Source organism: Schistocerca cancellata, chromosome 4, assembly GCF_023864275.1.
Source record: "Schistocerca cancellata isolate TAMUIC-IGC-003103 chromosome 4, iqSchCanc2.1, whole genome shotgun sequence".
NCBI classification, from domain to species: domain Eukaryota; kingdom Metazoa; phylum Arthropoda; class Insecta; order Orthoptera; family Acrididae; genus Schistocerca; species Schistocerca cancellata.
Window position 1 is genome coordinate 542,718,244 of NC_064629.1, and position 72,089 is coordinate 542,790,332.

Sequence of the window (72,089 nt, forward strand, 5' to 3'; positions counted from 1 at the left end):
AAAAATAGCATCTACCTGGGAGCCTGTATCTTATATTTTCTGGGTCTCATGAACAAATAGAGCGAGTTGGGTCTCACACGATCGCTGTTTCCGGAATCCATGTTGATTCCTACATAGTAGATTCTGAGTTTCCAAAAACGACATGATACTCGAGCAAAAAACATGTTCTAAAATTCTACAACAGATCGACGTCAGAGATATAGGTCTATAGTTTTGCGCATCTGCTCGACGACCCTTCTTGAAGACTGGGACTACCTGTGCTCTTTTCCAATCATTTGGAACCTTCCGTTCCTCTAGAGACTTGCGGTACACGGCTGTTAGAAGGGGGGCAAGTTGTTTCGCGTACTCTGTGTAGAATCGAATTGGTATCCCGTCAGGTCCAGTGGACTTTCCTCTGTTGAGTGATTCCAGTTGCTTTTCTATTCCTTGGACACTTATTTCGATGTCAGCCATTTTTTCGTTTGTGCGAGGATTTAGAGAAGGAACTGCAGTGCGGTCTTCCTCTGTGAAACAGCTTTGGAAAAAGGTGTTTAGTATTTCAGCTTTACGCTTGTCATCCTCTGTTTCAATGCCATCATCATCCCGGAGTGTCTGGACATGCTGTTTCGAGCCACTTACTGATTTAACGTAAGACCAGAACTTCCTAGGATTTTCTGTCTAGTCGGTACTTAGTATTTTACTTTCGAATTCACTAAACGCTTCACGCATAGCCCTCCTTACGCTAACTTTGACATCGTTTAGCTTCTGTTTGTCTGAGAGGTTTTGGCTGCGTTTAAATTTGGAGTGAAGCTCTCTTTGCTTTCGCACTAATTTCCTAACTTTGTTGTTGTACCACGGTGGGTTTTTCCCGTCCCTCACAGTTTTACTCGGCACGTACCTGTCTAAAACGCATTTTACGATTGCCTTGAACTTTTTCCATAAACACTCAACATTGTCAGTGTCGGAACAGAAATTTTCGTTTTGATCTGTTAGGTAGCCTGAAATCTGCCTTCTATTACTCTTGCTAAACAGATAAACCTTCCTCCCTATTTTTATATTCCTATTAACTTCCATATTCAGGGATGCTGCAACGGTCTTATGATCACTGATTCCCTGTTCTGCGCTTACAGAGTCGAAAAGTTCGGGTCTGTTTGTTATCAGTAGGTCCAAGATGTTATCTCCACGAGTCGGTTCTCTGTTTAATTGCTCGAGGTAATTTTCGGATAGTGCACTCAGTATAATGTCATTCGATGCTCTGTCCCTACCACCCGTCCTAAACATCTGAGTGTCCCAGTCTATATCTGGTAAATTGAAATCTCCACCTAAGACTATAACATGCTGAGAAAATTTATGTGAAATGTATTCCAAATTTTCTCTCAGCTGTTCTGCCACTAATGCTGCTGAGTCGGGGGGTCGGTAAAAGGAGCCAATTATTAACCTAGCTCGGTTGTTGAGTGTAACCTCCACCCATAATAATTCACAGGAACTATCCACTTCTACTTCACTACAGGATAAACTACTACTAACAGCAACGAACACTCCACCACCGGTTGCATGCAATCTATCCTTTCTAAACACCGTCTGTACGTTTGTAAAAATTTCGGCAGAATTTATCTCTGGCTTCAGCCAGCTTTCTGTACCTATAACGATTTCAGCTTCGGTGCTTTCTATCAGCGCTTGAAGTTCCGGTACTTTACCAACGCAGCTTCGACAGTTTACAATTACAATACCGATTGCTGCTTGGTCCCCGCATGTCCTGACTTTGCCCCGCACCCGTTGAGGCTGTTGCCCTTTCTGTACTTGCCCGAGGCCATCTAACCTAAAAAACCGCCCAGCCCACTCCACACAACCCCTGCTACCCGTGTAGCCGCTTGTTGCGTGTAGTGGACTCCTGACCTATCCAGCGGAACCCGAAACCCCACCACCCTATGGCGCAAGTCGAGGAATCTGCAGCCCACACGGTCGCAGAACCGTCTCAGCCTCTGATTCAGACCCTCCACTCGGCTCTGTACCAAAGGTCCGCAGTCAGTCCTGTCGACGATGCTGCAGATGGTGAGCTCTGCTTTCATCCCGCTAGCGAGACTGGCAGTCTTCACCAAATCAGATAGCCGCTGGAAGCCAGAGAGGATTTCCTCCGATCCATAGCGACACACATCATTGGTGCCGACATGAGCGACCACCTGCAGATGGGTGCACCCTGTACCCTTCATGGCATCCGGAAGGACCCTTTCCACATCTGGAATGACTCCCCCCGGTATGCACACGGAGTGCACTTTGGTTTTCTTCCTCTCCCTTGCTGCCATATCCCTAAGGGGCCCCAACACGCGCCTGGTTATTAGCAGTGGGACTACGGGCACGCGCGCGCCTAGTCCATCTTCCATTCACGCCACAGCATCGACGTGCACGGCTCGACTGGTGTCGTCAGAGGATCGCTTTGAAGGTGGAATGGCGCGCAGTGGTCTTCAGCGATGAAAGCAGACTCTACCGGCACGCAAGAGATGGTCATTCGCGGGTATGACGTTGACCTTGTGAGAGTTGTCTCGTAGAGTGCGCTCGCCCAACACACACTGGCCCCATCCCAGGCGTTATGGTCTGTGGCGCGATAAGTTACAACGCTCGTTCACCGTTGGTGTTTCTGGAGGGGATGCTAACCAGCGTTCGGTACGAGCAGAATATTGTTAGACCTGTTCTTTTGTCGTGATGTGGTGGTCAAACAGGATAATGCTCGCCTACACACTGTCCGTGAAACTCAACATGCTCTGCAAAACGGGCAGCAACTTCCCTGGCCTTGTCTCCAATCGAGCACGTGTGAGATATAATGGGACGACACGTGACTCGCGCAACACGTTACCAACAACTCTTACAGAACTGTGTGACAAGGTCGAGCAGGCGTGGTGTAATGTCTCCCACGAGAGTATTCGCCACTTGCACGACTTGACAGAGTCAACGTCTGCATTTACACCCGTGGAGGCATACTTGTACTAATAGGTGTATTTCAGCAAGGTTCGGTAACTGGTACCGCAGAACCGCTTGTGCTATTGATCTGTAAATGTACTCCATATGCATTATTGCAACAATTAGTCTTGAGTGAACTGGAAACCTCTAACAGGGTGTATTATTTTTTCCCCGGCAGTGTATTTATTTGTATTTTGAATGCTGTGAGATTCCCTCCCAATGCATGCAAGCTGCCAGTCGTTGTATTTGGAATCGTGAAATATTTATATACAATCTAAAGTGGAATGATTCTATAAAACGAAAAGCGGTACCCTTGGGGTAACATTACCAATGATGAAAATAACGAGAAGTTCGCTGATAGAGGAGGAAAGCGCTTTGTGTGCAACGTGGGTAGCACACACTTTGCCTACGTGATTTGGATTAGCAACTAATACAACTGCTCGGTGTTTGCCTAATTTTTAGCCCTTTTTCGTAATTTTAACTATTTTTCAGTTGTTCTGTCCAGCAGTATCATTGTTGGGAAACTTATTGCTTTCGACATATATGCAATTTCTTGATTTCAATATAAACTGGACGATTTTTGAAGAGAGAGAGCGCATGTTGGGGAGACGGCCATAGATGCGGTCAGTGCGAATACCACCCATATCACATCGTCGCTGTGCTGCTGCCGCTGAATCGACAGGACCACCTGGTAGCGCTATCTGATGGCCTGTGAGTGTCTGTCGCCATTATGTGGTTTGTCAGTACTGCAGGAGTGCTTTATTTAAAGATAACAAAGACACTATTCGTACAGACTAGAAATGGCTGACGTTGAAAAATGGTAAGGTCACACACTGCGCTGTAATTTTGCAGGGACACATTCCTCATAGCGACAGTCTATTTAGTTTCGTTTTTACGGTGATCTACAGGAAATAAATAAAAAGAATTATTTACTGCGTTGGAGAACTTTACTAGTGTGTGGAATGCCGGCCATGGTGGCCGAGCTGTGATAGGCGCTACAGTCTGGAACCGCGCGACCGCTACGGTCGCAGGTTCGAATTCTGCCTCGGGCATTGATGTGTGTGATGTCCTTAGGTTAGTTAGGTTTAAGTAATTCTAAGTTCTAGGGGACTGATGACCTCAGATGTTAAGTCCCGTAGTGTTCAGAGCTATTTGAACACTTCATATCTGAAAAATTGTCTCTGGGATGAGAAACATGTAATAAAAGTGTTTTAGAGCAGCTAACACGTACTGTATTATTGGGAATTGCTGTTCAACGAGGTAGGGCCATATTTTCCGTGGTGAGTTTTGTCTCGTGAACGATGTGCTACTTCCTGCTGCCCGCTTTCTAACAAGGGAACCTCCCCATCGCACCCCCCTCAGATTTAGTTATAAGTTGGCACAGTGGATAGGCCTTGAAACACTGAACACAGATCAATCGAGAAAACAGGAAGAAGTTGTGTGGAAGTATGAAAAAATAAGCAAAATATACAAACTGAGTAATCCATGTGCAGGGTATGCAACATCAAGGATAATGTAAGCGCCGGAGCGCCGTGGTCCCGTGGTTAGCGTGAGGAGCTGCGGAATGAGAGGTTCTTGGTTCAAGTCTGCCCTCGAGTGAAAAGTTTAATTTTTTATTTTCAGACAATTATGAAAGTTCAGGCACTTGCACATGATGAACTTCGCTCTCCAAAATTCCAGGACATGTTCAGATTTGCTTGGACATATGCAGGATTTGACGGTGTACACACGGAAAAATTTGAAAACGTTAAAAACATGTTTTGACAGAGCACAGGGAAAACTGTGCGGCTGTGAAACTGTTGCATTTATTTGTTGCAGTTTATGTGACAAACTCTTATGTTTTCATCACTTTTTTGGGAGTGATTATCACATCCACAAGAAAACCTAAATCGGGCAAGGTAGAAAAATCTTTTTACCCATTCGCCAAGTGTACAAGTTAGGTGGGTCGACAACATATTCCCATCATGTGACGCACATGCCGTCACCAGCGTCGTATAGAATATATCAGACGTGTTTTCCTGTGGAGGAATCGGTTGACGTATGACCTTGCGATCAAATGTTTTCGGTTCCCATTGGAGAGGCACGTCCTTTCGTCTACTAATCGCACGGTTTCGCGGTGCGGTCGCAAAACACAGACACTAAACTTATTTCAGTGAACAGAGACGTCAATGAACGAACGGACAGATCATAACTTTGCGAAAATAAAAACATAAACTTTTCACTCGAGGGCAGACTTGAACTAAGGACCTCTCGTTCCGCAGCTGCTCACGCTAACCACGGGACCACGGCGCTCCTGAGCTAGTATTATCCATGATGATGCATATGTTACACATGGACTACTCAGTTTGTATATTTTGCTTATTTTTTTCATAGTTCCACACAACTTCTTCCTGTTTTCTCGACTGATCTGTGTTCAGTGTTTCAAGGCCTATCCACTGTGCCAAATTATAACTAAATCTGAGGGGGTGCGATGGGGAGGTTCCCTTGTAAGTATAAGGGCGACTTCTAGACGGTTGGTACTCACTATGAGAGAGGTACTCACCTTCTCGCTAGTTCTCCCTCCAGTGCGTGCCCGGGATATTTTCGACGATTGCTGGCGACTGCGGTGTGTCGTATCCTGCAGCCCACAGATACTGTCGTCCACATCGGTATCCCCTGGCCCGGAGTCGTAGCGTAGATGAGAGGCCTCCAGGCCCACCTCTCACTTTTGTCCTGACCAACCTAGCTGGACAGGTGCACAGATAAGACATTTCGCACAGGACCCCGTACCATAATATTTGTGGTTTGTTTTAAATAAAATGTATTTTCCTATTCATTCTTATCTACTACAATTTAGTGGGGAAGTTCTTTATAGCGTAAATTTAACGATGTGCCGAAACATACCTACTCGTATTGTGCTAACGTCATCTTCAAGTACACTGTATTATTTTCGTGTCCTACTTCTCTTAGGCAACCTACAGTGTTAGCGACATTTTTGCTTCTTTTAATAAACTTTGATATCTGTTTTATGCCTGTGGAGAAGGTAATTCTTATTCAGTGTCGTTTCAGCAATGTTGTGCGTGTGGATTTCTTCGTTGTTATTTATAAGTGTACTTTGAAAACTTCTACAGTGACCTCACACATTAATACTGCTGGGACGTGTTACTCGTAGCAGCAGTTTATTTGCTGCATTGTGGTAGTTACTCAGTCTCGTACTTAATGTGGGTATTATAGCAAATAGGTGCACTACTTCAGAATATGCCCAATACTTTGCTGCTGCATGTCTTAATTAAGGTATCAAAGTTGAAATAATCCTTCTGGACCATTAATTATGGTAATATTGACTAACAGTTTTTTTTAAATAGGGTAACACCTTGTCACATACAGTCCGCCTAGACGAGCGGATGTACTCCCATTATCCGCTATTATGCAGAATATGCTATGTTGTCATAAAATGTTAGTAATTCAGCCCTACACGGGAACATGAACGTATATTACATCAAGAATAGCATTAAAATTAACCACAATTTTCAGAATATGACATGACAACAATAATTTATACACGCTGTAATGTCAAAGTGCGTTTCTTCGTAAATTTTGGTAATATTTGCTGCCATTTTTCAGTAGGATGACTCTGCTGATGCTGATGGTTTTGTCACTACAGGGGACAGACTCGAATGACAAAACTCATATAACTAGAATAATAATAAAATTGATTTATCATTATTATTGTTTCCAGGAAAAAACTCCCACTCTGATCCCAAATATGACTGGTCTTCTCACAACAGCGTACAGATCTCGAATAACGCAGCCCACGCAGTTGGTCCAGTGTTAAGAGGGGATGGTGAACAGGGAGTTTGATTTCTATTGATCCAGAGAGAAAGGGGGAGGGGAGGGAAGGACCAATGAATGTACCACATACAACTGTGGGGGCACGATGGGGTGTCACGGGGGAAAGGGGGATGAGAGGTGTGCTTGAATATGACTCACCCAGTTGTTCTGTATGTAACATGATACCCAGCAAGTCTTATCAGCGACCTTCAGACACTGGTTTGTCACTCGTACTGATGCTGTACCTCTACTTTCGATGCACAAATATTCGACTTAAGTGCTAAGAATAATACGTCAAGAGATATGACACTTTGGCATACCAAGCTCTTTGGCATATTGGTGTCAGTAGTCTATATCATGCACAATTGGTCAACATTATCAAAGGAAAGACAAAGCTATATATAATGTCTTGACCCAAAATGTGCGGGCATGTGTAGCACAGATACTGTTCGTTTAAGTAGTTTGATAATGCTTAGTATAAAGAAATAATAAGCGCAAATGTTTACTACGTAATCAAAGGTAGCATACTCTGGCCCATCTCAGGTAAGCTTTTTCAGTGGTGTCAATCCAAGCAATCTATTCTGGCTCTTATTGTTTTTCTTATTTTTTTACTCTCAATATGTATTAACAGAGTAGCTCTTTTGCAAAAACGTAGCTAAAGATATAAGGGGTTACAAAAGGGTACAACACACACGGCAGCTGTGAAATGTGTTAGGATATGATAAGTTATGATAAGAAAGAAGAAGATTGTTGTGAGGTTATCCTTTCTTATTATTTTATCAGTGTCACTATACATAATATATTGAGACAACTGGCTCCAACAAGCCAAAGTAACTAATGTGTCATACCTCATAACTTATCATTCCTAGCGCTCAAGTCAAATGTTTATACACAGGTTGTGAAACCAAGTTCTCTGCCTCGTGATGACTGGGTGTTGTGTGCTGTCCTTAGGTTAGTTAGGTTTAAGTAGTTCTAAGTTCTAGGGGACTGATGACCATAGATGTTAAGTCCCATAGTGCTCAGAGCCATTTGAACCATTTTTTGAAACCAAGTGCGTGTGCGCTTGTTTTCCACTCTGGTGTGTATTGGAAAGTATTACAGTGATATATCTGCAACTATAGGAGTTACATAGCGTGTATGCAACAAAATAACACCAATCATCCTTTATTTATACGCACAAAACAACGGAATCTGTATAAATTCCAACTGTTTTCACCAGCGTCACGATGACAGAGACTAGCTTCAAAAATGGTTCAAAATGGCTCTGAGCACTATGGGACTCAACTGCTGTGGTCATAAGTCCCCTAGAACTTAGAACTACTTAAACCTAACTAACCTAAGGACAGCACACAACACACAACACCCAGCCATCACGAGGCAGAGAAAATCCCTGACCCCGCCGGGAATCGAACCCGGGAACCCGGGCGTGGGAAGCGAGAACGCTACCGCACGACCACGAGATGCGGGCAGAGACTAGCTTCACCTGGTATAAAGCCTAAAGTGCATTCTTACATTCTCTTTATTTGTCCTTTTATATTCGATATTCGAGCATGGTTCCTTATTAGAGACCGTCATCGTAGACTGTGAGATGTGACGTGTCAGTTACTGGCTCAAAGAGTGATCAAGCTACCATGGTTCTACTGTTACATCTATACGAATGTATTCTGTTATTCAGTCGTTGGTACGCGGATTTAGATGAAAGTTCCATCAAGAACAACGTGGGTAATAAAACATTTTGCCTGAATAAATCCGCTTACGCGCACAGCTGCTGTCGAAAGCATGCTCTGTAACTCTGTAAGTACCCGTTTACACGTTCCTTAAAGCGCATATCAGTACATCAACCACAGAGAGCAAGCTATCGTGGCGTCAGGTGCTAAAAGGAAATCAGCAGTTCTCACTTTCTCTGCGACCACTGCCGTAGACGTCATGGCAGTGAACAAGATGGAGAGAAAAAGAAAGCTCATTATTGATGGAAAGGGAGGAAAGGAGAAGCTTGACATCTCTCTAAAAATAGCTTATTTTAGAGGCGAATACACGTTGAGAAATTAACTGAGGACCAGTGAGGACAATTATCGATTTCTACAGGGCCATGCGCAACAGAAGTTAACGAAGCAGGACAATGTAATCAGAAAATCAATTACTTCTTCTGTTGTTGTCTGCGGGCTACAGTCTTTTAACGTACAACATACAAGAGTTCTTTCCACCAAGTTGCCATATTCTATCGTCTTTCTTCTCGAGATGGCTTTGTCAGCGCGCCGCGGTAGCTGCCAAGTACTCAGGTGCTCCACCGCTTTAAAACACAAGTATGAGTGAAGGCTTCGGATAATATCGGAAGCAGCAAGGTGGGAGGGGGGGGAGGGAGATTAGGCAGCTTGCTTTAACTCCAAAGAACGTTGTGACCTAAAGGGAAAATGTAAATCGGGGCAACTGGGCTAACGCAGGCGAAGGCGCCCATGTGCGCATGCACTGCTTGTCCGCGGGCACTATCGGCCAACGTTTCCCTGCCCACCTTTCTGCTAACATGGCTCGTTTTTTTCCCGCGCGCGTGTGGCAAGGCGTGCCAGCTCCGAACTTGACACTTCTCAGTAAGACTGTATGTATTAAGTTAGTATGTTTTTAATAAAAAAGCGTGAGTTCTTTGCTTGCTACTTTATGTCGGAGTTGTATTGTGACCAGGGAACTAAGTCGACGTGTGTGATACTTAACTCTCATTTTCTTGACCCCAGCTCCTCCGCTCCTGACCCTCTGGGTTCTCCACTTGCTGTCGACCTACGTGATGTATTACTTCGCAGCGCTGCTGTGCTCATTATGGCACTACAAAGAGAAAAGATTATTCTTTGTTTGTTGTTTTTTTTGTCTGTGTGTTGTGCCTCATTCGAACTTCAGATGGTCAATAGCTTTTCTGTCGTCTGCTTGTATCATCTGAACATGTACGTGACTTTAGTTTTCTCGAACGAAGCGAGAACGGTACAGTCGAACTCAGAGGAAAGTGTAACATGAAGTAGGAGCTGGTCGCACAGGGAAAACAAAAATTCTCTCACTGATAAACATAGGATAACAACACGACTACATTACAACCTAATAACTGACAAGCAAAACCTTATGTGACGGGCTGGTACATAAAAGCATTTACACTAGCATACATTACTCTGCCTTTTTTTCACGACGGAATTGTTATACGCTAAATGTTATTTCCTTTTCATTCGATGCAACATTCGTGGAACTATACTACAGGGTGTTACAAAAAGGTACGGCCAAACTTTCAGGAAACATTCCTCACACACAAAGAAAGAAAATATGTTATGTGGACATGTGTCCGGAAACGCTTACTTTCCATGTTAGAGCTCATTTTATTACTTCTCTTCAAATCACATTAATCATGGAATGGAAACACACAGCAACAGAACGTACCAGCGTGACTTCAAACACTTTGTTACAGGAAATGTTCAAAATGTCCTCCGTTAGCGAGGATACATGCATCCACCCTCCGTCGCATGGAATTCCTGATGCGCTGACGCAGCCCTGGAGAATAGCGTATTGTATCACAGCCGTCCACAATACGAACACGAAGAGTCTCTACATTTGGTACCGGGGTTGCGTAGACAAGAGCTTTCAAATGCCCCGATAAATGAAAGTCAAGAGGGTTGAGGTCAGGAGAGCGTGGAGGCCATGGAATTGGTCCGCCTCTACCAATCCATCGATCACCGAATCTTTTGTTCAGAAGCGTACGAACACTTCGACTGAAATGTGCAGGAGCTCCATCGTGCATGAACCACATATTGTGTCGTACTTGTAAAGGCACATGTTCTAGCAGCACAGGTAGAGTATCCCGTATGAAATCATGATAACGTGCTCCATTGAGCGTAGGTGGAAGAACATGGGGCCCAATCAAGACATCACCAACAATGCTTGCCCAAACGTTCACAGAAAATCTGTGTTGATTACGTGATTGCACAATTGCGTGCGGATTCTCGTCAGCCCACACATGTTGATTGTGAAAATTTACAATTTGATCACGTTGGAATGAAGCCTCATCCGTAAAGAGAACATTTCCACTGAAATGAGGATTGTTGGATGAACCATTCGCGGAAGTGTACCCGTGGAGGCCAATCAGCTGCTGATAGTGCCTGCACACGCTGTACATGGTACGGAAACAACTGGTTCTCCCGAAGCACTCTCCATACAGTGACGTGGTCAACGTTACCTTGTACAGCAGCAACTTCTCTGACGCTGACATTAGGGTTATCGTCAACTGCACGAAGAATTGCCTCGTCCATTGCAGGTGTCCTCGTCGTTCTAGGTCTTCTCCAGTCGCGTGTCATAGGCTGGAATGTTCCGTGCTCCCTAAGACGCCGATCAATTGCTTCGAACGTCTTCCTGTCGGGACACCTTCGTTCTGGAAATCTGTCTCGATACAAACGTACCGCGCCACGGCTATTGCCCCGTGCTAATCCATACATCAAATGGGCATCTGCCAACTCCGCATTTGCAAACATTGCACTGACTGCAAAACCACGTTCGTGATGAACACTAACCTGTTGATGCTACGTACTGATGTGCTTGATGCTAGTACTGTAGAGCAATGAGTCGCATGTCAACACAAGCACTGAAGCCAACATTACCTTCCTTCAATTGGGCCAACTGGTGGTGAATCGAGGAAGTACAGTACATACTGACGAAACTAAAATGAGCTCTAGCATGGAAATTAAGCGTTTCCGGACACATGTCCACATAACATCTTTTCTTCTGTTTTTGTGTGTGAGGAATGTTTCCTGAAAGTTTAGCCGTACCTTTTTGTATCACCCTGTATAATAATTACGACAGTGAAAAGAATACTTCCAACGATCTAACGTGACTACAAGTTGAGAGTCAGCTGTCGATCGTGTATTGTCGGCTGTCTTCGGTCGTGTTCGCGAGGAAGAGAAATCGAGCTGCGTGCGTGCCCGCAATGCGATGCAACTCCTCTGTGCCCGCTGGTAGCCTCGCGGGCAGCTCACGCGCCCAATCCTAGTGTAAATAGCCATAAGGAACACAAGTGCAAGTACAGATTCTTACCCATTGGCAGTGAAGTCAGTAGCAACTGTTCCAACCTCATCCTATCTGAAGCTAGATAGTTATGGCAGCGACAGTACAACTGGTGCGTCGTGACATGGGCGAGAGTCTTATTTGTTCTCTATTCCAGGTGCGTAGGTGGGGCCTTATATAGCCTCCGTTGTCTTTGTTGAGTTTACAGTCCTTTCTGCACAGTATTCTACTACAAAATCTGATCCTTGTGGAGGCAGTCTTTGACTCACAAAATACGTAATTAGAGCATCAAGACTAGGGTTTTCCGCGCATTTGAACGCAGTTGCCGTTCCATTTTCGATGTCGTGCCACCGTGTCAAGGGAGTACCTTGAATATGACGCTGCTCTCAAAAGAACTCAGCCTGATAGCAAAAAGGGAAATTCACGTTTAACAGAATTTGAAAAACTTAATATTTAAGTGTTCACTCATGAAAAAGTTCTACATATGCATCTGTACTCCGCAATCCACTTTACGGTATGTGGCGCGAAGGGGGGGGGGGGTGCCTTGGGGGGGGGGGGAGTTACTTTTGGTACCATTACCTTTTCCCTCGTTCCCTGTTCCATTTATGAACTGAGTGTGGTAAGAACGTCTGCCAGTAAATCTCAATATGGGCTCTAATTTCTGTTGTGACTTACTTATTCTGTATTTCTGTATTTGTTTCCCGACTCTTTCTGGAACCATAGTATCAACTACTTTCAACATCAAACATTGCCCGCATTGCTTCCCACGCCCGGGTTCCCGGGTTCGATTCCCGGCAGGGTCAGGGATTTTCTCTGCCTCGTGATGGCTGGGTGTTGTGTACTGTCCTTAGGTTAGTTAGGTTTAAGTAGTTCTAAGTTCTAGGGGACTGATGACCATAGCTGTTAAGTCCCGTAGTGCTCAGAGCCATTTGAACCATCAAACATCTCCGTGTTTCACAATGTCTCTCTTGCAACGTCTGTTGGAAATTGGAAATTTGTGGTAAGGTCTTATGGGACCAAACTGCTGTGGTCATCGGTCCCTAAGCTTACACACTACTTAATCTTAGTGTCGCTAAGGACAACACACACATCCATGTGTAAGGGAGGACTCGAACCTCCGGCAGGGGGATCGCGCCAACCATGCAAGACGCCCAAGACCGCGCGGCTAGCCCGCGCGGCCGTAGTATCTGTCACTGGAGTTTGTTGAGTATGTACATAACCCACTCGCTCCGGTCTTCATTGGATTTTTCTCTATCTTGTCTATTAACCCAACCTGGTAAGGGTCCCTGACTGAGGAACAGTTATTAGTTTTTCCATGTGCTGATTCCGCACCTGTCTGTTGAATTAATTAATTAACCCTCGCAGTACCAAAAGAGAGAGGTACATTATGCCCACCTTTTAAAAATAATGTAATCTAGTCATGTACTTTATATATGAAAATTGGGAAAAAATGTTAATTGTTTATTTGATTTCTTATCTCAGATTTCGTAATTGTTTTAAATTTTCAACAAAACTTAATCCAAAAATTTAAGTCTTACTATTGAATGTGACATTTCACAACAAATATCATGTGTTCAAGGTCGTTATTACATATGTACATATCTTAAGCAAGGATGTTGTGAGTAAAGTCAACGAAATCTGTATTTTTTACACTTTTTTGTGGTGGTTACAAAGAACCCCTTCCTTCGATGTACACATTACGGAAAATGCGTTGGTATTGCTAAGACTCTGCTAAAAGATACTTTTGGGTTCTGTACCCTATTATACATAATTATCTATTGAAAAAGTATGTTACTGATAAAAATTAACAACACTTAACAAAATTTGTTTATTTTTAATTTTTTTGTGGTAATGATGAAGTACCATCTCCAACAGGTACTACACGTTTGGGAAATTCGTTGGAATTTGCTAGTATTAATGAAAAACCGGAGAATTGGTCGAATAAGTGTTTAGTAAACCACTTCATTCGTGGATGAATTACATTTTCTTAAAATTCTCGTTATGAATCGGTCTGCCACCTGCTTTTCCTATTTTTTTTATGTTATCATTCTACTTTAGGTCGCTCTGGATGGTTACTCCTAGGTATTTTACGATAGTTTTACGACTTCCAGTGATGTGTCGCTAATACTATAATCTAACAATAATGGATCTCTTCGCGGATTTATGCAGAGTACGTTACATTTGTTTGCGTTCAGGTTCAACTGCCAGTCCTTGCTCCAATCGACGATTCTTTGCAGGTCGTCCTGCACTTTTGCAGTAGTCTTCTGGTTTTGCAACATTCCTACCTTCATATTACAGCGCAACTATGAACAGAAGCGTGGAAAATTTATTTGTTAATGTATCGAGTTGTTTTACACGAGCAACTTCCTTGTGTTAGTTGACTACTGGTGGCAAGGGAGTCTACTGCAGCGCCTCTGGCGATTTATTCCTGTACTGAGTCTCGTCTGTAACAAGTGGTTCTTTTCGGTTTCACGTCACATCTAAATTGCGAGTGTTGAAACAGCTGCTTCTGTGCAGATTGACATCTGAACGTTGGTATGAAGTTATGGGGGACAACCTTGTTTTACCAAAAAATCGAAATATAGTAACAGATTGTAGGAACAAGCAATAATACTAGAGTTTATTACTGACCAAAGCAATATTCAGAGCGGACTTCCTTATCAAATGTCGTGTTGTAAATTCACCACACTCCAGAAAATTGAAAGAATAGGAAACGTGTCGTCCAAACAGAACACATATATTTATCCACTTTACGAGATATATACTTACAAACAGGTCAAACAGTGAAACTTCCTGGAAGATTAAAACTGTGTGCCCGACCGAGACTCGAACTCGGGACCTTTGCCTTTCGCGGGCAAGTGCTCTACCATCTGAGCTTCCGAAGCACGACTCACGCCCGGTCCTCACAGCTTTACCTCTGCCAGTATCTCGTCTCCCACCTTCCAAACTTTACAGAAGCTCTCCTGCGAGTGGTGGTGGTGGTGGTTAGTGTTTAACGTCCCGTCGACAACGAGGTCATTAGAGACGGAGCGCAAGCTCGGGTGAGGGAAGGATTGGGAAGGAAATCGGCCGTGCCCTTTCAAAGGAACCATCCCGGCATTTGCCTGAAACGATTTAGGGAAATCACGGAAAACCTAAATCAGGATGGCCGGAGACGGGATTGAACCGTCGTCCTCCCGAATGCGAGTCCAGTGTGCTAACCACTGCGCCACCTCGCTCGGTCGCTCTCCTGCGAACCTGCACTAGCACTCCTGAAAGAAAGGATACTGCGGAGACATGGCTTAGCCACAACCTGGGGTATGTTTCCAGAATGAGATGTTCACTCTGCAGGGGAGTGTGCGCTGATATGAAACTTCCTGGCACATTAAAACTGTGTGCCCGACCGAGACTCGAACTCGGGACCTTTGCCCGCGAAAGGCCAGGAAGTTTCATATCAGCGCACACTCCGCTGCAGAGTGAAAATCTAATTCTGGAGGTCAAACAGTACTTAGAAGGCAGAGAATAGCGTTTTTTTTATTTTATCTTTTGTATCTTTTCCTCCTTAAGTGCCAAAAAAAAAAAAAAATGGTTCAAATGGCTCTGAGCACTATGGGACTCAACTGCTGTGGTCATAAGTCCCCTAGAACTTAGAACTACTTAAACTTAACTAACCTAAGGACATCATACACATCCATGCCCGAGGCAGGATTCGAACCTGCGACCGTAGTGGTCGTGCGGTTCCAGTCTGTAGCGCCTTTAACCGCTCGGCCACTCCGGCCTTTAAGTGTCAAATGACATCGAAAATTATTTTTCTCATTAAATATATTTGACTTTTTCACTGCTGAAACAATTTTCATTAAAGACGTTTATCTATTTATGTTATTGTTAGTGCATAGTGTAGGCTTTTTCCTTGTTCAGATGCTGTAAAACGTAAATGCCTTTTTGCTTTCAGATATACCGTATGTCTTGTGAAAGAATACTAATAGGAAAAATATCAGGCTCTCGTGCAGCCTTGCAAATGTCTCGTCAAAACAAAGGAAATAACAAAATAAAGCACAAAATCCATTACTTGAACTTGGTGAGAATAGGTTTACTTCCGATGGAGCAGATGATGTCACAGTCTGCTGTTCTGCACATACGCAGGGTGCTGCATTCTCAAGATTTTAGAACTTAACACTCGGCACAGTCAACTGATCATTGACGTCCCTATACAACTCGCGACTTGATTGGCAGCTGATGTACACGTAAGCACTTGACGTGTAGCCGCAACGAGCAGCCGATTTTGGCCAGGAAGCCGCAGGTGTGAAAGGCTGTCACAAATCGATGGATAAGTGGGTCTTAACCGCTGCCGAAATCTGCAGTAAGCATTCAATCGTCCTGATATCATTCGATGCTGCATGTCTTTATTGTTACTGAAAGACAGCACTCTTAGGGAGTGGAGTGCGCAAAGCATTTGTATCAGACGGGCGGTAACTTTGTCGTAGAACTAGTCGTGCGGGAAATTTAGCGATCGAGAACCGGTGCGCGGGAAAGCGCCAGCACGCGTCGTTTACAGGCCTTCGCGTGGCTGCTGCACAACTTTTCCAAGGACCACAGGACGAGATTCGCCTTTTCACGGCGGTTCGCCAAATTTCTGGTCCAGTTTCGCGAATCCTTGAGCACGGCGTGTAATCAACCAGCAGCCGTCTGCAGCACTCACTTCCTAGTCGTCGTTTAGCTTCATAGACGTAATAGCTACAAGTTTTCCAGAGACAACAAAAAGAAAACATTACACTTTACACAGACACGTAGTTAGTAAGCTATTTCATTGAGTGTCTGTTTCAAATATAAATAAAAAATGCGACATAACCGTTCACTAAACAACCCATCTGAACGAAACTGGACGCAAAGTAACAGATACTGATAAATCACTGACCATTTCTCATACACGGCAAAAGGGTATCTAGCGAAACATCTTGAGCCGGCCGGTGTGGCCAAGCGGTTCTAGGCGCTTCAGTCTGGAACCGCGCTGCTGCTACGGTCGCAGGTTCGAATCCTGCCTCGGGCATGGATGTGTGTGATGTCCTTAGGTTAGTTAGATTTAAGTAGTTCTAAGTTCTAGGGGACTGATGACCTCAGATGTTAAGTCCCATAATGCTCAGAGCCATTTTAACCATTTTTGAAACATCTTGGAGAACTCACAATGAAGTCTTTCGTGGCCAGTATTTGCGTCCTTGGTGATTTAAATTTTATGGGCATTAGGAGCATGGAAAAACAAAAATTTATTTTTCAGATGTTATGGTCTCGTCATGTTCCTATCATTACTGTGCTAGAATGTACAGAAGGTCCATAGAAACTGAAAAGAACAGAAAGCATATTTAACAGAAGAGAAGTAGGATTGAAATTGGACAAGTTGTGTAAAAGAAAGATCCAGGAGTAGAATTAAAATTCAAGATGAAAGGATACGAATGATACGATTCGCTGATGACATTGTTATCCTGAGTGAAAGTGAAGAAGAATTACATGATCTGCTGAATGGAATGAATAGTCTAATGAGTACAGAATATGGACTGAGAGTAAATCGAAGAAAGGCGAAAGTAATGAGAAATAGAGGAAATGGGAACAGCGAGAAACTTAACGTCAGGATTGATGGTCACGAAGTAGATGAAGTTAAGGAATTCTGTTACCCAGGCAGCAAAGTAACCAGTGACGGACGGAGCAAGGAGGACATCAAAAGCAGACCAGCACTTGCAAAAAGGGCATTCCTGGCCAAGAGAAGTCCACTAGTATCAAACATAGGCCTTAATCTGAGGAAGAAATTTCTGAGAATGTACGTTTGGAGCACAGCATTGTATGGTAGTGAAACATGGATATGGGGAAACCGGAACAGAAGAGAATCGAAGTACAGGGTGATTCAAAAAGAATACCACAACTTTAGGAATTTAAAACTCTGCAATGACAAAAGGCAGAGCTAAGCACTATCTGTCGGCGAATTAAGCGAGCTATAAAGTTTCATTTAGTTGTACATTTGTTCGCTTGAAGCGCTGTTGACTAGGCGTCAGCGTCAGTTGATGCTAAGATGGCGACCGCTCAACAGAAAGCTTTTTGTGTTATTTAGTACGGCAGAAGTGAATCGACGACAGTTGTTCAGCGTGCATTTCGAACGAAGTATGGTGTTAAACCTCCTGATAGGTGGTGTATTAAACGTTGGTATAAACAGTTTACAGAGAATGGGTGTTAGTGCAAAGGGAAAAGTTCTGGACGGCCGAGAACGAGTGATGAAAATGTAGCACGCATCCAGCAAGCATTTGTTCGCAGCCCAGGAAAATCGACTCGCAGAGCTAGCAGAGAGCTGCAAATTCCACAATCAACTGTATGGAGAGTCCTACGAAAAAGGTTAGTTATGAAACCTGAACGTCAACTACCTGAGGCGATGGATCGGCCGCCAGGCAGCCCGTGACAGAGCACTTCATCACTGGCCTCCAAGAAGCCCTGATCTTACCCCCTGCGATTTTTTCTTATGGGGGTATGTTAAGGATATGGTGTTTCGGCCACCTCTCCCAGCCACCATTGATGATTTGAAACGAGAAATAACAGCAGCTATCCAAACTGTTACGCCTGATATGCTACAGAGAGTGTGGAACGAGTTGGAGTATCGGGTTGATATTGCTCGAGTGTCTGGAGGGGGCCATATTGAACATCTCTGAACTTGTTTTTGAGTGAAAAAAACCTTTTTAAATACTCTTTGTAATGATGTATAACAGAAGGTTATATTATGTTTCTTTCATTAAATACACATTTTTAAAGTTGTAGTATTCTTTTTGAATCACCCTATATTTGAGACGTGGTGCTATAGACGAATGTTGAAAATTAAATGGACTGATAAAGTCAGGAATGAGGAGGTTCTGTGCAGAATCGGAAAGGACAGAAATATGTGGAAAACATTGACCAGGAGAGGGGCAGGATGACAGGACATCTGTTAAGACATCAGGGAATGACTTGCCAGGTACTAGAGGGAGCTGTAAAAGGCAAAAACTGTAGAGAAGTACAGTGATTGGAATACATGCAGCAAATAATTGAGGATGTAGGTTGCAAGTGCTACTCTGGGATGAAAAGGCTGGCACAGGAGAGGAATTCGTGGCGGGCCGCATCCAACCAGTCAGAAGACTGATGACTAAAAAAAAAAAGTAAAAATATACTGATGAGCCTAACCGTTACGATTACCTGCTTAATAGTATGATGGCCACCCTTTGGAATGCAGTACAGCAGTATAGTACCATATGTCTACGCACAGATCACGCCGTTCTCGTAAAGTACGGGCCGGTGGTTGTGAGAGCTGGGCTTACACTTGATGGCGTCCAGATATGTTCCATCGGTATCAGATCAGGCGAGTTTGGTGGCCAACAAATTAACTTGAGTTCACTATCATGATCCTCAAACCACTATACGGTAGCACTATAGTGGGACTGTTACACGGACAGTTATTCTGCTAGAAGATGCCATCGACGTCGTGGAAGACATTAAGCATAAAAGGATTCAAGTAGTCTGCTATAATGTTCACGTAGTCCCCAGATGTCATAGTTCCTCCGATTACTTCCACAGGCTCCATGGAGTCCAAAGTAAATGTCCCAAGTAGCATAACTCAGCGTTCACTATCCTGCGTCTGTGGCGCGGTGCATGTATCGAGTAGCGTATGTAGACATGGCAATCGACCTGGTGCGCCAAGAAACGAGATTCATCCGCCCGGGAGACATGTTTCCATTGGTCTACTTTTCAATCTCGATAATATAAATCGCACTGCAGTCATAATTGACGACGTCGTTAGGTCAACATAGAAATACGTAGTGGTCGTCGGCCACAGATTACCAACTATTCTGACTTAACAATACAGAACGTCAATCCTTCAACCTCCTCGCTAGGTCTCGATGCGTGAACATACATCTTGTAACCTACTCATGATTTCACTGTTCTTCAACCACTTTCCGTAGATGTTCACGACGACAGCACGCGAATAGCCGACCAGACTTGCCGTTTGCGATAAGCTCGTTCCCAGGGGCGGGGTCGCAATAATATGCCCTTAATTAAAGGTACTTACATCAGTGGTTTTACCCATTCGCAGCCCGTATTCTCACTAGAATGATTCCATATTCGTGTCCTCTGTGCTTAAGATCGCTTGCTTGTGAATTTTCTTCAAAAAACATTTTTTTTATTTTTCTTCCTAAAACGAAGCTTAGAGTTTTTTGAACAAAGAATTGAATTTGACATCGGGAAGTTATCTAAAAAGTGAACTTAAAGATCTTGCGATGTGCAGCCATACCCATGCTTCCGCTAGTTTCACACGGCAAATGTTATCATTAGACTCCCAACTGACAAAGATATAATATACAACTGTTTCTCGAGTTGGTAGCTCTGTTACAAGATACATTTTGCAATGCTCTAATTTTTTCTTTTGTGTGTCCTTGGTTTTCGAACGTTGTTTTGCCTATAAACATTTCTGTAATTTGAGTTTTTGCTATTTTATCATTTTCGAATGTTATTATGCCTTCAATAAAGTATTTTGGTACTGGCGTGAGGTTCTACACTTGCTAGCAACATATTCTGGTTGCAGTATGAGGCAGTTTAACCCTGGGTTCTGTGTGGGGCGGCGGTGGGCTGAGTGGACTGCTGTAGCCTGTTGTGGGGTTGTGAATCACTGAGGGCTACGGCGGGGACGAAGCCTCTCCGTCGTTGCTAGGTCCCCAGTTCCATGCAATACAATGAGGCAGCTGATTCCATGAGAGTGGCCATAGCTGGAAAGTGGGCACTTGAGGCAATTAAAGAGGCCAGATTAACGAGGAGCCACAAGGAAAAGTAGAGAGATGATGAGGAACTTACACACCAAGAAGATTATGCAGCTGGAATGTATTAAGAGCAACAGCGGTATTCCACAGATCAAATATAACTCTGAGTTGAATTTCCTGAGAATTAAAATTTCTGGCGTGTTTATTTTACGCACAAAAAGTCCTATTTGAGCTAGGGGCCTGACGTTTTTTGTGATGTTTTAGTATACTATTTGGAGTGGAGCAAACTACAGATATTAACGTACTACCAACAGGAAGAAAAATTCAGTCTGATCAGTTATACAGAGTAACCATCATTTTGATTATCAAATGCAAATATTTCTAGAATAGAAATCTGTGACTGAAATGACATGATTTTAGTCTAGCTTTTGGATGGACAAGTTGTTAATGTGTACGTAGAGTTTCAAGTATCTAAGTAAGACAGTTTGTTAGCGCATAGATTCCAAGTATTGACCGGCAAATAGAATATATAATTTACTGATCGTCACAAAAAGTTTTAATAAAATCGATATGGCAACTGATGTGATTAACTGTATTTCAAACTGTTCAGCAAGAAGCACTCTTATTTGCCTGCAATTTTCATCACGTTTTTTAGTTAAAACTCCGTAAACTCTATGAAAATTGTTTGTATTTTTCCAGGCATTCACAGGCAAGTTACCTTAAATGCTTTCCTTACCGCATTACCCGCCGATAACGCAACTAGACAGAATTCATCTCGCGGTGGGCAATGGTCGTAATGTTTTGCCTCCTCATTGTACGCTAAATACGTACATTTGGAGAATGCTTTTAATAATCTGGACTGGAACAAAAGATTTTCATTCTTAGGCAGTGTGGAAGCAACCAGAGGGACAGATGAGTAGTACGTTCTCTTTATACGAAGCAGACTGGATCAGTTGCACTAATACACTCCTGGAAATTGAAATAAGAACACCGTGAATTCATTGTCCCAGGAAGGGGAAACTTTACTGACACATTCCTGGGGTCAGATACATCACATGATCACACTGACAGAACCACAGGCACATAGACACAGGCAACAGAGCATGCACAATGTCGGCACTAGTACAGTGTATATCCACCTTTCGCAGCAATGCAGGCTGCTATTCTCCCATGGAGACGATCGTAGAGATGCTGGATGTAGTCCTGTGGAACGGCTTGCCATGCCATTTCCACCTGGCGCCTCAGTTGGACCAGCGTTCGTGCTGGACGTGCAGACCGCGTGAGACGACGCTTCATCCAGTCCCAAACATGCTCAATGGGGGACAGATCCGGAGATCTTGCTGGCCAGGGTAGTTGACTTACACCTTCTAGAGCACGTTGGGTTTCACGGGATACATGCGGACGTGCATTGTCCTGTTGGAACAGCAAGTTCCCTTGCCGGTCTAGGAATGGTAGAACGATGGGTTCGATGACGGTTTGGATGTACCGTGCACTATTCAGTGTCTCCTCGACGATCACCAGTGGTGTACGGCCAGTGTAGAAGATCGCTCCCCACACCGTGATGCCGGGAGTTGGCCCTGTGTGCCTCGGTCATATGCAGTCCTGATTGTGGCGCTCACCTGCACGGCGCCAAACACGCATACGACCATCATTGGCACCAAGGCAGAAGCGACTCTCATCGCTGAAGACGACACGTCTCCATTCGTCCCTCCATTCACGCCTGTCGTGACACCACTGGAGGCGGGCTGCACGATGTTGGGGCGTGAGCGGAAGACGGCCTAACGGTGTGCGGGACCGTAGCCCAGCTTCATGGAGATGGTTGCGAATGGTCCTCGCCGATACCCCAGGAGCAACAGTGTCCCTAATTTGCTGGGAAGTGGCGGTGCGGTCCCCTACGGCACTGCGTAGGATCCTACGGTCTTGGCGTGCATCCGTGCGTCGCTGCGGTCCGGTCCCAGGTCGACGGGCACGTGCACCTTCCGCCGACCACTGGCGACAACATCGATGTACTGTGGAGACCTCACGCCCCACGTGTTGAGCAATTCGGCGGTACGTCCACCCGGCCTCCCGCATGCCCACTATACGCCCTCGCTCAAAGTCCGTCAGCTGCACATACGGTTCACGTCCACGCTGTCGCGGCATGCTACCAGTGTTAAAGACTGCGATGGAGCTCCGTACGCCACGGCAAACTGGCTGACACTGACGGCGGCGGTGCACAAATGCTGCGCAGCTAGCGCGATTCGACGGCCAACACCGCGGTTCCTGGTGTGTCCGCTGTGCCGTGCGTGTGATCATTGCTTGTACAGCCCTCTCGCAGTGTCCGGAGCAAGTATGGTGGGTCTGACACACCGGTGTCAATGTGTTCTTTTTTCCATTTCCAGGAGTGTAGAATGATAGCTGTAAGCTATCCTCCACAAGTGTTTAATCTCTATACTGATGAGACAATGAGTGAAGTAAAGGGCTAGCTCGATGTAGGAGTGGTTTTTCGTGAACAGAAAATGACTATGAGAGGATTCGTTGACGATACTGCAATAGTCACCGCAAATGGCGAGCAACTGCGTATGTGCTTAATGAGATGTAGCGAGTGGTAGGTGATGACTATAACACAGAAGGTGAACTACAATTCGACCCATAAAACCTCCGAATATTTTAGTATAAGGGACCCGTAGTTTCCGGTGGCTCGTTACAAAGTAATTACATTTCGTTTTATTTCTTGAGGAGTAATACCGGAACAAACGAGGTCATATTATCGTACAACTTAATTTAGAAGTTACAATGAAGAAAGGCTAACCTATATTTACAGCACTTGTAGATTTAAGAAAAGCTTTTGACAATGTTGATTGGAATATGCTCTTCAAAATCATGGAGGCAGCAGGGGTAAAATACAGAAAGCGAAAAGTTATTTACAACTTGTACAGAAATCAGAATGCAATGATAATAGGCGAAGGGCATGAAAAGGAAGCCGTAATTGAGATGGAAATGAATAGGGTCTTACGTCTCCCCAATGTTTTTCAGTCTGTACATTGAGGAAACACTAAAGGGAAACAAGGAGAAACTTGGAAACGGAATTAGAGTTCGGGGAGAAGAAATAAAAACGTTGTTGTTTGCCAATGAAATTGAAATTCTTTCAGAGACAGCAAAGGACTTGGGAGAGCAGCTGAAATGAGGAGTGTCTTGAAAAGCGGTTATGAGATGAATATAGGTAATGATATGTAGTCGAATCAAATCAGATGATGCTGATAGAATTACAGTAGGAAATGAGACACTGAAAGTAGACGATGTGTTTTGCTGTTTGGGCAGCAAAATATGTGATTATGGCCGACGTAGAGAGATAATAAATGCAGACTGGCAATAGCAAGAATACCGTTTCTAAAAAAGAGAACTTTGTTAACATTTAATATAAATTTAAATGTTAGCAAGTCTTTTCTGAATATATTTGTATGGAGCGTAGCTTGTACGGAAATGAAACTGTACGATAAGCAGATCATAGAAGACTACAATAGAAGTTTATGAAATATGGTGCTACAGAAGAATGTTGTCCATTAGATGGGTCGATCGAATAAGTAAAGAGAAGATACTGCATCGAACTGGGGTGAAAAGAAATCAGTGGCACAGCCTGACTAAAATAAGGAACTTGTTGATAGGATACATCCCAAGGCATCAAGAAATCGTCAATTTGACAACGGAAAGAAGTGTGTGGAATGAAAATTGTAGAGGGAGACCAAGGCTTGACTAATGCTGTCTTCAGACTGAGGACCGCAACAACAGAATCAACAACAACATAGATTTTATGTATGGATTCTTCCGTTACTTCTTGGAAGAACAATTCAGGAAACAACTGACTAGAGTCTTGAAGAGACACTAGTTCTGAGGTAATCAGACATTATAAGCGAAGATACAATCCACTTGCGTAAAGTGTTGTGCATCAAATTTGTTTCTTTACGTCGAAATTACACTTTACACAATGGACAATGTTAAGCACAATAAATAATTAAACCACAAAATATTATAGGCCAAATGTTTATTATGTTAAATTTTGTGAGGTCTTGACATTGGCTGAGAAGCTGTTAAATTGAGCACTCTTAATTTATGCTGTGTAACAAACATGTTTTTCAACATTGTAAACTAACTTAAGCACTAGGCAGTATTGTACACAATAATTATGTGTATCTTAATTATTATTAGGTATAATATTGCCTACTGCCTGAAGTTTAGTTTACAATGTTGAAAAATATGTATACTGCATAATATAAATAACGAGTGCTCAGTTTAACAGTTTCTGAGAGAATGTCAAGACCTTACAAAATTTAGCAGTATAACCATTTAACCCGTAATATGATGTAGTTTAATTATTTATTGAGCTTAACACTGTCCATTGTGTAAAGTGTAATTTCAACGTTAAAAAACAAGTTTGATCTCTATGCAGGTGGATTGTGTCTTTATCATGTCTGGTTACCCAAAAACTAGAGTGCCTTCAGACGCCTGTCAGTTGTTTCGTGAAGATGGACCAGTAAGCCGAAAACTAGTCCGAAATAAACAAAAATCAGTAGAACGAAAACAATGTACACGTTATTCAACCTTAAACGACATTGATTTCTTATCCCCGTTTATTTTTGTGATGATTATTGTTCAGAAAATATGTGCACAACAATGGAAATGGTAAAAGGACGCACTGTGTGTCTTGTGTGGTTACAAACTTGTTTCATTCACTCACGGTGTTTTCTGTTGACAAAGGTATGGCCCACATTACTCCTCATCTTGTCCGCAGCTCGTGGTCGTGCGGTAGCGTTCTCGCTTCCCGCGCCTGGGTTCCCGGGTTCGATTCCCGGCGGGGTCATGGATTTTCTCTGCCTCGTGATGACTGGGTGTTGTGTGCTGTCCTTAGATTAGTTAGGTTTAAGTAGTTCTAAGTTCTATGGGACTGATGACCATAGATGTTAAGTCCCATAGTGCTCAGAGCCATTTGCACCATTTGAACTCCTCATCTTAGGCTAGCATTCAGGATTGCTCTGTTCTGTCTGGGCTATGTTTATTCGCCAATGTTAGTTGTACGTTATGAGTGATACATAGCAGTGGGGATAGGTTTACTGGTGAAGCGGTGGCCGATGTGAACCTCATGTACGGCTTCTCTGAATGCAATGGTAGAGTGACACGACAACGCTAGGCTGATCTGTTCCCGCAGCAGCGACAACTACATCACAGTACTTTTGTTTCTGCGGGTTGTTGCAATTACTCTGTGTTTCCGTGAATTCATATCCATGCTATTTCACTGCTATGGACGTATTTTCAGAGAACCATAAGTATTTAGGGTAGCAAACCAAATATATCATAATAACATTATTGGTCTCTAACAAGACGCCGCATACCACGGGTCCCTTGTATCAAAATACTTAAGAAAATATCCCTAGACAACTTACAAATTCTGTTGATGGAGCTCGTGTCGACCTTACATATTGTAGATAAGTTTCCATTATGCCATTATGCTGCTTCTGCTTAACCCTAGAAGTGGACACCAGTGTCACTCTGATCTCTGATCCTGGAGGGGTTTTTTTTTTTTTTTTTTTTTTTTTTTTTCATGCGACACCACTGCTCATAAACAGCCCGCTGCTACCAACGTAAATTCGGCTTTGAGTGAGACCTAGTGGAGGACGGACTCTCGAAGTTGTGAGGAATTGTGGTTTAACTAATTTGACAGAAACATTTTTTGAAAGGTCACTGTCATCCTGGAGTACACATCGTGTAATTGTTCTGTCGCTGAGTGTGAAGCACATTTATGTGAAAATGGCACGTAGAAATGCCATCTCACTAACGCAAGATGCTATACGAGAACCATTGTTAGAAGAACTCAATCGTGTAAGTGACATAAGTGACTTCACTTATGAAATTCTGAAGCTGATGCTCCTGCAGCAGTTATGACAATGCCGAAACTGATGAGTCTGCCGGATCTTCAGACAGCGATGGAGAGAATACACTCGTCCACAGAAAGAGTGGTCATTGTTGGAACGCAGTTGTTCCTAATAGAAGAGGCCTGCCAATTGCCAATGGCAGTATAGTCCATATCCCAAGAGTGTGAAAATGATGAAGATTTACGAATAATTGAGAACACCTCAAAAATTTGTGTAATATGTACATTTCATTAAATGAATAGCATCTTCACTAATTAAACTGCAGATAATGTCTTTAGATTGGGATTACTTCCTAGTTGCATCATTAAAAAGCTGCAGTGACATTTTTCACTTAGTCTCGAATTTTAGATGATTGAGAAAGTGCGTGACGGAGGAGAAATAACATGCGTTTAGTATATGGGAATCCAGTTTCATTATAAAATGATACATATTCAGGCACTATGACCAGCAAATAGTTGAGGGTCACTGTGACCATGGTGTACAGTTCGTGTTACAATTTCAGAGATATACTCTACTAAGGTTAATATTATTGTAATTTAGTCGCAAATGAAAACTAATCGTCTAATGTTCTACATAAAAGATTTATCAGGTAAGTTCGGCAGCAATATCAGATGGGTGACTGATGATCGTCGTTCGACGATCTAAAGGAAATACAGGAAGACTTGGAGAAAATTTGCACTTAATGAAATGAATGGCAACCGTGTTCCAGTGTGGATAAATGCAAGGATAATGCCTATAACAAACAATAGGTCCCGAATGTTTCAAATTACAAAGCTAGTGGCGAACATCTCGAGCACTCCATATGAATTAAATATGTAGGGGAAAAATTAACAAGCGATCTGAGTTAGACGAATATCTATTACCCATAACCAGGGTGGGACACGCCTGCTGTCCTTCACAACTTTATAGGATGAAAGTTCAGCCACATCCGTGCCACAGAAAACATCCAGATGAGATTGCAGACCTCAACCATGTGATACCAGGGCGTTCCCTTTACGAAAGACACCGGCACAAACTTCTCCCGGACTTGTTCAGAGCAGGAATTTCCCATCCTACGTCTCTGGCGGACTTGTTTTGGCAGCTGTCCAGACTTGCCTGTCAGTATTGGCCGGTTTCTGCAAGAAGTGGATATAGAGGTATGAATCACACGCAAAGGTTTAAAAGCCACAGAGGGATCCCCATACGCAGTTCCTTCCCCGTAAATTAGAATTCGGAGTGAGAAAATGTGACACATGGGCTGTTTTGAGCAACCAGTGGTGAGCAAGAGGGACGTCGTCGGTGCAGTCTTCACGGGAATTGCTATGTTCAAGATACTGAAACTCCTTAAACGCAGAGAACAACGAACAGCTCCTATGAACGTTTATTCTTACTTGCTATTATAATATTCTCTTCCATTTCAGTTGTACAGTGTTTCATGAAGTTTAAATTGTACCAGCGTAATTAAAAATGCCTACGTTGCATACATGATATTGAACAACAATTCTGTTAATACTGACTTCCCCAGCTAAATAGCTAACGTCACAGGTCAATTAATGAATACATAAAAAGAACATGTAACATGTAACATGAATGGAGGACTTAGATTTGTTGGAAGGATTCCAGAAAGTACAACGCATTTGAAAAGAAAATCACATACCAGACGTTAGTGCGATTAATTCCAGTTGACCTCTCAGTACTTAGCCATTATCAAGCAGAAATGGCAGCAGACATCAAATCAATTCAGGGGACTTTAAGAGTTCGGTATAACCCAAACTGAAGTGTAACACAAATGCTCGGGGAACATAAATTGGAATCCTTCGAAGAGATATGACGCAAATCTAGAGAAATCCTACTGAGTAAATTTACAAAACCGGCATTAGGAGAAGGTTGTACGAATATTCTGCTGCCACATGTGCATATCTCGCATAGGCAACATGAGAATGAGATTAGAGGTATTAGGACGGGTACACAGGCATATAAACTGATATAAATTAATCAGCCGGTATGTCCAACTGTGGCACGGATGACATCGGCGACACGTCGTGACATGGAAGCAAGGAGGCCTCGGTACGTCACTGGAGGGAGTTGGCACCACACCTGCGCACACAAGTCACTAATTCCGGTAAATTCCGGGGACAGGGGCGATAAGCACTGACGGCGAATTCAATCACACCCTAGATGTGTTCCATCAGGTTCAGATCTGGCGAATTGGAGGTCCAGCACATCAATTGGAACTCTCTACTGTGTTCCTCGAACCACTCCATCACACTGCTGGCCTTATGACATGGCGTATTACCTTGTTGAAAAACGTCACTGCCGTCAGGAAACATGGTCGTCATGAAGGGATGTACACGGTCTGCAACCAGTGTACGACTCTCCTTGGCCGTCACGATGCCTTGCACGACCTTCACTGGATCCATGGATGCCCATGTGAATTTTCCCCAGAGCGAAATGGAGCCGCCACCAGCTTGTTTCAAATGGCTCTAAGCACTTTGGGACTTAACATCTGAGGTCATCAGCCCCCTAGACTTAGAACTACTTAAACCTAACTAACCTAAGGACATCACACACATCCATGCCCGAGGCAGGATTCGAACCTGCGACCGTAGCAGCCGCGTGGTTCCGGACTGAAGTGCCTACAACCGCTCGGCCACAGCGGCCGGCTCCACCAGCTTGTCTCCGTCCCGCAGTACATGTGTCAGGGAGCTGTTCCCCTGGGAGACGATGGATTCACGCCCGCCCGTCGGCATGATGAAGAAGGTATCGGAATTCATTAACCCCTACAACGCTCTTCCACAGCGCCAACGTCCAGTGCTGATGGTCGCGTGACCATTTCTGTCATAGTTGCCGATGTCGTGATGTTAACAATGGCACATGCATGGGTCGTCGGCTGCGGAGGCCCATCACTAGGAATGTTCGGTGCAGTGTGTGTTCAGACACACTTGTTCCCTGCCCAGCATTAAAATCTGATGTTAGTTCTGCCATAGTTCGCCACTTGTCCTGTTTTACCTGTCTGCCCAACCTACAACGTCCGACACCTGTAAAGAGGGGTGGCCTCGCAACCCCACAACGTCTTGACATGGTTTCACCTTGGTTTCGTCACGTGTTAAAGGCACTCACCACAGCACTTCCCGAACACACGAAAAGTCGTGCAGTTTCACAAATGCTCGTGCCGAGCTTCCTGGCCATCACAATCTGCCCTCGGTCAAACTCAGATCGCGCTCCTTCCCCATTCTACACGCGGACAACAAACTCACTTATAGTACATGCACAGTGGGTGTGTCTGACTAGCAGTCATTCCTCGCCAGGTGATGCTGCTATCGCGTGGACGGGCTTATATCGGTAGTAGGACGGGGGTCATACAGTCACTTTCACCTCGTTCAACACAGTACGTAATTGCACATAAAATCGCATGTATTGTTACAAAATACCCTCCGCTGTGCACTGTCCATTGGCTTCGGGATAGTTATATGGTTTTAGATAAAGGGAGACAAGTAAGAACTAATTCTGAAAGACAGGTCACGAAACTGACATTTTACAAACCCTATAAATTAAGAAACATCTCATATCACACTCCCCAGGCCAACTTAAATGAAAAGATTGGTAATGAATTCAGTCGAGTCCAAATAACATTCAGTAAATTCCTTAACACACACACACACACACACACACACACACACACACATTCACACACACACACACACACACACACGCACACTGCTGTTGCTAGGATGCTTTGATAGTTCACTGTATGTCTTTACTACTTCTCACATTTTGCTATTTCCAAAAAGTCATTATGTCTCATACTTTCCAATTTGGATACACCTATGATGTAATTTTATTATGAATTGTTAATTTATCATATTAATAAATGGTTATTGCACATCGAATAAATATTTTTGCATAGTGTATTACTGCACAATATACTATTATTTGTACCTGTATCAGAGCCACATGATAGTGAAATTATTCACATATGTTTTGTAACCTCTAACACTGATGTTCACTTTTAATTCCAGTCATTGATAAGAACAGAATTAGGTTATCAGTGGGCTTATAAGCCACGATAACGATCTAAGTTGAAGGTCACTAATGAGGATCTTCGGCCAGGTTACGCACGTGTACTCAAGGTCACCCACCACTGCCTTCCTCCCCTCTCTCCCTCCCCCCCTTTCCCACCCTGCCGAATTACCGGCAATTGTTGAAGGTCATCCATAGGAACCCCTGTCTACCCATGCACCTAAGGCAAGTGGTCTAATTATATTAAAGGTGCCCCTGTCCAATATCCCTCTCCTGGGCCAATAAGATTCAAGCATCTCCTCCACTCTTGCATTTGTAACTGAAACATTTGTGTGGAGCTGTGCACCGTAGGGGAAAATCTGGGTGCGGCTATTTGTTAATAAAAATTAATGTTATAGTGATTACGTTATGTTACATCACTTGACATATAGGATGCGGGTATTTGTTAATAACAAATTATATTTAATATTACGCGATTTTCGTCATTCGAGGTTCCAGCAAAGCCCACATCCAGGCAAATATGTAAGTACTATTTTTCACAATTTTACTTATTTTTCCACGTTTTCCACGGATTTCCAATTATGTGTATTTCGTACCACTGCTCCCGACGACATGTCAAAGTCGCGTCGCGTCACGTTGCCTCATATCGATGTCATGACGCTTTCGGCCAGTCACAATGAAGCGTGAATTATGTATCATTACTAAGCCATCCCAACATTATCTGTGTGTGTGTGTGTGTGTGTGTGTGTGTGTGTGTGTGTGACGCCACAATGTAAGTATTAGAAACGAATACATTCCCCTTGTTGGTAGACATAATGACGTCACAACGTATTCCGCAAAATTAATGACGTCATAGCAAATTCTATAAGCACCGATAAGGTACTGTGTATACAAGTAATACCATAGTGCGACAGACAAACTCTTGTTAAGTCACCCATACATGACCTATGTATTATGTCATGTTTATGTGTTAAAACAAGCATGTTATTGGAAATAATGACGTCACGGTAAATTTATGACTTCATAGCAAAATTCTGAGGTTTACCAATTTCGATCCAAGGATACTATATGTATAACAATTAGCATTGCGCTACAAAATATGCATCTAAAGAGCCTACCGGTATGGCCATCCACTGTGGGATATTCGAGAGAGATCTAAACAATGGAAGGACAATATGGTACCTGGTGGGGTAGACCACACCTCGAACGCTGGCGCGTCGAGTACGGTCACGGCACTGCTCTCGCAATGGCCAAGAAATATGAAATATTTTATTTGTAATTGTCTCCGACGTGACTGCCTTAGTTGTTGGTGAAAAAAAAACACTGTTATGAAAGCAGGCACCCCAGGCAGAGCCATCCCACTCACGGCAAACAGGTCGCAACAGGACAGTGAAAATATATGAATGGTTATGTAAATAAATGCCAATAACTTAGTTAGTTAGTTACGTGTTCCACTGATCAATAGCACGGAAAACCGTTATGATGTGGAACGTGTCAAATGCACAAGAAATGCGCACAGGAAACAAGGCTTTTTTTGTTTACATTATAGTGTTATACCTAAATATTTCTATTATCTATCCCATTCCCTTAAATGGCACAAAATGCATATATTATATCTCCAGATTTATTTACTCATATTCAAGAATTCATCTATGGTATAGAAGGAGTTGTCAAGGAGGTATGATTTCAATTTGTTTTTGAAACTATTACTGCTGTCTGTCAGACATTTTATTTCATCTGGTAATTTATCAAAAAGTTTTGCAGCAGCATATTTTACCCCTTTCTGTGCCAAAGATAGGTTAAGTAAAGGATAGTGTAGGTCTTTCTTTTTTCTGGTATTGTAATCATGAATGTCGCTGTTGATTTTAAACTGGTCCATGTTATTGAGAGGAAAATTCATTACTGAGTAAATGTACTGTGAAGGAGTTGTAAGAATTCCTAACCTTTTAAACAGATACCTACAAGATGTGCGACTATTAACCCCACACATTATTCTAACTACTTTCTTTTGGGCAGTGAATACCTTTTTGCTTAAGTGTTGAGTTGCCCCAGAATATTATTCCGTATGACATCAGAGAGTGGAAGTATGCAAAGTATGTTAGCTTACTAATTTCTACATCCTCAAAATTGGCAATTATTCTGATTGCAAAAGTTGCTGAACCTAATCGCTTTAGGAGATCCAAAATATGAATTTTCCAATTAAGATTCTCATCTATATGTAAACCCAAAAACTTAGTGTGATCTACCATGGCTACTGACTTCTTTTGATGTGTTACGTTTATTGAAGGAATTATACTTTTTGCAGCAGAAAATTGGATGTACTGTGTTTTTTCAAAGTTCAGATCAAGCCCATTCGCAGAAAACCAATTAATAACTTTTCCAGAGACCTTATTTGTATCATTTTCCATCGGACTTTCATTTACTGGATTAATAATTATGCTTGTATCATCAGCAAACAGTCTCAGTTCAGCATCTTGTTTCACACAAGAAGGGAGGTCATTCACATGTATCAAGAACAGGAGGGGAACCATGATCGAACCTTGTGGAACACCTAATGTAATTTCACCCAAGTTAGATGAAGTGTAAAATTTATTTAAATCACTTGAAGCATATCAAGAGTCTTTTTGCTACCTGTTCTGTAGATATGACTTAAACCACTCATATGCTGTTCCATTTATACCATAGAATTGTAATTTCTCTAACATAATGTCATGTTTCACACAGTAAAATGCTTTGGATAAGTCACAGAATATTCCTACTGGTGGCATTTTACTACTTAAAGACTACATTATGTGGGCAGTGAAATTGTATATTTTGTTGTCTCAGTGGAACAGCATTTCTGAAATCCGAACTGTGATTTACTAAGTATCCCATTACTGTTGAGATGGCTAACCACTCTGGAGTACATTACTTTCTCAAAGATTTTTGAAAATGCTGTAAGCAAGGATACTGGCCGGTAATTATTGACATATGTGGTTTCCCCCTTTTTGTAGAGAGGCTTGACAATGGCATATTTTAATCTGTCTGGAAAAATACTCTGAGTCAGTGATGCATTACATATGTGACTCAAAACATCAGCTGTAATTCCTCCACATTGTTTTAATAACTTGTTAGAGATGTCATCTATTCCAACAGAACATTTTTTTCAAAGATTTAATAATTTTCCTTATTTCACAAGAAGTTGTTAGATGAAACTTAATCTGACTAAGATTTTTCATAACTGGCTCTTCCATGTACTGCCTGGCTTTTTCTTTTGAACTATTCCCACCAGTTTTTTCTCCTACACTTGAGAAGTGATTGTTAAATACATTGGCTACTCCCCTCGTTTCCGTCTGGACGAATCACAATCAAACTCCTCCAACCATCCTGCTTTCAAAACAAGCGCTTGTGCGTCGGTGACCTCATTTTCAGCCAGACAGCACTTCCAGGTGAAATGAAGATACATAATTACAATTGAGGTACCTAAACAAATGAACGCTGCAATATCATTAAAATATGTGACATTACTATAAACTCATATGTTGACTGCAGAAAAAAACTAAGTATAGTCATCGCTATTAACGTGATTTTTAGCGATCCATAGGATTCCAGTGACACTTTCTGGACAGTTGGCACACTGGTGTATTTTAAAGAACTATTGCTATAAAAATCTTATATTTGGATTAATAATGAGTGTCATAACATATATATGAATGATTTAACAGTGGCAAGTCGATGCACTACTACTAACGTGACATAACTTGATATTTATACAAATAAACCGTGCAATACTATTAGTCTGTGAAGATACTACAAGACTAGTAAATAATTAGGGAAAATCCGGGTATCTCCTACCACAACACATCTCTGTAAACAACTGCAGGGGCTCAATGTTATCACAAAACATGATAATTTTCAGCAATGCATTGTTTAACAAGAAAGAACGTTCCTCGATATACCTTCTGTAAGTACACTGATGAAGATCTCATCCCTCCATTACTAACAGCAGTTTAGATGATTCTACAAAGATGCACCTGTAATTGCAATTAACCAACCACCAATGGGATTCAACTTGCGAACAACATAAACACATTGACTACTAGATAAAACAGTCTACATATTTGTGGTAAACCATCGCTTCTCGACATCCATGACCGTCTCCGACATCCCGTGGTCGCGACGCCTCAGGTACCGAGTGCTACCATCTATATGAGAAGAATGCATCACTGCTTTCAACATATACGAGCCGTTTAGTCCACCAAGTGTACAATGCCACCGTCATTGGCTCCATGTAACAAAGGGAAATTTCCTACGCGTCAGAAATTCCCCACCTAGTCTCACAGGAGGTAACTGCTAGCCGAATTCCTTCCCCGCACACACGGAGCACTGATCACAATGCATACAACAGAGAAGCCACTCTGACGCCAGTAAAAGAAAGAGGAACAGAGTAGTGCCCACGTGCATCAGACACTTGATAAGATGAATGGTGTGTCACCTGCCGAAAGCTCTCTGTAGCCAGCGAATGCTGAACTCAGACAGCTGTAAAAAGTTCTAATCTTTTTCTTGTTGTACATCCCTATAAATACCGAGAATAGTACCAATAATGCCATGCTACCAGCGGTAGCAGAGTTTTAATAACCAGCAGAAATTTATTACGTCGATTGCACTAAGAACAAACGTTCTGAAGCAAATGTGCAGTATGCGTCATGTTGACAATCATGGTGGGAACATTAAATATGCGTTTTGGTTATGTATTCAGTGGGAAACTGCGAGTCACCTATCCCAAGACAGGTCCACCAACTGTTTCCTGTTGTTGTTGTTGTTATTGTTGTTGTTGTTGTGGTCTTCAGTCCAGAGACTGGTTTGATGCAGCTCTCCATGCTACCCTATCCTGTGCAAGCTTCTTCATCTCCCAGTACCTACCGCTACCTACATCCTTCTGAATCTGTTTAGTGTATTCAACTCTTGGTCTCCCTCTACGATTTTTACCCTCCACGCTGCCCTCCAGTATTAAATTGGTGATCCCTTGATGCCTCAGAATATGCCCTACCAGCCGATCCCTTCTTCTAGTCAAGTTGTGCCACAAATTTCTCTTCTCTCCAGTTCTATTCAATACTTCCTCGTTAGTTATGTGATCTACCCATCTAATTTTCAGCATTCTTCTGTAGCATCACATTTCTAAAGCTTCTATTCTCTTCTTGTCTAAACTATTTATCGTACACGTTTCGCTTCCATACATGGATACACTCCATACAAATACTTTCAGAAACGACTTCCTAACACTTAAATCTATACTCGATATAACAAATATCTCTTCTTCAGAAACGCTTTCCTTGCCATTGCCAGTCCACATTTTATATCCTCTATACTTCGACTATCATCAGTTATTTTGCTCCCCACATAGGAAAACTCTTTTACTACTTTAAGCGTCTAATTTCCTAATCTAATTCCCGCAGCATCACCCGATTTAATTCGACTACGTTCCAGTATCCTCGTTTTGCTTTTGTTGATGTTCATCTTATATCCTCCTTTCAAGGCACTGTCCATTCCGTTCAGATGCTCTTTCAGGTCCTTTGCTGTCTATGACAGAATTACAGTGTCATAGGCGAACCTAAAAGTTTTTATTTCTTCTCCATGGATTTTAATTCCTACTCCGAATTTTTCTTTTGCTTCCTTTACTGCTTGCTCAATAGGTAGATTGAATAACATCGGGGATAGGCTACAACCCTCTCTCACTCCCTTCCCAACCACTGCTTCCCTTTCATGCCCTTCGACTCTTATAACTGCCATCTGGTTTCTGTACAAATTGTAAATAGCCTTTCGCTCCCTGTATTTTACCCCTGCCACCTTCAGAATTTGAAAGATAGTATTCCAGTCAACATTGTCAAAAGCTTTCTCTAAGAGTACAAATGCTAAAAACGTAGGTTTGCCTTTCCTTAATCTATTTTTAAGATAAGGCGTAGGGTCAGTATTGCCTCACGTGTTCCAACATTTCTATGGAATCCAAACTGATCTTCCCCGAGGTCGGCTTCTACCAGTTTTTCCATTCGTCTGTAAGGAATTGGTGTTAGTATTTTGCAGCTGTAGCTTATTAAACTAATAGTTCAGTAATTTTCACATCTGTTAACACCTGCTTTCTTTGGTATTGGAATTATTATATTGTTATTGAAGTCTGAGGGTATTTCACCTGTCTCATACAACTTGCTCACTAGATTGTAGAGTTTTGTTAGGCCTGGCTCTCCCAAGGCTGTCAGTAGTTCTAATGTAATGTTGTCTACTCCCGGCACCTTGTTTCGACTTAGGTCTTTCAGTGCTCTGTCAAACTCTTCACGCTATATCATATCTCTTATTTCATCTTCATCTACATTCTCTTCCATTTCTATAATACTATAGTTAAGAACATCGCCCTTGTATAGACCCTCTATATACTCCTTCCACTTTTCTGCTTTCCCTTCTTTGCTTAGAACTGGGTGTCCCTCTGAGCTCTTGTTATTCATGCAATTGGTTCTCTTTTCTCCAAAGGTCTCTTTAATTTTACTGTTAGCAGTATCTATCTTACCCCTAGTGAGGTAAGCCTCTACATCCTTACATTTGTCCTCTAGCCATCCCTGCTTAGCCATTTTGCACTTCTTGTCGATCTCATTTTTGAGACGTTTGTATTCCTTTTTGCCTGCTTCATTTACTGCATTTTTATATTTTCTCCTTTCATCAATTAAATTCAGTATCTCTTCTGTTACCCAAGGATTTTTATTGGCCCTCGTCTTTTTACCTACTTGATCCTCTGCTACCTTCACTATTTCAACTCTCAAAGCTACTCATTATTCTTCTACTGTATTTCTTTCTCCCATTCTTGTCAATCGTTCCCTAATGCTCTCCCTGAAGGTCTCTACAATCTCTGGTTCCTTCAGTTTATCCAGGTCCCATGTCCTCAAATTCCCACCTTTTTGCAGTTTCTTCAGTTTTAATCTAAAGTTCATAACCAATAGATTGTGGTCAGAGTCCACATCTGCCCCTGGAAATATCTTACAATTTAGAACCTGGTTCCTGAATCTCTGTCTTACCATTATATAATCTATCTGAGACCTTCCATTATCTCCAGGTTTCTTCCATGTATACAACCTTCTTTTATGATTCTTGAACCAAGTGTTAGCTATGATTAAGTTATGCTCTGTGCAAAATTCTACCAGGCGGCTTCCTCTTTCATTCCTTACTCCCATTCCATATTCACCTACTACGTTTCGTTTTCTTCCATTTTCTACTATCGAGTTCCAGTCATCCATGACTATTAAATTTTTGTCTCCCTTCACTATCTGAATAATTTCTTTCGTCTCATAATACATTTCATCAATCTCTTCGTCATCTGCGCAGCTAGTTGGCACATAAACTTGTACTACTGTGGTAGGCGTGGGCTTCGTATCTATCTTGGCCACAATAATGCGTTCACTATGCTGTTTGTAGTAGCTTACCTGCATTCCTATTTTCCTATTCATTGTTAAACCTATTCCTGCATTACCCCTATTTCATTTTGTATTTATAGCCCTGTATTCACCTGACCAAAAGTCTTGTTCCTCCTGCCACCGAACTTCACTAATTCCCACTATATATCAATTTTCATTTTTAAATTTTCTAACCTACCTGCCCGATTAAGGGATCTGACATTCCGCACTCCGATCCGTAGAACGCTTGTTATCTTTCCCCTGATAACAACGTCTTCCTGAGTAGTCCCCGCGCGGAGATCCGAATGGGAGACTATTTTACCTCTGGAATATTTTACCCAAGAGGACGCCATCATCATTTAACCGTGTAGTGAAGCTGCATGCCCTCGGGAAAAATTACGGCTGTAGTTTCCCTTTGCTTTCAGCCGCTCGCAGTACCTGCACAGCAAGGCCGTTTTGGTTAGTGTTACAAGGCCAGATCAGTCAATCATCCGGACTGTTGCCCCTGCAACTGCTGAAAAGGCTGCTGCCCATCTTCAGGAACCACACGTTCGTCTGGCCTCTCAACACATACCCCTCCGTTGTGGTTGCACCTACGTTACGGCTATCTGTATCGCTGAGGCACGCAAGCCTCACCACCAACGGCAAGGTTCATGGTTCATAGGGGGGGGGGGGGGGGGGTTGTTTCCTATGAAGAAGAAAAACGAGGATACAAATTTAAAAAAATATGGTCAACCGGTGTGGTTTATAAGTTTTCTGGCAGCACTTCATAGCAGAAAATCTTTTGTTGCTTTCAGAAATTCTGTAACACTCTCTTTACTAACTTAGTTGAAGACTTCGCCAAAACCAGCAACGTAATGCTGGGTTTGTTACTGACTGGTTCGATCAACACACTAGTATCACATGAACTCAAATTGGACAACGATGTTTTCGCGAAAATACTATTCAGAACTGACATTCAAAACCAACACACATTTCGTATAAGAAGAGAAACTAAGGCTCGTGCAGAGGCATATAGGCAGTCTTCATTCGCTCTGTCCGCCCCATTAGCTGAACGGTACGACGGCACGGTAACTCAGCGTGTTCGGTCAGAGGGCTGATCGTTCTCTGTAATAAAAAAACTGAGTAAAAGAATCAATGATCAACTTGAAAGGATGTCTTGTGACGTCCACCAAGACCAAACGCAACGAACAATACCGAACAAAATGCTGGCATGGTAGCTCAGCGTGTTCGATCAGAGGGTTAGCTGCCCTCTGTAATAAAAAACTGAGTTAATCGATCAACAACGAACTTAAAAAACGGATTAAAAAAAGGTCAGCGCCTTGGAATGCCGCTCGCGGGTGCCCGGGTTCGATTCCTTGCTGGGGTGGGAGATTTTCTCCCCTCACGGACTGTGTGTTGTGCTGTCCACATCATCATTTCATCCCCATTGTTGACGCGCAAGTCGCCGAATGTGGCGTCGCACTCAATAAGACTTGCACTTGGCGGCCGAACTTCCCGCCTGGGAACTGACGCCATACGATCATTTTTTCCATTTCATTCGCTGCATGTGTGTGGCATAAGGGTCCCCCCCCCCCCCAGCTGATTTTCGGAGTGTAAATGGATTCTAAAAAAGATAGGGACAGACTTCATGATCATGTGACCCATCAGTCAGGAACCGCGCGACCGCTACGGTCGCTGGTTCGAATCCTGCCTCGGTCATGGATGTGTGTGATGTCCTTAGGTTAGTTAGGTTTAAGTAGGTCGAAGTTCTAGGCAACTGATGACCTCACATATTAAGTCCCATTGTGCTCAGAGCCATTTGAACCATTTGAATTTGAGAGATGTCATGATTACTGGCCAACATATGAGCATACAACTACTTAGAGTTCGGACCAACGTTAAATGTACATCTACATCTACATCTATACTCTGAAAACCACTCTGAAGTGCACGGCAGAGTTTAAATCCCATTGTACCAGTTATCAAGATTTCTCCCCATTCCATTAAATTATGGAGTAAGAGGAGAATGATTGTTTAAAACCCTCTCTGCTTGTTGTAATTAATCATATCTTGTCCTCATGACCCCAATGGGAGCGATAATTAGAAGGTTGTTGTAATTCCTAGAACCATCAGTTAAAGCTGGTTCTTAAAATGTTGTAAGTGGGCTTTTTCTGGATAGTTTACGTCTATCTTCAAGAGTCTGCCAGATCAGTTTCTTCAGCATCCCTGTGACACTCTCCCACAGGTCAAACGAGCCTGAGATTATTCCTGCTGCAATTCTCTGTGTGGGTTCAGTATCCCCTGTTAGTCTCATTTAGTATGCAACCCATAGACGCAAAAAATATTTTAGAACGCGTCGCGTAAGTGATTTGTAAGCAATCTCCTTTGTAGACTGATTGAATTTCCCCAGTATTCTACCAATAAACCAAGGTCTACAATCTTCTTTACCCACGACTGAACATATGTGATCCTTCCATTTCATATCGCTACAAAGAGCTACACCCATGTATTTGTATGAGTTGGCCGATTCAAACCGTGCTTCATCGATGTTATAGTCATAGGATACTAGGTTTTTTCGTTTTTTGAGGTGCACAGTATTACATTTCTGAACTTTTAATGCAAGTTGCCAATCTTTGCACCACTTTGAAATTTTGTCAAGGTCTGACTGCATATTTATGTAGCTTCTTTCAGGCAGCATTTTATTAAAGGTAAATGCAGAATCTGCAAAATATCTGATGTTACTACTAATATTGCTCATAAGGTCATTAATATACAACATGAACAGCAAGGGTCCTAACACGCTTCTCCGAAGCACACTTGAACTTCTTTCTACTTGTGAGGATGACTCTCTATCTGAGATGACACGCTGCGTCCTTCCTTCCAAAAAATCCTCAAATGAGTCACAAGTTTCGCTTAATACCCCATATCACAGTATTTTTGAAAATAAGTGCAGATATGGTCCTGAGCCAAATGCTTTTCGGAAATCGAGACTTACTATATCTATCTGGCTGCCTCGTAATGTGAGAAAAGAGTGAGTTGTACGAGGTGCATTCAAGGTCTAAGGCCTCCGATTTTTTTTCTCCGGACTGGAAAGAGATAGAAACATGCACATTGTTTTAAAATGAGGCCGTGTTCATTGTCAATTCGTCCCAGAGATGGCAGCACCGTACGGCAGATGGAATTTTACCGCCAGCGGCGTGAATGAGAACTGTTTTAAATACTTAAAATGGCGACATTTTCCTTACTTTAACAGCGTGCAATCATTCGTTTTCTGAATTTGCTTGGAGTGAAACCAATTGAAATTCATCGACAGTTGAAGGAGACATGTGGTGATGGAGTTATGGATGTGTCGAAAGTGCGTTCGTGGGTGCGACAGTTTAATGAAGGCAGAACATCATGTGACAACAAACCGAAACAACCTCGGGCTCACACAAGCCGGTCTGACGACGTGATCGAGAGAGTGGAGAGAATTGGTTTGGGGGATCGCCGAATGACTGTTGAACAGATCGCCTCCAGAGTTGGCATTTCTGTAGGTTCTGTGCACACAATCCTGCATGACGACCTGAAAATGCGAAAAGTGTCATCCAGGTGGGTGCCACAAATGCTGACGGACGACCACATGGCTGCCCGTGTGGCATGTTGCCGAGCAAAGTTGACACGCAACGACAGCACGAATGGGACTTTCTTTTCGTCGGTTGTGACAATGGATGAGACGTGGATGCCATATTTCAATCCAGAAACAAAGCACCAGTCAGCTCAATGGAAGCACACAGATTCACCGAAAGCCACCAAAAAAATTTCGGGTAACCGCCGGTGCTGAAAAAATGATGGTGTCCATGTTCTGGGACAGGGAGGGCGTAATCCTTACCCATTGCGTTCCAAAGGGCACTACGGTAACAGGTGCATCCTACGAAAATGTTTTGAAGAACAAATTCCTTCCTGCACTGCAACAAAAACGTCCGGGAAGGGCTGCGCGTGTGCTGTTTCACCGAGACAATGCACCCGCACATCGAGCTAACGTTACGCAACAGTTTCTTCGTGATAACAACTTTGAAGTAATTCCTCATGCTCCCTACTCACCTGACCTGGCTCCTAGTGACTTTTGGCTTTTTCCAACAATGAAAGACACTCTCCGTGGCCGCACATTCATCAGCCGTGCTGCTATTGCCTCAGCGATTTTCCAGTGGTCAAAACAGACTCCTAAAGAAGCCTTCGCCGCTGCCATTGAATCATGGCGTCAGCGTTGTGAAAAATGTGTACGTCTGCATAGCGATTACGTCGAGAAGTAACGTCAGTTTCATCGATTTCGGGTGAGTAGTTAATTAGAAAAAAAATCGGAGGCCTTAGAACTTGAATGCACCTCGTAGATACACAGTGAATTGTAAGCCTAGGGATATAGTTGTATGTATTAGTCTGTAAAGTTGCAACTCAGTCTCCATCCCATATTTAAACTTCTCGAAATCCTTCTCGTCTCCTCTTGAGAATAATTACGCTTATTAACGGTAAACTGTTATTTCTTGTACATTCTTGGCCAAAGCACTTGAAAATCCAAATCAGTCTCTGAAATGTGGTATGAGTGTATGAGTGTGATAAATAATTATAGATTAGATAGCTCCGCATGGGTAAATATTGGACTATGTATCACTCCAGGTTTCAGGTACATTCTGTTATGTGTATCAGACAGGTAACTGTAATGACGTATGTGTCACTTTGCTCGTCTTCACTGTCCCTGTGCTATTACATAATAAAATAATCTTAGGTGTTAAGGCAACACGAACGGACCATTCTCCTTCGGAAGTGGTACTCTTATTACTGCAGTAACGTCTAAAAATCCGAAACGCGTTTTGTAAGTGACAGATAACTATAGATTAGACCGATTTTAACGTTTAATTTTGCGACTGCGTAGTGACATTAGCACTACATATTGTTCCAGGCAGTCGACTCATTTTAACGAATGCTAGTTCCACATTTTAGCAAAAAAAAGTGTATTTGCATGAGTAAAAACTGCACTGCGACAACATTCGCCAAGTAAAAATTCTTCATGCTTTGCAAATATATACACTGTAAATAATTTCCCTACAGATGGTATAGGATAATAAATGGTAGAGACAGAAATGCGCTTTATTTACTTCAACAAATAAATGCACTTACCGTTGTAAGTCTCCGACTTATGTGTTGAAAATCAAATACCAGAGGCGTCGACGAGAGCGCGAGTGAGATTCCGAATATCGCTATCTCACTTGTTCACCACACATATTGTATATAATGCAGACATCAGTCGTAACAGCGAGAGAATACGGCCACAACCTCGATAAACAGCAGCGCATCAAAAAAACTTCTGGTAATGTGATCTTTTTATCGTAGATATTAACCGTAAATAATAAAAAAAAAGATGCTTCCCAGTCTTGATTCTATAGGAAGTATCCGTATTGAAGGACTTCATAATTTTACCCTAGTAAGAACGGTGTCATAAAGTATGGATGATTCTGATATCGTTTTAAGTAGAACCAAGACGTGTAATTTGATAAAATAATATGCAAAATATAGACTTAGGCCTACAGCCCTGTGCTTGTGCACCCTCTGTAGTAGGAGAAAACGTCTCAGAGTTCATTATTTTATACGAGTGGAAATGAGCGTTTGGCGTCATTGGTGCAGGTCTTATTACACTCTACGCCACATTGGGCGACCTGTGCTCCGGATGGGGATGAAACGATGATTAAGACAACACAACACAGAGTCCCTGAGTGGAGACAATCCCCGACCCAGCCGGGAATCGAAACCGGGCTCCTTAGGACGGCAGTCCGTCACGCTGACCATTCAGCTATAGGGGCGGACAGTATTTTTAATCAAACAAATAACAAAAATCGCCGAGGAAAGAACCAAGATGGCAGCACTTTCGGTCATACCCTTTAAGAGTGAATGTATTTACACTATTGTGTGTGTGTGTGTGTGGTTACCCCAGGGACAAGGGTAGGGTGGATGTGACTTTTTTTTTGTATGCATGATGTTACTGAACACATCAAAACACATACAAATGGGGTAACATCATTTTATAACTTCGCCCAGATCCACATTATAGCAAGGATGTAGTAGCTTATTTTTAAAAATAATGATGTCTGACACTACAATGTTAAACATTAAAAATTATAGGACGATGACAGGAGCGCAGAGACTGGCAGGTAGAGCAGCCGAGAGACCTTGTCAATTCAGCAGCGACGTTCATAACCGTCCTCACCGTAGCGATTAGAGATATTAAGAGTTATCGGGCTGACACTATACCCGACTCCCCTCTCTACAGTGTGCATTAATTCTCCTCCAAAACAGTCAATATATACAACTGAAACTGCCAGATAGTACAATGGAAAAAATGGTTAAAAACATGATAGACGGTTTGAAAAAATTAGACAAACGTCGAGCAATAGCATTAGGTACCAGTCTAAGTTAGATAGATAAAATGTATGCGTCCTGTGATTAGAAAACTTCTCGGAATTCCATCTGTAAGCCGGCCGGTGTGGCCGTGTGGTTCTAGGCGCTTCAGTCTGGACCCGCGTGACCGCTACGGTCGCAGGTTCGAATCCTGCCTCGGGCATGGATGTGTGTGATGTCCTTAGGTTAGTTAGGTTTAAGTAGTTCTAAGTTCTAGGGGACTGATGACCACAGATGTTAAGTCCCATAGTGCTCAGAGCCATTTGAACCATTTTTTCCATCTGTAGTAACGTCAATATGTAATCCATATGTATCGCTTTTCTTTTATTGAATCATGTGACTTAACGCTGCATCCAAATATTTTTACGATTCCAAATACATATGGCTCCCAACTCGCATGTGTTGGGAGAAAATACCACAGCATTCAGAATCCTAATAAAAAACATAACCATTCCTCACTCACAGAGAACAGTTGGAAGTATGACAATTTCATTTTGTCACCATGTCTACTATGAAAGTGTATGCAGTGTGAATTTCTCTGTTATATCTCGTCATTACATTAAGGACCTACAGCATCTTCCTACCGATTACTCCATCTGTGTATACTCTATACATTTTTAGCAAGGGGTATGAGAGCTCTCTCAACCTTTTGCGCAGATCTCTCAGTCATTTTGGTAGCAGACGCTGTTGTGATTCTAATAGTTCTCTTCTTTCGTACAAACTTGTAGTTTTATAGGAGAGTATCCAAGAGACCTCCAGAGATTATGATATAGTGCTCATATCAGAAATTTCGACTGCTTCCGATATACAGATACAGATATCCTGTATGGCCACGTCGTACACAAATTTTAAAGAATTTTGATATTTTTTACCGTTTTTCCATATTTTTCCACATTTTCCATTTTGTTCCGTATTTTCCGATGTTCTCCATAGATTTCCGTATTCTGTGTGGAAATGTACAAGTGTGTATATGCTCGTAATGCTTACATTACCAGGTGAGGCTTCATATTTTTACCACCCAACTGTGATACAGAGTTCCAACCCGGCCAGACTATCTACAGACTATACTTCTTCCGAATGTCAACCCTCATGCATATGCGTAATTCACTAAGACATCAGACAGAAGCATGTTTTACTATTAATGGACACCATATTGAGCACCTCCTTTAGCGATGGGTCACAAGTGCATGCCATATGCAATAGCAAGCAGATTACATTACAAGCTCTGCTGTTTCACAGTAATAGAATGATATGTTCTTATTTGTGTACTCATTTGATGACTGAATTTTGTAGGGGGTTCTAAATAGCAAAGAATTTGCAGTGTAATAGCTGTGTTTCACAGTGGCGAAGATGTACAAGTGTTCATAGCTTCTAAGATGTGAATTCTGGAACCCACGTTTATGCCATATTTTTTTCTTGTTTTGAACCATACTACTATCCCTCGAAGAATGGAATTTTTATTAATATCTTGTAAAAGTAAAAATTTTGTTTATAGATCAAGTTCAGTTATGTCATGGAAGTTATTTATTATCTTTGTACTACTGTAATATCCTTGCAATTTCTGCTAATCTTTGGAACTTGTAGTGTTTTGTTCGAAAACGCTCTATGTTGTAATATTGTAAACAATATGCGGCAGTTACCTCATTGTTTTGTCATACACACAACAAAACAGCAAAGTTCATTGTTTTACTGTACCTTTTAACAAAAATTTACATATTTTGTCCTGTAAATCAGAATATATTTCACCAAAATTATGCGAACTGCAATTAAGAATACCCTGCAACTCACCCAAACAGGCGTTTCTGGCGTGTTGACTTCGCAATGAAGTTCATTACGTAAGACCTGAAAATCTGATGCTGAATGTGTGGGTTTTAAGTGTACCTTATCATAGTGAAAAGCTATTGAAAAGATAGTAGACGGATGCTATTGTTCGATTTTCCATTTAGCTGACTCTCGGTTTTGTCAAGAACACTATGGGTGCCATGAAATGAACTAGTTTTATCTACAAAAAAGTGCACTGAACTAGCAACTGAGATTAAAATGGCTGAAAGTATTAACAATACCTATGAATCTATTTTGTAGTTTACTTTCAACCTCTCATAACCGTGTATTTCCATTTGCTATAGAAGATAACTTACCACAGTTCTCTCATTAAAGGATTTTGTATGACGAGTTCAGTGTTACACCTTTGTTTGGCCCCTTTGTTACGTTCTCTGTAGTCACATGAACAAATACTTCATGAAGTCATACCTTCGGGTCATGTACACGTCGCTGAGGTGTGTAATTTCATTCAATATATCAACGCAGTGTACGTCATCTGTGAGCAGAAATCCCCCGCTACGTCAGATGGTACTGCGTAAAACCCAGGTAACTTGTCTGGTGATCTTGTTGTTGACCACCTCCAAGCAACAGCACGGAAAGAGTTCAGACGTCACGTCGCCAAGGATGCCAAGTTTGAACGGGGAAAAGACAACGGATCTCTTTTTCATTCCGGTTACTGCCACGAGGCCCACGTTTGACCTGGCCGTCAGTCCAAAGATTTAACCGAGAGGCTTGAAGGTTGTCAGAAGTTGTTCATATTTGCTGTTTCGTGTCTCACTGAAGTCGAGCTCACATTAACATCTGGACGAAACAGAAGATCTTACTTAGTAACAAAGAGTTTCAACAAGAAACACAATGGAATTTACATTATTCGCATGTCGTTTGTTGCCCATGCAGAAACATCGTTTTTCTTCTTCGTAAATTTAACCACGCCGACTGAGTTATTTGTTCAATGTTTTTAGTAATATTTATGTAAAAACAGATGTATGACTGTGTGTGTGTGTGTGTGTGTGTGTGTCTGAGAGAGAGTTTTCTAGTATAACGGTAACACAACCTTAAATAAATATATCATAAGCAGATCACTTCCTTTTTTCAATTATTAAAAAAATAAAGAAAATAATTTGACCGTTTTGTCTACCTATGTCGGAATTAATTTCAATTATCATTTCGCTGGAAATTTTTTAGTTGTGAATTTGGATGAAATCCGTTTGTTTGGTGTTCTGGGTTCTTGTACTTGCAGCCTGTTTAAAAGTGTAGATTTGTTTATTTTTATTGACTTAGTTCTGTTATTAAACGAAAAGAAAGTGCTATTTTCTCGAAAAATGGCATGGTGAGGCCGTAACTTTTTAAATATGAAAGTTAACTTTGCTAGCGATGGTTCACTGACAAACTACGCTCTCATTTGCCGAGGCGATAGTTAGCATAACCTTCAGCTACGTCATTTGTTACGACCTAGCAAGGCGCCATTACCAGTTACTATTGATGCTGTAAAACATGTACCGTCAAGAGCGATGTTCACCTATTATGGATCAAAGTTAAGTATTCGACCAGTACCTCCTTTTTTTGAAATCTAAAATCCGTGTCCTGTTCCAGACCTCACGCCAGCTTGCGTGAGCTTAAACGCGTGCCTTTCGGCTTCCTGTCATAGTGGGTTGGCTCTCTTGCCAATCCATAACAAATGAAGAAAAATGGTTCATCACAACAGTATTATGGAAACTAATGTTCTATGAAGTATTGTGAAAGACAACAGCGAAACAAAAATACTTACGAGAGACAGTTCTGTGTGCTTAAATATTACGGGTGTAAATATTATGACGGTTCACTGGTAACCTGCCTTATTGTAATTACTGTTTGTTGTGCAATAGACAATGGACGAGATATGATTTTGAATACAAATATATTATTACATTGGGTACTAAATTAACATTGTGACTGCTTGTTTACAGTTTGAATAAGTTAACTACGGTATTAACACAGGATATATAAGTTAATAGGATATTCTATTTTAGTGTGATTTTGATGTTAGGGTAGGGTCTGAATATTTTAATGGTACCATGAGTATTTTTTATTTGTTTTTCAGTGTAGAAAGCAGGTGGACAAAATTTTGTAGAGAGGCTGGGTTGATTAACTCAGTCTCTTCACTGAGAAAGTGATGTGGTGATACACTTTTATGTTGGTATCTTCTGAAGCAGATTCATGGGGCTACCGTTTTCAGCAATATTAGTGGTGGTCTTCAATGCTTTTTACTCCATGCCTAACAAGGGCTTTACGCATTGGAAATGTGGATGTTGCTATGTTATTCATGTGAATGTCATCTAGTACATTAAGAAATCCCGATAAATTTATTTGTATCCCGAATTGCACTTTAGTATATGATAAGTTCCATTCTTGCTTGATTCTGTTACAAATATTTATTTATTGATCGATTAATTCTGTTTATTTGGGCCAGTGTCGTTCTGGTCCAAGTCAAACTGAGTGTTTTGTCTTTACAGTGAAACGTCTTGACTGTTTTGTCGCATTGTTGGTAGAAAGGCTTGGGTCTTACGATGATCATGTGGGAATTTAAAACATTGACTATGCAACAGCTATACTGCTCGTACCCCGGTTGTCAGAAGTGGACTATGGCTGTTTTCTCAGATAATTGACCAGTTTCAGCAAGAATTTTGGGTTTCCATTGAATTTCTTTGAATGTATTTCGTAGGTATAGAGTATGCACTGTTGGTCCAATTGAAGCCCTGTTTTGGATACTCTTCTCGTATACAACTGAGCTCCAAGCAAAAGTACGACCGTAACTCATATTTGTGCTTATCATTCCGACGTTTCCACGTATTAGAATATCTTCAGGTTCAAGGCACTTAAATACGTGGTCTGGGCTGTATTTGGTGATCTTTGAGGTTCTGGAAATGCATGACGCAAAGTATTGTCCGTGTATGTTCTTTGAATCCAAACTTCCTTAGTGACCAGGTAGAAAGGCAGTTATGAAGTTGCGATGACGCGGATTTTGAAATGTTGCTGTAAATCTGCAAGAGACGGTTTTACTCACCTCATTTAACACCACACATTTCACTGCCTGAATTATGGCGACACTCAAGGTTCGTCAGCTAAGGGAAGCTGTGAAATAATATGACTGCACTGAATAAGTCCCATGGCTGCATCATATTATCTATGAAATAGCTGAAAGAACATTCGACTTCGCGAGACTGAATTTTCTTCTATTTGAAATGAGTGCTTTAAAGAATAAAATGATGTACAATCTGAGAAACAGGCAAATCAAAAAACTGCTTTCAGACCCGTACTGTAATGCATTGTTGAACATTTAGTATCTAAATTTCAGCGGTAATTGTTCGTGCACAGATTTGCGACTGGACTGTGGTCTTTCTTGCAGAGAGATCTCAGCACGTCGCTCTTAAAGGAGTAAAATCGATAGGTGTGAATGTAATTTCAGGAGTACCGCACGGGAGTGTTAAAGGGCCGTTACAATATACACAGCTTTAAAAAGAAGTACTCCATACTTTGAGAGGTAATAGTATGGACAGAAACAAGACAAAAACGTCCAGTAAACATGTGTTGTACAACACATGCCTTACGAGCTATGAGCACTACTTCATCTTCTCTACTGTGAAACATATCTTCTAGTGCAAGCTGTTTGCTATTACGAACGACCTACAGAATGGAATAAATAAATGAGGACACATTTATCCACTATTGTCCATAGATACAGCGTGCACTACACATCTGTTAGCGTATGTACTACAAACCGTATTCACAGTTCTGGGTAAGACCATTGCATACATTAGTCCTAATGGAACCAATTTGTGTTTCGAACAGTTTGTGAAATGATTTTACGTTATTGTTTTATCTTTGGAGTTATCAGCATAATGGAAACCTATTATTCCACATAGGAGATGGCGGACATGGTTTTCTGTTGTAGAGAGACTAAGAAATGAATACAATAAGCAGATTGAGGAGGATTTTAGCTGCAGCAGTTATTCGGAGATGAAGGGGACTGCACAGGATAGAGTAGCATGGAAAGCTGCATCAAACCAGTCTCCGTCCCGAAGATCAGTACAACAACAACGGACTAATAGGCCTTTACATACCACTCAACAAGTTGACAGGTGCAGGATATCTTCAGTCCCTATCAAACGACTTGCCTATCTTGCTAGAAGAGGCGCCATTCGAGCAACGGCTGGATATTTCATGGTCGAGCAGCTGCTCATAAGCCACACATCACGCCGGTAAATACCAAACGACGCTTCGCTTGGCGTAAGGAGCGTAAACATTGGACGATTGAACAGTGGAAAAACTTTGTGTGGAGTGACGAATCACAGTACACAATATGGCGATCCGATGGCAGTGTGTGCGTATGGCGAATGCCCGGTGAACCTCATCTGCCAGTGTGTGTAGGGCCAACAGTAAAATTTGGAGGCGGTGGTGTTATGGCCCGGTCGTGTTTTTCATGGAGAGGGCTTGCCACCTTGTTGTTTTGCGTGGCGCTATCACAGCACATTCGTACATTGATTGCTTTTAGCACTTTTTTGCTTCTCACTATTGAAGAGTAATTCGGGTATGGCGATTGCATCTTTCAGCACGATGGAACACCTGTTCATAATACACGACAATAACATCCCTGTAATGGACTGGCCCGCACAGGGTCCTGGCCTGAATCCTACAGAACACCTTTGGGATGTTTTGGAACGCCGATCTCGAGCCAGGCCTCACCGACCGACAGTGATACGTCTCCTCAGTGCAGCACTCTGAAAAGAATGGTCTGCCATTCCCGAAGAAATCTTGTAGCACCTGATTGAACGTATGCCTGCGAGAGTGGAAGCTATCATGAAGGCTAAGGGTGGGCCAAAACCATATTGAATTGCAGCATTGCCGATGGAGAGTGCCACGAACTTTTCAGCCAGGTGTCCGGATACTTTTGTTCACATAGTGTACTTTCTGTTGGCACAACACATGGTGGGAATTTACGTTTCCAGTCACTCGCCAAACCTAAATACTTCCATAGTATTGCGTTTCCACTCCATCATTCCAAATCACTCGTTCCCAGTCATCCACTCTCCAGTGGCGTCCCCTTTCACACCACGTCAAGCGTCGCTTACCATCGTCTACAGAAATGTATGGCTGTTGAGGAGCTGCTGGACCATTGTGCCCCACTCCTTTTAACTCCCTAAGCGCAGTAATTACTCTCGTAGCTATATGGAACTCACGAGCGGTTCCTTCCGCTGACTTCATGCAATTTCTTTTATAACCACCCTCCCCCATGTTCGATGGTACCTGTCCTTCAGTACATCTACATCTACATGATTACTCTGCAATTCAAATTTAAGTGCTTGGCAGACGGTTCATCGAACCACAATCATACTATCTCTCTACCATTCCACTCCCGAACAGCGCGCGGGAAAAACGAACACCTAACCCTTTCTGTTCGAGCTCTGATTTCTCTTATTTTATTTTGATGATCATTCCTACCTAAGTGGGTTGGGCTCAACAAAATATTTTCGCATTCGGAAGAGAAAGTTGGTGACTGAAATTTCGTAAATACACTCCTGGAAATGGAAAAAAGAACACATTGACACCGGTGTGTCAGACCCACCATACTTGCTCCGGACACTGCGAGAGGGCTGTACAAGCAATGATCACACGCCTGGCACAGCGGACACACCAGGAACCGCGGTGTTGGCCGTCGAATGGCGCTAGCTGCGCAGCATTTGTGCACCGCCGCCGTCAGTGTCAGCCAGTTTGCCGTGGCATACGGAGCTCCATCGCAGTCTTTAACACTGGTAGCATGCCGCGACAGCGTGGACGTGAACCGTATGTGCAGTTGACGGACTTTGAGCGAGGGCGTATAGTGGGCATGCGGGAGGCCGGGTGGACGTACCGCCGAATTGCTCAACACGTGGGGCGTGAGGTCTCCACAGTACATCGATGTTGTCGCCAGTGGTCGGCGGAAGGTGCACGTGCTCATCGACCTGGGACCGGACCGCAGCGACGCTCGGATGCACGCCAAGACCGTAGGATCCTACGCAGTGCCGTAGGGGACCGCACCGCCACTTCCCAGCAAATTAGGGACACTGTTGCTCCTGGGGTATCGGTGAGGACCATTCGCAACCGTCTCCATGAAGCTGGGCTACGGTCCCGCACACCGTTAGGCCGTCTTCCGCTCACGCCCCAACATCGTGCAGCCCGCCTCCAGTGGTGTCGCGACAGGCGTGAATGGAGGGACGAATGGAGACGTGGCGTCTTCAGCGATGAGAGTCGCTTCTGCCTTGGTGCCAATGATGGTCGTATGCGTGTTTGCCGCCGTGCAGGTGAGCGCCACAATCAGGACTGCATACGACCGAGGCACACAGGGCCAACACCCGGCATCATGGTGTGGGGAGCGATCTCCTACACTGGCCGTACACCACTGGTAATCGTCGAGGGGACACTGAATAGTGCACGGTACATCCAAACCGTCATCGAACCCATCGTTCTACCATTCATAGACCGGCAAGGGAACTTGCTGTTCCAACAGGACAATGCACGTCCGCATGTATCCCGTGCCACCCAACGTGCTCTAGAAGGTGTAAGTCAACTACCCTGGCCAGCAAGATCTCCGGATCTGTCCCCCATTGAGCATGTTTGGCACTGGATGAAGCGTCGTCTCACGCGGTCTGCACGTCCAGCACGAACGCTGGTCCAACTGAGGCGCCAGGTGGAAATGGCATGGCAAGCCGTTCCACAGGATTACATCCAGCATCTCTACGATCGTCTCCATGGGAGAATAGCAGCCTGCATTGCTGCGAAAGGTGGATATACACTGTACTAGTGCCGACATTGTGCATGCTCTGTTGCCTGTGTCTATGTGCCTGTGGTTCTGTCAGTGTGATCATGTGATGTATCTGACCCCAGGAATGTGTCAATAAAGTTTCCCCTTCCTGGGACAATGAATTCACGGTGTTCTTATTTCAATTTCCAGGAGTGTAGATCTCGCCGCGACGAAAAACGTCTTTGCTTTAATGACTTCCATCCCAACTCGCGTATCATATCTGCTACACTCTCTCCCCTATTACGTGATAATACAAAACGAGCTGCCCTTTTTTGCACCCTTTCGATGTCCTCCGTCAGTCCCACCTGGTAAGGATCCCACACCGCGCAGCAATATTCTAACAGAGGACGAACGAGTGTAGTGTAAGCTGTCTCTTTAGTGGACTTGTTGCATCTTCTTAGTGTCCTGCCAATGAGACGCAACCTTTGGCTCGCCTTCCACACAATATTATCTATGTGGTCTTTCCAGCTGAAGTTGTTCATAATTTTAACACCCAGGTACTCAGTTGAATTGAGAACCTTGAGAATTGTAGTATTTATCGAGTAATCGAATTCCAACGGATTTCTTTTGGAACTCATGTGGATCACCTCACACTTTTCGTTATTTAGCGTTAACTGCCACCTGCCACACCATACAGCAATCTTTTCTAAATCGCTTTGCAACTGATACTGGTCTTCGGATGACCTTACTAGACGGTAAATTACAGCATCATCTGCGAACAACCTAAGAGATCTGCTCAGATTGTCACCCAGGTCATTTATATAGATCAGGAACAGCAGAGGTCTCAGGACGCTTGCCTGGGGAACACTTGATATCACTTCAGTTTTACTCGATGATTTGCCGTCTATTACTACGAACTGCGACCTTCCTGACAGGAAATCACGAATCCAGTCGCACAACTGAGACGATACCCCATAGGCCCGCAGCTTGATTAGAAGTCGCTTGTGAGGAATGGTGTCAAAAAGCTTTCCGGAAATCTCGAAATACGGAATCAACTTCAGATCCCCTGTCGATAGCGTCCATTACTTCGTGCGAATAAAGAGCTAGCTGCGTTGCACAAGAACGATGTTTTCTGAAACCATGCTGATTACGTATCAATAGACCGTTCCCTTCGCGGTGATTCATAATGTTTGAATACAGTATATGCTCCAAAACCCTACTGCAAACCGACGTCAATGATATAGGTCTGTAGTTCGATGGATTACTCCTACTACCCTTCTTAAACACCGGTGCGACCTGCGCAGTTTTTCAATCTGTAGGTACAGATCTATCGGTGAACGAACGGTTGTATATGGTTGCTAAGCAGGGAGCTATTGTATCAGCGTAATCTGAAAGGAACCTAATCGGTATACAGTCTGGACCTGAAGACTTGCCCGTATGAAGCGATTTGAGTTGCTTCGCAACCCCTAAGGTATCTACTTCTAAGAAACTCATGCTAGCAGCTGTTCGTGATTCAAATTCTGGAATATTCCATTTGTCTTCCCTGGTGAAGGAATTTCGGATAACTGCGTTCAATAACTCCGCTTTAGCGGCGCAGTCGTCGGTAACAGTACCATCGGCACTGCGCAGCGAAGATATTGACTGCGTCTTGCCGCTGGTGTACTTTACATACGAGCAGAATTTCTTCGGATTTTCTACCAAATTTCGAGACAATGTTTCGTTGTGGAACCTATTAAAGGCATCTCGCATTGAAGTCCGTACCAAACTTCGCGCGTCTGTAAATTTTAGCCAATCTTCGGGATTTCGCGTTCTTCTGAACTTCGCATGTTTTTTCCGTTGCCTATGCAACAGCGTTCGGACCTGTTTTGTGTACCATGGGGGATCAGTTCCATCTCTAACCAATTTATGAGGTACGAATCTCTCAATTGCTGTTGCTGCAATATCTTTGAATTTGAGCCACATCTCGTCTACATTTGCATAGTCAGTTCGGAAGGAATGGAGATTGTCTCTTACGAAGGCTTCTAGTGACACTTTATCTGCTTTTTTAAATAAAATTATTTTGCGTTTGTTTCTGGTGGATTTTGAAGAAACGGTATTGAGCCTAGCTACAACGACCTTGTGATCACTAGTCCCTGTATCAGTCATGATGATCTCTATTAGCTCAGGATTGTTTGTGGCTAAGAGGTCAAGTGTGTTTTCGCAACCATTTACAATTCGCGTGGGTTCGTGGACTAACTGCTCGAAATAATTTTCGGAGAAAGCATTTAGGACAAGCTCGGAAGATGTTTTCTGCCTACCACCGGTTTTGAGCAAGTATTTTTGCCAACATATCGAGGGAAGGTTGAAGTCCCCACCAACTATAACAGTATGAGTGGGGTATTTATTTGTTACGAGACTCAAATTTTCTCTGAACTGTTCAGCAACTATATCATCGGAGTCTGGGGGTCGGTAGAAGGAGCCAATTATTAACTTAGTTCGGCTGTTAAGTATAACCTCCACCCATAACAATTCGCACGGAGTATCTACTTCGACTTCACTACAAGATAAAGCACTACTGACAGACACAAACACTCCACCACCAATTCTGCCTAATCTATCTTTCCTGAACTCCGTGCCGGTCGTTGTGGCCATGCGGTTCTAGGCGCTTCAGTCTGGAGCCGCGTGACCGCTACGGTCGCAGGTTCGAATCCTGCCTCGGGCATGGATGTGTGTGATGTCCTTAGGTTAGTTAGGTTTAAGTAGTTCTAAGTTCTAGGGGACTGATGACCACAGATGTTGAGTCCCATAGTGCTCAGAGCCATTTGCACCATTTTTTAACCTGAACTCCGTCTGAGACTTCGTAAAAATTTCTGCAGTACTTATTTCAGGCTTTAGCCAGCTTTCTGTACCTATAACGATTTCAGCTTCCGTGCTTTCTATTAGCGCTTGAAGCTCAGGGACTTTGCCAGCACAACTACAACAATTTACAACTGCAATTCCGACTGTTCCTTGATCCAAGAACATCCTGTATTTGCCACGCACCCTTTGAGATTGCAGCCCACCCCGTGCTTTCCCGAGGCCTTCTAACCTAAAAAAACCGCCCAGTCCACGTCACACAGCCTCCGCTACCCGTGTAGCCGCCAGCTGAGTGTAGTGAACTCCTGACCTATTCAGCGGAAACCGAAACCCCACCACCCTATGGCGCAAGTCAAGGAATCTGCAGCCAACACGGTCGCAAAACCGTCTGAGCCTCTGATTCAGACCCTCCACCTGGCTCTGCACTAAGGGTCCACAGTCGGTTCTGTCAACGATGCTGCAGATGGTGAGCTCTGCCTTCATCTCGTACGCAAGACCGGCAGCCTTCACCAAATCAGATAGCCGCTGGAATCCAGAGAGAATTTCCTCAGATCCAAAGCGACATACGTCATTAGTGCCGACATGTGCCACCACCTGCAGCTGGCTGCACTCTGTGCTCTTCATGGCATCCGGAAGGACCCTTTCCACATCAGGAATGACTCCACCCAGAATGCATACTGGATTTCTTCCCCTCCTTAGCCGCCATATCCCTAAGGGGCCCCATTACGCGCCTAACATTGGAGCTCCCAACTACCAATAAGCCCACCCTCTGCGATTTCCCGGACCTTGAAGGCTCAGAATCATCCTCTGAAACAGGGCAAGCAGCTGCATCTGGCTCAGCCAGAGACAGTACCTGAAACCTGTTTGTCAGACGCACGGAAGAGGCTTTCTGATCAGCCTCCGGGGACGTCTTTCGCCGCCTGCCACGCCTTGGAACGACCTCCCAATCAACCACAGGTGAGGGCTCAGCCCCACTGCGGGCAGCAACTGGGGCAACCACAGCGGCAGACCGATCTGGGGACAGACGGGACGAGGTTGACATCCCCGTAATACCCAAGTCCGGCTCCCCACAGTGGTGCCCATTGGCAACAGCCCCAAGCTGCACGACCGAAGTCAGCGCTGCCTGCAGCTGTGAGTGAAGGGATGCCAACTCAGCCCTCATCCGAACACAGCAATCACAGTCCCTGTTCCATTCAGTACATGAGGTCTGCCTGGCTGTGGTTGTTACATCCCGTTTCCAGTTCACAGTCACAGCACCAACAGTCAGCTTCGGCAGCTTCTACATTTACATTTACATCAATACTCCACAAGCCACCCGACGGTGTGTTGCAGAGGGTACCTTGAGTACCTCTATCTGTTCTCCCTTCTATTGCAGTCTCGTATTGTTCGTGGAAAGGAAGATTGTCGGTATGCCTCTGTGTGGGCTCCAATCCCTCTAATTTTATCCTCGTGGTCTCTTTGCGAGATATACGTAGGAGGGAGCAATATACTGCTTGACTCAAATGGTTCAAAAGGCTCTGAGCACTATGGGACTTAACTTCTGAGGTCATCAGTCCCCTAGAACTTAGAGCTACTTAAACCTAACTAACCTAAGGACATCACACACATCCATGCCCGAGGCAGGATTCGAATCTGCGACCGTAGCGGTCACGCGGTTCCAGACTGTAGCGCCTGGAACCGCTCGGCCACAGCGGCCGGTTACTGCTTGAGCCCTCGGTGAAGGTATGTTCTCGAAACTTCAACAAAGCCCGTACCGAGCTACTGAGCGTCTCTCTTGCAGAGTCTTCCACTGGAGTATCTATTATCTCCGTAACGCTTTCGCGATTACTAAATGATCCGGTAACGAAGCGCGCTGCTCTCCGTTGGATCTTCTCCATCTCTTCTTTCAACCCTTTCTGGTACGGATCCCACACCGGTGAGCAGTATTCAAGCAGTGGGTGAAGAGGTGTACTGTAACCTACTTCCTTTGTTTTCGGGCTGCATTTCCTTAGGATTCTGCCAATGAACCTCAGTGTGGCATCTGCTTTACCGACGATTAATTGTATATGGTCATTCCATTTTAAATCACTCCTAATGCCTACTCCCAGATAATTTATGGAATTAACTGCTTCCAGTTGCTGACGTGCTATATTGTACCTAAATGACAAAGGATCTTTCGTTCTATGAATTCGCAGCACGTTACACTTGTATGCATTGGCATTCAATTGGCATTCCCTTCTCCATGCGTCAATTCGTTGCAGATACTCCTGCATTTCAGTACAATTTTCCATTGTTATAACCTCTCGATATACTACAGCATCATCCGCAAAAAGCCTCATTGAACTTCCGATGTTATCCACAAGGTTATATATATATATATAACGTTAGGTGACTCACCCTGTATATATATATATATATACAGGGTGAGTCACCTAACGTTACCGCTGGATATATTTCGTAAACCACATCAAATACTGACGAACCGATTCCACAGACCGAACGTGAGGAGAGGGGCTAGTGTAATTGTTTAATACACTGCAAAAATGCACGGAAGTATGTCTTTTAACACAAACCTACGTTTTTTTAAATGGAGCCACGTTAGTTTTGTTAGCACATCTGAACATATAAACAAATACGTAATCAGTGCCGTTTGTTGCATTGTAAAATGTTAATTACATCCGGAGATATTGTAACCTAAAGTTGACGCTTGAAACCTCCGACGTTCAGTTGCGTGTTGTAACAAACACGGGCCACGGTCGGCGAGCAGCATCTGCAGGGACATGTTTACGATGACGACCGTGTTTACGAGTGTGGCTGTAGTGCACTGTTGTGGTTTGGTCTAGCTGTCGCAGTGTCCGCATGTAGCGCTTGCTGTTATTGTTATTCTGCATTCGTCTCCGCACGCAGACCAACTGTAGTACACCGTGTTACCAGACGTCTGTGATAGTGTAGTGTTGTAGGAACTGTGGCCATGGTGTATTCGAACTCTGAAAAGGCGGAGATGATACTCATCTATGGCGTGTGTCGACGAAATGCAGCTGAAGCCTGCAGGGTGTATGCAGAACGGTACCCGGACAGAGAGCATCCAACGTGCCGCACATTGCAAAACATCTACCGCCAACTGTATGCAACAGGTATGGTCGTAGCACGCAAACGGGTCCGTAACAGGCCCGTCACAGGAGAGGCGGGTTCAGTTGGTGTGTTAGCTGCTGTTGCCATGAACCCACACATGAGTACACGGGATATTGCGAGAGCCGGTGGACTGAATCAAAGTAGTGTCATGCGCATACTGCATCGTCACCGCTTTCACCCGTTTCATGTGTCGCTACATCAGCAATTACATGGTGATGACTTTAATCATCGAGTGCAATTCTGTCAATGGGCATTAACAGAGAGTGCGTTGCAGTTCTACCTGTTTACCGATGAAGCGGGTTTCACAAACCACGGGGCAGTGAATCTACGGAACATGCATTACTGGTCCCTGAACAATCCTCGCTGGCTCAGACAGGTAGAGCGACAGCGACCGTGGACTGTAAATGTATGGTGCGGAATCATTGGCGACCACCTCATTGGTCCTCACTTCATTGCAGGGGCCCAAACAGCTGCAACATACATCGCGTTTCTACAGAATGATCTGCCAACGTTGCTCGAAAATGTCCCACTGGAAACGCGTCGACGTATGTGGTATCAGCATAATGGTGCACCTGCACATTCCGCAATTAACACTACGCTGACCCTTAACAGGATGTTCGACGGGCGTTTCATAGGAAGTGGAGGACGCATAAATTGGCCAGCCCGTTTCCTGATCTTATACCTCTGGACTTCTTTCTGTGGGGTACGTTAAAGGAGAATGTGTACCGTGATGTGCCTACAACCCCAGAGGATATGAAACAACGTATTGCGGCGACATTACACCAGATGTACTGCGGCGTGTACGACATTCATTACGCCAGAGATTGCAATTGTGTGCAGCTGTGCAGCAAATGATGGCCACCACATGGAACATCTATTGGCCTGACATGTCGGGACACACTCTATTCCACTCCGTAATTAAAAACGGAAACCACGTGTGTACGTGTACCTCACCCCTCATGGTAATGTACACTCTTTGACACAAAACTCGACAGGCGGCCGGCCGCTTCAGCGGCTAAGTACGCGCCGATCGCGACATGGGACAAAAAAACTGGCCAACTCGCTAATTCTCTAAGTCCGGTTATCTGCACAATCTGGCAACACTGTAGACTGCGGCACTTCCTGGAGGAAAACTTGTCCCAAGATAGAGAGACTCTAGGCTGATTACGCCTGTGGTCCAGCGGTAGCGTGCGTTGTTTCTGTTCATAATGTCAGTGGATCGAGAGCAGCTGGCATAAAATATTTTTGTAGCCTCTTCTGTCTGAATGCTGAAGACGTGAATGTAATGGTAGCGCAGATTCAATCTATTTCGCTTTGGGACACACCGATATCAAAATTTTATCTAGTAACGATTTTGCGGCAGATTTCCTGCAGACTGTCCTCCTCTGGACGCCGTATGCGGCAAAGCTCCGGGATCCATTTGCTGGCTACTGGCAGCGGCCGTGGCGACAGCAGCGGCGCTGCACTCCCCCGTTCTTTATCGAAAGCGCCTGCTACCGCTCATCGCTTTTGATGATTTAAAACGCTTTATTATTAAATGTTGCTCAACAGAAAATTTCTACAATTTCCATTCACGCTCAAAAGCAACGGAGACAGACGCCCTGATTAGTAGGCGGGTAATCGGCAAGAGCTGAGTATGGCCCGAAATTAATTTTATAGACTGGGACGAAATTAAACCACCTCACTACATTCGATGAATTTATAAATGCTTCATACCTCGTTTCTTTTCCTTTCAAACTTAATTATTTGTGCAACTTTTGGTCAATGTTTGGATGTTTTCGTCAAGCCAGAGTGAGCGTCTGTGGTGTAAAGTGTATTACAGTTCTTGTTTCATTCCTTATGGTAAGTCTATGCGATAAACTGTGTGAATACCTTGCAATGCATGCTCTGTAGCAGTGCGGGCACACTGCACATTTGGAGTTCCATGTATGGGTTCATGAAGTATTTATTGTTGATCGGAAGTGATAGTTACGGTCATCAGATTTAAACCAGAAAAATTTGTCGTTTTGAAGGTTTCAGAGAACGGAAAGGAATTGCTAACGCCGGTGTTAGAAAACGTCTACAGTTAAATGCTATTGCAAAAATTTAGAAGATGGGAACTATATTAATGAACATGTGCACATCATAAACAACCTTCTGACATGTTAGACCTATATGACGAACAAAGCTCAAATTTATATCGTTGACAGTCGGTTTGAATCTTTCCAGGACCTATTTTACAGTGAAGCACCTTGGAATTTGCAAAGCAGAAATCCATGATATTAACTTAATTTACTAAGTCGAAATCGGACGAAGATTGATGTTTAAAGGCATTCTTCAGATTTCGCATAAGAAATTTTTACTAGCAGTTTGCAACTCCATTAATTAAAATGGAAAATAAAAGGTTGTAGTCAGCGGCTTCTACCGTGATTCGAACTTATAGTACAAGCACTGCAACGCACAAGGGAACCTCTGAGCTAACGACACACTGGCGGCCAGAGGCGGACTATAGTCACTGCGATGTTGCCTGAGCCTCAAAACGCAACCTTAAACACACAAACAGAGGAGGTGGAGATTACTGTTTTAACGTCCCGTCGACAACGATGTCATTAGAGACGGAGCACAAGCTCGGATTAGGGAAGGATGGGGAAGGAAATCGGCCGTGCCCTTCCTAAGGAACCATCCCGGCATTTGCCTGAAGCGATATAGGGAAATCATTGAAAACCTAAATCAGGATGGCCGGGCGCGGGATTGCACCGTCGTCCTCCCGAATGCACACACAAACAGGTGTTACTTATGTGAAGATCGCCGTTCTTGGAGTCCAGAAATTAAATATACTTTCTAATTGTGTCATCTTGCAGTGGATTATATTGTACGAGTCTTCGATGTGGAAAACGAATGTCAAGTGAATTTAGCGAGGTAACGTCGACCTACACCCGGAAGTAAATGCACTATCAGGGTGTTGACAAATACTTGCTACGACGCTGCCATTTCTCGGCTCTCTGACGAGGCAGCTCTTCAGCGAAATGCTTGCCGTGATTCTCCGATACGGTTCTTCAGAGTGGAGACGCGCGCGCACGTTTGGTTTTTATGCGGCGTTCTCCCCTGATAGTTTCTGACGTCGCCTTGTGGGCTATGTATACATATAAGACATTCAATTGTCATTAATCCAGAATGATACAAGTTTCAGCTTCCGGCGTGGAAGAAGGCTGTTGACGCCGACATTATATCATTTCAACGTAGGGAAAGCAAAACGGATCATTCAATGTTTCTCATTCAACATAAAGCATGTGAGATAAATTTCGGTAACGTTCATAATCATCTAAAAATACAAACGAAGTAAAAATACACCGGAAGCTTATACGAATTCAATATAATGTAAGATACCAAACGCTTTGCACCTCGATGTCGAATTTGTCCACTTGCAATCGTTTGCAGCATGCACATAGAATGTCATGATTACCACGAGAATGAAGAAATGTGTTGGTAAGGATGGAAGCAAGAAGAGACGTAGTCAACAAATATTGTATTCCTCATGGCATTCATTTCATTTGACACGTAAGAAGAGGTAAAGCGGGAATTTACTTTCGTTAACACGAAAGATATGCCGCACATATTGATAACGAGGAAGTCTGCGTCTTCATACGTTTCCTCCTTGAAATCTGTATGCTCTATTATATACTAAGTAGCCCGATCATTGTTTCAGTAATGTTACCCTCTTGTTTGACCCCGTAACGATGAACAGATTCCAAATGCATGTCTCTGCGTGAAAGTAGCTGTTCGAATCCTTCCTGGGTTGCTTTTTGTGTTTTATTGCTTGGAATTCCTGAAGCAGACCACTGTGCCTTCCCCCCTCGTGGGTTAGGTCTCAAAACTAAACCGCTTTGTATCCAATGGCAAAATTTATTCATACAGCATCAGCATAAGACTCTTGCGAGTGAGAGAATGACAATAACAATCGTAACAAGAACAAGCAAATAATGAATGATGTTTATTCCAACGCAGAACGAGAATGGCTTTAAATATAAAAATCTATATCTATATCCATATCTATTGATCTTTGAGTTGGCACAATGCAAATATATTCTTAGCATTTAGTTACTGAATTTAGTTCTGGATGTTTGCAGAGAAAAGGAAAAGTCGGTACTTCTCGCTAGTGTAATATAATGTGAACCACCAACTACCCTTTCCTTAGAACACGACTCAAGCAGGTCCTCAAGTAGGCACTGCTGCATTCTGTTCCCTGACATTGCTCTGATGACGGTTAATGCAGATAGTTCCGATTATGAAATACAAAACGTATTGCAGGTTAGTTCCTAGGATAGTAACATTAAATTTGCGTTGTAGACGGCACATGAACGTGACGACTATCCATATTACTCATCAATATAAAAAGACAATATTTTGGGAATTTAGCAAGATTTCTCAAAATGAATTCTGAAATTGGGTGACTGACCGCACAGGTGCTAAACGTCGTCAAGAGTATACGATGTCCTAATCGCATTAGGAATATGAAGATCGTCTTCGACAGCTCGCAACTTTCACATTGCTATCTCCACCCTACTCCAGACAGCCCTCGGTGGAGTTGCACTACGTTGCCGATGTTATGGAAGGCCTTCAAACCGACAACAGACCACATATTGAAAAATACAAGCGAATTCTCTTGCAGCGTAAGCTTATGGTAACTAATCTAAAAATTAGTGGAGAGGAACATTGTCCTATTCAAAAAAAGTAAAATGTTACACACTGTTGACGTCAAACGGACATTATCTATGTCCTGTCTTGTGTCCTACTCATCTATAATATCAAGTGTACTATGAAAATGATTATATATAATGGATTATAAGGTAATGCATTGATACCAGATGGTGGGGGCCGGCCGATGTGGCCGTGCGGTTCTAGGCGCTTCAGTCTGGAACCGCGTGACCGCTACGGTCGCAGGTTCGAATCCTGCCTCGGGCATGGATGTGTGTGATGTCCTTAGGTTAGTTAGGTTTAAGTAGTTCTAAGTTCTAGGGGACTGATGACCTTAGAAGTTAAGTCCCATAGTGCTCAGAGCCATTTGAAGCATTTGAACTATTTAACACAAAATGACATTAAAAATTTAAGTTATTCACTAGCAGCTAGTTGAGAATATGTATGAACATTAAATGACGCGACGAACCGTCTTGTTCTGCATATGGATTCAAACCCAGCTCATGCAGACTAAGCAAAGATTTCGTGACTGACGGAAACTAACAGTTATTCCTGATTAGGCATACAGAGAGTGATATACCTCGATTTTAGACAGTATCAGTTAGCAAATATCAACTTTAAATTGCATAACGCAAACATTTTTAACAGACGCGAATTCCTACCCAGCATCTATTGTCCCTGTTAACGAACTACGAGAGATGTTAAATATTGCTTCTTCACAAGTAACTTACTTGAAATGCCGTGAGGTAAAGCTGTGTGTTGGACACGGATTCGAACCCGGAACCTAATCGGATTGCTATCGAAGCACAGTCAAATGTGACATATCGGAATTTCGCGGCAGTAACTAGATGTTTTAACTGAAATGACGAAACGAAACATTAATTTTTTCCTTCCCAGGACTCCAACCCGGCACCTATCGCTGTTATATTCTAGAGAAAACTAACGTTAAATATGGGTTTGTTGCACCAGCAGTGACATGTGAGCATGTTTGAACTGAAATAATATGACGAAGAGTTCAGCGCTCACTGGGAATAGAGCCCCACACATATCGTTGTTGACTACACACAAAGAGACGTCAGCTACCGAAGTTTTCTCCACCAGCTGCTCAGAATAGCATCTTGAACTTACAGTCATCTCGCAAATAGTTCTGTGTCTCACTGGGAGTTAAAAACGTCGGATATCGTTAGTGTTGACAGCGAATGAAAATACATTAAAAATCAAAATTATTATCCACCAGCAGATAGGTGTTCTCATGCTAGAGCTTGATAATACATAATTAAATCTTTAGTGCCGGGCCAGGATTCGATCCCATTCACGCATAATATGTGAAGGTATTGAGGAATCTGCAGTTTTGAACAAACAACAAATTGTAGCCGAGCTGTATTGCCACGAAGGGATCAAATTCCGCGTTAAGGGCGGTCTGAGTTGCATTCCCAGTTCAGAACCAATTTTATCGACATACAGAAGCTCAAATAAAAGATGGAATAAGTGTCCTGTGACCATACATAGCGTTTGTGTCGTCACTTGAAATAAATAACTAGTATAAGAAAGGTGATAGAGTTTCTACATGTCGCCACTCCAGACTTTATTGTGGTTCAACCTACCGTCTACTTGGTAAAGAAGGAATATCATCTTTAATGTGAATTTTCAGACCACGCAGCCATTATATCTCCTTCACTTGGTGTAGCCAGGAGAGAATGGAATCTGTCTCTCCCTATCTAAAATCATTGACGGAAGTGGGAATGTAACCCAGACCATAGGTATAACAACCTACCATCCGTCCAACAGACCACGAAATCCTCTTCTCTGCGAGTCATTTTTCTATCGTAACGCAGTTGCGCCACACTGGATGAGAATTCTGACACAGAGGCTCCCTGTAGTAATTTGCAGCATGTTCAGTAAATTCATTTACTTGGTTGACCGAATCACCATGAACTAGCTGCCTCGGCTACCCAGTGCATACATTCGACTATTTTGTAACCACAGAAATAAAATCACGTTACTGCCACCTACACACAACTGCCAACATTGTAGGATGCAGAAGTTTAAATAGGAAGTGTTCCTTTCCACTTGAGCTATTCTATTGCGCTATCTGTTACTAGAAAACGTCGTTCAGTCCAAAAGAAAAGCTGTAACTGTTTGTCTCTCAGAAGTCAAGACCTGGCCATATGCATAATCTCACAGTGCTGTGGAATCCAAAAGTTCTGGAGGAATAGTTGCCGAGCTCTGGAGCTGTTGTAGCTACGTGTCAGCTTGTAGCATAGATAAGAAGTTTGAATACATTCAGTGCTACATTTTTTAGAACGCAATTCTGCTCTCTGCTGAAGTTATCAATCTAATGGAACTTTGAACATAATTCCCTTCACTTCTCAACCCAAAGTAGTCGCATGTGGAAAAAGGACTAACTACTGTGACATTTTGTTCTATTCAGGTTTAATAGACAGCAGGCAGCAGATGCATCTCGAAGATGTGCAGGGAGAGCGCATCGTGCCATAATATGTCAGAAAAGTATTTTCTACATTAGCCGTCGTGTGGTAGTGATATTTTATTCTTCTTCAAACTTTGATTGACAGCTTTAACTCAGAACAAATTTTCTACATGCATGTAATCAATAAACTACATGTGCATTGTCAGACTGTCATAGGTAACATCAGAGAATTCGCATATATCGTTGATGATTAATTTCTCTCTCATGTTTACTATTGTTTTAACAACACTAAAGGAAACCTTACGAAAATTGTGCACTGTATTATAAGAAATGAAATAAAACTAACCATGATAACCTTACGACGAAAGTATCTGTACACAAGCATGCCTCTATCGACACGAATTAGTAAAATACTACTCACTTAGATTTTGATTGGGTCTGTGTTTAATTGGTATGCTGTGTCATACTCAAGAGGTATGCAAATGTGGCATTTCATAAATATAGTTACGTATTCCTAGAAACCCAAAATTCGCTTGTCAGCAGTGGAAACAGGCATTACCTGTTGTGCAGCATTGTAAGTTTTTCAACATTGCACTATGAGCTGAAAGCATTTTCTTGCGATTTCCTTATTGATGTTTGATCTGACTGCTTGTAGCTCTTTCACAGAAGGGATAAAAACGTTTCACTCAGTGAGACTGGAACTGCGAACCGTAACAGACGCTGTTTCACAGGTCAGCACGTTACCACAGAGCTGGCGAGGAGGTATGGGTCTCAGCTTCCTATTACGACGGCAATAGTAACTAGAACTCGTAAACCGCTATTTAAAGGTCGAGATTAGTTGCGATTTCCACCTGCAACGACTTTCCTGGGCTGAAAACCGTAAATTTTCAAACTTTTGTTACCCTTCAAGCTATAATAACTCAGATTATTCAATGGAAATGACAGGTACAATCAAGTGAACTTTGAGGCTTAATTCCGTGCACACCAGGAAGTAACTCGTCGATCACAGAGTTGCCAAACATACGTTGCCTTGTTGCCAAATCTCAGTTACAGTACCAGCAGGAAGAAGACGAACCGATGTGATCCTACAGCGGTCTGGGAAGTGACCGTAGCTGGTGTCTCCAAGTCGCGGCTGCTACGGCCTGGAATACGCAATGCGTCTGATTCGCTTTCTGTAACTAGGTTTAGGGACTGGAGCGTAGTTACTAATAATACTCAGAACTGACTGCAAACTGAGCATCATAAATAAGTAACTCTCATTGTTGTTTTTATATTTCTTTCGTAAGTGCACTCAAAACTAAGAAAGTCATTCACAGGCGTTTTCGTGCCACGCCGATAGTCGAGCACAACATACAAATAAAAATAAAAAGAATGTGTGTGTGTGTGTGTGTGTGTGTGTGTGTGTGTGTGTGTGTGAGAGAGAGAGAGAGAGAGAGAGAGAGAGAAATAAAAAGCAATGAGAGAGAGTGTAAAAAATTGTTGTAAAGAAATTGAATCATGGTATTTAAAGAAATCTTTCATTAAAATGACACGTTCCACATCATTACGAAATGTCGTATTCATGATCTATGGAACATGAGTTAATCTAATGTAATCTAATCTAATCACATCATATTGATGATTAGCCATGAAGAGTCATGAATTACCGAAAGTTTTGCCAATACCAGTAACCAAATATAAACTTGAAAATAAAAGACGACAATTTTTGTAATAAACCGTGACTCCTATCAAGACCCTTTCAGCCCTGTTATCTAACCACGAAAGATGTCTGATATACCTCCATTCTGAAGTAACAAAGTGTGCATGCATTTAAAGATGAAGTGCATGATGTGAAGTTCTGTGACGGAGATACGAACCCAACACGTAATCCGATTGTTAACTAAGAAAAATCAAATGTTACGTATCGGTTTTTCTTACGAGCCGCTAGGTGTCTGAATCTAAAATAAGGATACAAACTTTTGTGCCTAAGCGACAATCGAACTGCACACCTACCGTGCATCCACGAATATAGCTTAAGTATCAGTTGCTTACTCATGAACAGTAAGATGTGTGCGTGTTTGACCAGAAATAACGACACCTGTTGCGATTGTTGGCAACACATGAACAGACATTGAAATTGCGCGTTAATTTTCACTAGCAGGTGGGGTGTGCACGTGATAAAGCTAGAAATGAAATTATGAATATTTTTGTACTGGATCAGGTTTCAGACCCACATACTTACCTTTGGAGGAGACCTAGAGAAGATTGCAGTCTTTGGAAAAGGAACGAAATGACTGAACTATACTGTTCCGAGAGATTCAGATCCTCGAAAGAGGAGATACGAATTCGAATTACAGTCCAGCACCTAATTTTTAAACGTCTCTAGTTCAATCAAGTACAAGTAAAATAAAGCCCTGTCCCTTTAAATGGCTATCGGTTCATCAAATCAAATAAAATTTTCTAATGTAAGTAAGCTTACTGGCGACTGTATTTCTTTTTGCCATGACTTCCACTGTGTCATTTCCCAACGTAAACCGGCTCTGCCCGGTTGGTAATGAAGGAACGTGATGTTTAATGCGGATTCTGGATTATAACGTCTTTCTCTTGAGGTTACCAGAGGTAAAATAAATCTGTTTGTGCCTCTTAAAAGTAAATGCCTGAACCCACGCATTGCACCTGTGATAGCTCGTTCCACCAGACCATTGTGGCCACATTACCCAGCCCCAGGAGTGTGCTGTAACGGATGATGTGCTTAGCTTACAAAATTAGTCACGGTAGAAAAAATGCGAGTCTATTAAATGGTCAAGTAGAAGCAAGCTTCTGACGCAGAGATTATGCTATTCTCATGTCAGCAGGATGTAAAGACTCTTCTAGGCATCATAGGCTGGATGTGAAGCCATTTTGATTTTTCACAAATTCAGCAAATTTCTTAGTTCGAGAAAATCCACTGTGAAGTGTGAAGTTGCCGGATAATTCGATTATTACTGTTATTATTACTATCATTTTATTCATACCGCTGATGGAACACGACCGTAGTCTTGAGGTAAAACGCGAGACCAGCTAATATGACGTCTGGCGACCGAAAGCACATATCGACAAAATTTTTATCGCCCCTTTCCTCTCGGTGCTGAAGCTATGAGTGTAATTCAAGCGAATCTACAATATCATATTAGCTGGTCTCGCGTTTAACCTCAAGACTACGGTCGTAGTCAAGAGTAATGTACTAAGACTGGAGTCAAGACTTCTTCTGGGAAGTGCCGCAGTGTACATGTTGCTAGATCGAGCATATTGCCAGACATAGAATTCTGAGAGGAGCGTGACTGTATTGTCCACCTTACGTGGTCAATTTTTTGGTCTGAGACTGTATCTACAACACATATTGCACGCTTAAGACCCAGAAGAATTAAAAAAAAAAGTAGTTTATGAGAGCAACGTTAACCATAGCGTTCGAAGTATTCATAGTATTGTATACGTGTGTGTAAACGCCTTCCAATGACCACTCAAGAAAGACAAGGATACACAGTCTAGCTTCAATATTATAAATTCGCCTCAGTTTGTGGATGAACTCAGACTTAGGTTGATAATAATTGTGAAAATATAGCAGCACTGTACCCATTGGTGTTAAACTCGTTTTCAACCAATGATTCCCACAGCTATAGGGATACTACTTGTGATACCTCTTAGACAAAATACTTAAGCAGTGTTATCAGACGAAAAGATCAACCTGACACAAACTGTGGGAAGTTTGTTTTACAACCTTCGTACCTGGATATTCAGCTTTTTCCTATTTGAGATATCTGTGAACGTTGCTGCTTAAGACGATTTAAGCAGAAACTAAATTCCCTCAGCTTCGACAATGTTGAAAGAAATAGACTTATCGGCACTAAATCGTGGTTTGTGAATTGTTTACCGGCCGTACTCTTCCGTATTTTGCCGGTTGGAAGGCGAAAGCTTACTGACAAATTTCACACAGAAATTACTGTTACAGTGTACTTATGGAGCCAAATGAGTCAATTGCGTATTTTCCGGTGAGAAAGAGCACTGGCAAACAGTCTTCGCTACATTAGGTTATTTAAACTGGTGTCACTCTGAGCTAGAATTTATGGTCAGCGACTAAGTGTAAGGTCAACGTTTCGGATGCGAGTTTTGCGACTGTGAAATACTTTTATACATTATAGAAGCGAGTATTAAATTTGCACTAATATTGCGAAAATTTTGTAGTTGGACAGCTTAGAATGAAAATACTTCTGTTTATTGCAAAGGGAAACAATAGATTTTCTAAAACACTGTCTGTCATACACTACTTGAAACAGGTCATGTCGACCAAATCATGTGGAAGAACTAACAGCAACGTATATCGGAAGGCAGTAAGATCTCTTGCCTTTTCGTTTGTCAGCACTCGATAGCCATTTCTAGGCGAAAGTAAATGAAGAAAGGCAGTGCGTTTTTGTTACCAAGTAACGTCTTCGTCAATTACTTTAGTTTTAATGTAATCTACGAGTAATTGCTGGTGTTTGATATTAACATGAAAAGGATTCCGTAGACAGGGAAAGAACCTGTTCTTGGGAAACTACTTCTATAGTGACCAAAAGGCACTAAATGATGTTCAAGCACTTGTGTAACAGCAGCAGTATGAATAAAATGGTATTAATAGTAACAGTAATAATCGAATTATCCGGCAACTTCACACTTCACAGTGGATTTTCTCGAACTAAGAAATTTGCTGAATTTGTGAAAAATCAAAATGGCTTCACATCCAGCCTATGATGCCTAGAAGAGTCTTTACATCCTGCTGACATGAGAATAGCATAATCTCTGCGTCAGAAGCTTGCTTCTACTTGACCATTTAATAGACTCGCATTTTTTCTACCGTGACTAATTTTGTAAGCTAAGCACATCATCCGTTACAGCACACTCCTGGGGCTGGGTAATGTGGCCACAATGGTCTGGTGGAACGAGCTATCACAGGTGCAATGCGTGGGTTCAGGCATTTACTTTTAAGAGGCACAAACAGATTTATTTTACCTCTGGTAACCTCAAGAGAAAGACGTTATAATCCAGAATCCGCATTAAACATCACGTTCCTTCATTACCAACCGGGCAGAGCCGGTTTACGTTGGGAAATGACACAGTGGAAGTCATGGCAAAAAGAAATACAGTCGCCAGTAAGCTTACTTACATTAGAAAATTTTATTTGATTTGATGAACCGATAGCCATTTAAAGGGACAGGGCTTTATTTTACTTGTACTTGATTGAACTAGAGACGTTTAAAAATTAGGTGCTGGACTGTAATTCGAATTCGTATCTCCTCTTTCGAGGATCTGAATCTCTCGGAACAGTATAGTTCAGTCATTTCGTTCCTTTTCCAAAGACTGCAATCTTCTCTAGGTCTCCTCCAAAGGTAAGTATGTGGGTCTGAAACCTGATCCAGTACAAAAATATTCATAATTTCATTTCTAGCTTTATCACGTGCACACCCCACCTGCTAGTGAAAATTAACGCGCAATTTCAATGTCTGTTCATGTGTTGCCAACAATCGCAACAGGTGTCGTTATTTCTGGTCAAACACGCACACATCTTACTGTTCATGAGTAAGCAACTGATACTTAAGCTATATTCGTGGATGCACGGTAGGTGTGCAGTTCGATTGTCGCTTAGGCACAAAAGTTTGTATCCTTATTTTAGATTCAGACACCTAGCGGCTCGTAAGAAAAACCGATACGTAACATTTGATTTTTCTTAGTTAACAATCGGATTACGTGTTGGGTTCGTATCTCCGTCACAGAACTTCACATCATGCACTTCATCTTTAAATGCATGCACACTTTGTTACTTCAGAATGGAGGTATATCAGACATCTTTCGTGGTTAGATAACAGGGCTGAAAGGGTCTTGATAGGAGTCACGGTTTATTACAAAAATTGTCGTCTTTTATTTTCAAGTTTATATTTGGTTACTGGTATTGGCAAAACTTTCGGTAATTCATGACTCTTCATGGCTAATCATCAATATGATGTGATTAGATTAGATTACATTAGATTAACTCATGTTCCATAGATCATGAATACGACATTTCGTAATGATGTGGAACGTGTCATTTTAATGAAAGATTTCTTTAAATACCATGATTCAATTTCTTTACAACAATTTTTTACACTCTCTCTCATTGCTTTTTATTTCTCTCTCTCTCTCTCTCTCTCTCTCTCTCTCACACACACACACACACACACACACACACACACACACACA